General features: G+C 44.2%; 1 protein-coding gene across 1 annotated transcript; it reads right to left on the reverse strand.

Annotated features, from left to right (window-relative positions):
* Positions 1-13238: 13238 nt before the first annotated feature.
* GJD2 (gap junction protein delta 2) lies at positions 13239-27913 on the reverse strand. Its single transcript, XM_068253901.1, has 2 exons — positions 27719-27913; positions 13239-22927 (listed from the first exon to the last, which is right to left on the reverse strand). The coding sequence occupies exons 1-2, from the start codon at positions 27787-27789 to the stop codon at positions 22084-22086; spliced, it is 915 nt and encodes a 304-aa protein (XP_068110002.1). The 5' UTR covers positions 27790-27913; the 3' UTR covers positions 13239-22083.
* Between the last annotated feature and the right edge of the window lie 44176 nt (positions 27914-72089).

A 72089-nucleotide genomic window follows, 5' to 3' on the forward strand; every position in this document is an offset into this window, starting at 1 on the left:
TAATACTTTTCCCCCTGCTCAGGCGGGTCTTGCACACCTTGCAAATCGCCATGGTAACATCCTCAGTGCAGTCTTCAAAGAAAGCCCAGACTTTGGAGCACCTGCCTTGCTGGCGATTTCTGTTTGCGCCTCTTTTGCCTCTCACTTGAACTTCCACGCTTGCGGTGCCTGAAATTGCGCGCCGCCTCTTGTGGCACAAGGCGAACTCGTGCAGCAGTGGGTTCCTCAACAGACTCATCTGTGCTGCTGCTAAGACGGCGATGTTCTCGTTCACAAACAAAATCTGGGTCTATGTCCACATTGTCCATACCCTCCTCTTCCATCTCCTCAAACTCGTCATATGTCATTGTGGGGGGCCGCCGCCGTGGAGTAGAGCTCCCCAGAACAACCTCTGCGCAGCTCACTCCAACGTCGTCTGGTTATCTGGCAGTTGTGTGCGTGGTGTCGCTGCCGGTTGTGTCAGCTTTGTGCCCACTGGCTCCTTGTAACTGGCTGAGGACTCGGACCTCGTGCGTGATGTGCTGGTGCTGCTTAACCCACTGCTGGACGCTTGAGAGGTCATCCAAGTAATTATCTGGTCCTGTTCTTTTGGATCTGTGAGAGTGGTTGTCCTGGACAACATGGGCGGTATTGAGTGGGTTTTCTTGGGTGCTCCCCTGTGGCCTGTACGCAGGGCCGGATTTACCATAAGGCACTGTAGGCACGTGCCTACAGGCGCCTGATTGGGCAAAGGCGGAATTTAATTGTCCCCTTCATAATTAAAACTTTTAAAATGCGCTCTCTCATGTCAGCGCCGCTCGCCCCGCCCACTTGCGTCTTCATCCGGCGACCGCAAGTACAGTGAGGGGCGGGTGGCTAGTCAAACATGCAGAGTCTGTTCATTCGCTCTCCCCTCCCACTAGCCACCTTATTTGTGCCTACACGCAGCGCTGCGACTTGTTGCAAGTGAGCAGCAGCTGCTGCGTGCATAGGCATCGGGGGAGGCGGCACGCTTTTCAAATTCTGCTGCCTGCTGGGCTGGGACTCCTCGGAGAAACCACGTGGGTGGCCAGGCTCCGGGCACCACTCACCAGTCTCCGTTACAGTGGCCCCACCTACAGACCTCCGAGCAGCGTGTGGAGTGTGTTTCCTGCCTGAGCCTGACAGACACACTGTTTGATCGCACATTACAGTGGTCGGGACTCGGCACTCGGCAGGAGAGAGGAATGAAATTGTGGGCGGTCTGACTGTGGCTGCAAGGGCCTAGAACCTCTCTGAGAGAAAAGGTAACTTGTGCAGATGCACCATTGCCAATCCTCCCTTACATAGACACACTCACTCTTTCGCTGTCTCTCTACCTCTCTCTTTCTCACTCACTGTCTCTATCCCCCCTCTCTTTTTCACTCGCTCTCCCTCCCTCTTTCTCACAGACTCTCTCTCACGCTGTCTCTCTCTTTCATGCTGTCTTTCTCACTGCCTCTCTCTCCCTCTCTTTTACGCTGTCTCTCTCTTTCTCGCTGTCTCCCTCTCTCTTTCACGCAGTCTCTCTCTCCCCCTTTCACACTGTCTCTCTCCCGCTCTCTTTCACACTGTCTCTCTCTATATTTCTCTCTCACTTTCACGCCGTCTCTCTCTCTCTTTCACGCCGTCTCTCTCTTTCACTCTGTCTCTCTCTTTCATGCTGTTCTTTCTTTAATGCTGTCTCTCTCTTCCTCGCTTTCTCTCTCTCCCTCTCTCTTACGCGGTCTCTCTCTTTCTCGCTGTCTCTCCCTCTCTCTCTCTCTCTTTCTTGCTGTCTCCCCCTCTCTTTCACATCCAAATCCAAATCCAAATCCAAAAAAGCTTTATTGGCAGGACCAAATACATTTAGCATTGCCAAAGCAAAATAGAACATTAATGTGGGGGGGGGGGGGGATTGTGGGAATAAGGGAAGGACATGGGTATACAGTCCATAGGAGGATTGTCTCTCTCGCTTTCTCTCCCTCTCTCTATTTCATGCTCCCTCTCTCTTTCACGCTGTCTGTGTCTCTCTCTCATACTGTGTCTCTCCCTCTCTTTCACACACTCTCTTTTTCACGCCATGTCTCTATTGCTCACTGCCTCTCTCTTTCTCGCTATCTCTCTCCCTCCCGTTCTCGATGTCTCTCTCTTTCACGCTGTCTCTCTCTTTCTCGCTGTCTCACTGTCTCTCTCTTTCATGCTGTCTCTCTCTTTCACGCTGTCTCTCTCTTTCACGCTGTCTCTCTCTTTCACGCTGTCTCTCTCTCCCTCTTTCTCGCTCTTTCCCTCTCTTTCACATTGTCTCTCTTTCTCACTGTCTCTTCCTCTCTCTCACGTTGTCTCTCTCTTTCTTGCTGTCGCTCTTTCTCACTGTCTCTCTTTCACGCTGTCTCTCTTTCACGCTGTCTCTCTTTCTCGCTGTCTCTCTCTCGCTGTCTCTCTTTCTCGCTGTCTCTCTCTCTCGCTGTCTCTCTCTCTCGCTGTCTCTCCCTCTCATGCTGTCTCTCTTTCTCTCACGCGGTCTCTCTTTCTCGCTGTCTCTCCCTCTCTTTCACATTGTCTCTCTGCCTCTTTCTCACTGTCTCTCTTTCACTCTCTCTCCCTCTCTCACGCTGTCTCTCTCTCCCTCTTTTTCTCGCTGTTTTTCTCGATGTCTCTCTCCCTCTCTTTCTTGCTGTCTCTCCCTCTTTCTTGCTGTCTCCCTCTCTCTCTCTCTTTCACACTGTCTCTCTCTTTCACACTGTCTCTCCCTCTCTCTTTTTCACACTGTCTCTCCCTCTCTCTCTCTTTCACGCGGTTTCTCTCTCTCTCTCTTTCACGCTGTCTCTCTCCCTCTCTTTCTCGCTGTCTCTCTCCCTCTCTTTCTCGCTGTCTCTCTCCCTTTTTACTCGCGGTCTCTCTCCTCTCTTTCAAACTCTCTCTTTTTCGCTGTCTATCCCTCTCTCTCTTTCAAACTGTCTCGCTGTCTCTCTTTCTCGCTGTCTCTCTCTCCCTCTCTCTTTTGCTGTGTCTTTCTCTCTCTTTTCACCTTATCTCCCCCCTAGCTCTCTCCCTCTTTCTCTCCCTCCCTCTCCTCCTCTCTCCCTCTACTTATCTCCATCTCCCTCCCACCTCTCTCCCCCTCTTTCTTTCTCTCTCCATCCCTCCTTCTCTGTCCTCCCCCTTTTTCTCTCTACCCTCCTCTCACCCCCTCTTTCTACTCCCTTCCTCTGTACTACCGTCCCTCACTCCCTCTCCCTACTCCCTTCTTCTCTCCTCCCTCCCTCTCTCTACCCCCTTTCTTTTCTTTCTCCCCCCTTCCCTCTACATCCCTTTTCTCTCTCCCTCTCTCTACCCCTTCTTTTCTTTGCCCCTCTCTCACCTCCTTCTCCCACCTCTCTCTACTCCACTTCTCCCCCCCCCCCCTCTCTGTTCTCTCACTTTGCCAGCCTCGTCTCAACAACCTTCATCTGCTTCACTTCCAAACCTTTAAAAACAGTCAGTCACAGGGCAAATGCAGAGGCCTGAGCCTTGGAGGGGGATGTAATTGACTCTCCCTACTCTTTCATGCAGTCTCCCTGCCAATCTGCCACCTACAACCTGGCTTAGAGCACTGTTTCCATAGGGCGGCACAGCAGCACTGGACAGCTGTCACCTGACATTAGAGCAGCAAAAACATCACTGCCGAGGCATAGTGCTGTCACCACACTATGTACCACAAGGTAATATGTGCATTACCATGCATGGTTTTATTTCATAAAAAAGGTGGGGTGTGACTTGAGGGGTGTGGTCTGTGATGAGGGGTGGAGCTTAGGGCGCAAGAACATCTGTGCCTATAGGCTCCCGAGCCGTAAATCCGGCCCTGCCTGTACGTGAACCGTCAGGGGAAACACCTCTTCCCTTGCCCCTCCCTCTTTCACCGGATTTCTCCCTCATTTCACTTATCCTTAAAGTACACGCTGACTGGCAGCAGTACAGTGGCAGTACAGAAATGCTATACAGTGGTGGGTAAGCGGTGTACCACTATTGCCAGCAGCGACACAGAGCACAATGCTATACAGTGGCGGGTGAGCGGTGTACTACTGTTCCCAGCAGACACAGAGTGGCAGTAAACACAATGCTATATAGTGTGGCTGAGCCGTTTACACAGAGTGGCATTAAACACAATGCTATATAGTCTGCTATATAGTCACCCCGAACGGGGTGATGTTCTGCAGAACCCGAACAGTGGCAAACACTGTTCGCCCAACACTACTGGGAACGCAGATTTTAGTACCTAAACACACGATACAACATGTTTTCCGGGGTCGGACTCTGAGGCACATACAGATGGTCCCGATCATCATCCTCATCATACAACTCTTCTCCTGAGTCTGACCCACCCACCACCTCTGCCACCCCAACATCCCCAGACACAGACCCCTCATCGTCCTCAACATTAACTTGGGATGCTGGCCTGAGCCAGACCTCCTCCTCCACATCAGGCCCCATCATCTCCTCAATGGCAGCCCTCATTAATTGCTCTGGCGACGGACCGATGGACACAACGTTCTCCTCCGGGGAGGGCTGCTGCTGACCACTGGCTGCTGGGGTGGATGTTATAGCTTGCGTGGGGCGTTGGCTGTTGCTGTTGTTGGGAGTGCTGCTCACAGCGGAGGTCTCTGGGGAACTCATGTTGAGCTCATATAGTGGTTGACGGTGAGTGGAGTATTACTGATCCCAGCAATATACACACTGACTGGCAGAGTACGCAATGCTATATAGTGTGGCTGAGCGGTGTACACAGAGTGGCAGTAAACACAATGCTATATAGTCTGGCTGAGTGAGCGGTGTACTACTGTTCCCAGCAGAATCAGAGTGTCAGTAAACAATGCTATATAGTCTGGCTGAGCCGTGTACACAGAGTGTCAGTAAACAATGCAATATAGTCTGGCTGAGCCGTGTACACAGAGTGTCAGTAAACAATGGTATATAGTCTGGCTGAGCGGTGTACACAGAGTGTCAGTAAACAATGGTATATAGTCTGGCTGAGCGGTGTACACAGAGTGTCAGTAAACAATGGTATATAGTCTGGCTGAGCGGTGTACACAGAGTGGCAGTAAACACAATGCTATATATAGCGTGGCTGAGCGAGGTGCACAGTGGCAGTACACACAATGCTATATAGTCTGGCTGAGCGAGCGGTGTACTACTGTTCCCAGCAGAATCAGAGTGGCAGTAAACAATGGTATATAGTCTGGCTGAGCAGTGTACACAGAGTGTCAGTAAACAATGCTATATAGTCTGGCTGAGCCGTGTACACAGAGTGTCAGTAAACAATGGTATACAGTCTGGCTGAGCGGTGTACACAGAGTGTCAGTAAACAATGGTATATAGTCTGGCTGAGCGGTGTACACAGAGTGTCAGTAAAAAATGGTATATAGTCTGGCTGAGCGGTGTACACAGAGTGTCAGTAAACAATGGTATATAGTCTGGCTGAGCGGTGTACACAGAGTGTCAGTAAACAATGGTATATAGTCTGGCTGAGCGGTGTACACAGAGTGTCAGTAAACAATGGTATATAGTCTGGCTGAGCGGTGTACACAGAGTGTCAGTAAACAATGGTATATAGTCTGGCTGAGCGGTGTACACAGAGTGTCAGTAAACAATGGTATATAGTCTGGCTGAGCGGTGTACACAGAGTGTCAGTAAACAATGGTATATAGTCTGGCTGAGCGGTGTACACAGAGTGTCAGTAAACAATGGTATATAGTCTGGCTGAGCGGTGTGCACAGAGTGTCAGTAAACAATGGTATATAGTCTGGCTGAGCGGTGTACACAGAGTGTCAGTAAACAATGGTATATAGTCTGGCTGAGCGGTGTACACAGAGTGTCAGTAAACAATGATATATAGTCTGGCTGAGCGGTGTACACAGAGTGGCAGTAAACACAATGCTATATATAGCGTGGCTGAGCGAGGTGCCCAGTGGCAGTACACACAATGCTATATAGTCAGGCTAAGCCGTGTACACAGAGTGTCAGAAAACACAATGCTATATATAGCGTGGCTGAGCGAGGTGCACAGTGGCAGTACACACAATGCTATATAGTCAGGCTAAGCCGTGTACACAGAGTGTCAGAAAACACAATGCTATATATAGCGTGGCTGAGCGAGGTACACAGTGGCAGTAAACAATGCTATATATAGTCTGGCTGAGCGAGCGGTGTACTACTGTTCCCAGCAGCGACACACAATGACTGGGGGGGGGGGACCCTGGCTAGCGTGGCTGGAGCGCGAACTACCCTGCCTGCCTACCCAAAGCTAAACCCACAGACAAATGGCGGAGATATGACGTGGTTCGGGTATTTATTTACCCGAACCACGTGACCCGTTCGGCCAATCAGAGCGCGTTCGGGTCCGAACCACGTGACCCGTTCGGCCAATCACAGCGCTAGCCGAACGTTCGGGGAACGTTCGGCCATGCGCTCTTAGTTTGGCCATGCGGCCGAACGGTTTGGCCGAGCACCGTCAGGTGTTCGGCCGAACTCGAACATCACCCGAACAGGGTGATGTTCTGCAGAACCCGAACAGTGGCGAACACTGTTCGCCCAACACTACTTGTGAGCAGTACATTTTTTTAACACGTGCAATTGAATCAGGGCTTGTAATATAGTATTAACATTGCTCAGGGGAGGGTTCTTTCTATGAAACGAAATCATCAATTATAGAACTGGAGGGAAAGCAGTCTGATACAAGAGGCATCAGTGCTGTGTGTTGTTTCCATGGCATTACTTCTGAATAGATAACATGTCAGAGACTACTGCACTAACTGGAAACTGAGGTCAGGAGATCTGAAATTAATAAAGACATGTAATAAGACTGACATTTCTATTAAGACAGATGTGCTGTATACAGCTGTTGCTTAACGTACACCTGAACTGAGAGGGAAATGGTGGCTGCCTTATTTATTTCCATTTAAACAATACCAGTTGCCTGGTGTCCTGCTAATCTTTCTGGCATCAGTAATGTGTCAATCACACACCTGAAACAAGCATGTAGCTACAGCAAAGTCCAATCAAACATCTGCATTCTTGTTCAGGGTCTATGACTACGGCTCGGTCCACACTTGTGCAGTTCCAGATCGGATCTGTGTCAAACAGATCCATTTATTTGAAAAACTGATCTGTTTCATGGTAGGGCACATTCTGCTCCGTTCTGCTTCCGCACATCGATCACATCGGTACGTATGCCATGGCTGTCCGCCTGTCTCGTCGCCACCTCCTATCCTTCCGCTTGTCTCGCCACTGGTAGCAGTGTGGTTTGAATTCTAAAATGACATCTTTTGCTTATGATTTTTTTTGTGGTTTGCGTGGAGAGGTGTGGCATGGGTGTGTCTAAGGCTCCCTGCACACTGCAAATCCGTTTTCCGATTCCGATTCCGATTCCGTTTCCGATTCCGATTCCGATTCCGTTTCCGATTTTCCTTGAATACATTCAACAGAAAAACGGATCAAAAAACGCAGCATGCAGTTAAGATTAAAAATCTGAATCGGAATCGGATGTAAAAACAGATTAAAAAGCGGAATCGGAATCTGAAATGCATGCAGTGTGCAAGAGGCCTTAATGTGTGCCTCTTTTTCATTTCAAAATGTTGGAAGGTATGCTACATGAAGAACTAATGTAAGTGATGGAATAGTCCTTTCTCCATGCTGTGTTTCACATCAAAACAGGATAGGACAGAAGGGAAATTTAATTAACACAATTATAAAGGCTGCCATCTTTTATATGGGATAAGAAAATGGAAAATTGATTTTCATATCAGATTAAAAAAAAAATCACAAAACAAGCAGTGATGTCATGTAAAGTCATTTTGCAGTGTGTATCAGGATATATAGTCCATGAATGACTTCTTCCTGATATTTAATGCAAGGTGGTGCTCTTAAAGAGGAACTCCAGCCTAAACAAACATACTGTTATTAAGTCACATTAGTTATGTTAATTAAAATAGATAGGTAATATAGGCTTCAATTCATCAAAGGGTGTTCGATAACAAAATCCCAGTCCTTAAAATACCGCATTCGGTATTTTACACTTCACTGTGCTAATTCATCAATATTTTCACGCATGTGGTAGATGTTCGGTAAGTTACCGAAGAGGTCCGTGCAGTGAGGGCATTACAATAGGAAAGAGGCAGCACCGACATCCCTATACATGTGCCTTTTATATTTGTTGTGCTGCCTCTGCTCTTGCTGAATCTGTCTCATTAGTCTAAAGTTTCTATTTACTTGCCACGGCTTAGATGAACTGCTGAGAAACATTACACATTCCCTGCTTAGGTCATTTTGCCACGAGCTCCCTCTTGCATCCCTGCATATTTAAATAGGCACTCAAGGGGTTACACTACCGAAGGGTGCCTAGAAAAGAAGGGTGCCGGGAAAATAACTTTAATTCTTTTCTCTCCCCTGGCTGCCTGGGGGGGTCTGTTCCACCCCAGAAGCCTGGCCAACCTATCAGCAGCACTTGCAGGGGACAGGGGAGGTTTCTATGGTCCTGTCACACACGGAGAAGGCATTCCAAGCTCCTTATCGACAGGGGAGAGCTGGAGATAAACACCGCACATGTTATCGATTGCTGTGAGCTTGATGAATTAACATTTGCTGACATTTTACTGACATGTGTTGAGGTAATCACTTAACAAGTCGGTAATTTATCTCTCTGCACAGGAATGTCTGCTTCTCATGCGGTAACTGCTTTGATGAATTAACATTTTACTAAGTGCTCCGTAAAGTCAGCTGTTTTCAGCATTACCGAATGCGGTAATGCTTGATGAATTGAAGCCATAATCTCTTACCCACACTGTTTTAAAAGAACAGGCAAATGTTTGATTTCATGATGGCAGCCATCTTTTTGGTTGAAAGGAGGTGACAGGGAAACAGTTCCAACTGTCCTGTGTCCTGAGCACCTCTCCCAGTTGTTAGGCAATGTGAATAACAACAACATAGGAAATCCCATCATGCTCTGCACAGCATCAGGGAAAAAATGCCCAAGCTTTTTTTCTTGGATGGGTGGAGCTTAGGTAAAAACACAGCTAAAAATGATGCTTTGGTAAGAAAAATAAAAGTTCTGATGCTGTGAAACTGTTAAAGAAACACCAAGCCTTTTCAGTTCTGCTGAGTAGATTTTTAGTCCGGAGGTTCTCTTTAAGATACGTACACACGCACTATATCCGGCAACGACGGGTCCGTCAGACCCTACCGCTGGGCGGACGTTCAGTCGACAGTAGTGTGTGTGTACGCGCTGTTGGCGCACTGATAATGCTGTTTCTGAACGATCTGTTGAGGGGTGGACTCAGGAACTGTATAAGCAGACAAAGCCGCCAAAAGGATAAAATATTCTGAAATGTTTAAAATGAAAGGAGACAGAGGTGGACTTACCTCCCCAAGCAGACACATACAAGTGTTGTATATATTCATAACAACAAAAATGTATTTATATACTCCAGAAAGTGCAAGTGCAACGCGTTTCGCGGGCATCTCCCGCTTCATCAGGCAATAGAAACGGAGCATAAAACGCAAATAAGTCTGGTGCAAAAGCTCAGCGCCTCTGTCACGATTGTAAAAATTAAGCACTTTTTTCATTATGTTATTTTCACTGCAGATCCTCTTGTACCTGCCATGACTGAGTTACAAGCCTTCAAAATGCTGAATATTTGAATACAATCTTGGTGAGCCTTATTGCCTTTATGGAGTATGAGTCTTTACCTAAACAGCCTCTTTACAATATTGTAAGTCTGTTGCCTCTTATACTACATACAGTAGATGTAGTATGAAAGTATACCCAATATTGTATGGTGTATAGACAGCTTTACAGTAAGAGCTATTTTTCTAAATGTGAATGCATGCCTGTGACTGTAATTGAACTTTCACTGTTTATCATACGTTTCAACAGCTATCATTGTGACCTGATATGGCCCAGGTAAGGGTGCAGAATCCTAGCCACTTCATTCTTAATTAATACATTCCAGGTTTGCTGAATTACTTACTACTGGAGATCTCTGTGAATTGCTCAGATATGGCTTTAGTAAATAAAGCCCTTAAAGTGGACCTAAATTAAAAATACAAGATTTCAGAAATAAAATCTATTTTCTAAATGATAATAATAAATAGCAGCATTTTTTTCAGCTGCATGATGACAAATATAAAATATTTTACATTTATTGGAGAAACCCCTCCTTTCCTTTCATATTGCCGGGACAGAATCCGGCAGACTGGTGGAGTAGGAGGTGTCTGGCAAAGGAGGAAATGCTAATGGCTGCCACCTGTAAAACCCTAGTTATGAAAACGGAAGGGTGAAAAGCATGCACTGAAATGCTCTTAGGCTTGAAGGAGTGTTTATTAATCTTTGTATGTGTCAGAGTGGTGCAACTAAATATTTTGAATTAAAAAAAAATGTTTGGTTAGGGTCCGCTTTAAAGAGAACCCGAGGTGGGATTTAATTATGTTACTGGGGCACAGAGGCTGGTTGTGCACACTAAGACCAGCCTCCGTTGCCCCATGGTGTGCCTCCAGGACCCCCCTGCGCGCCGCTATACCCCCCGCAGTGCTGGCGACACGCAGCGCGTCGCCAGCGCAATGTTTACCTATGCCTGTCTGTTAGCGCCGCTCCCCTGCCTCCTCCACATCGGCGCTACCCGCCCGCGTCACTTCCCTCCAATCAGCGGGAGGGAAGGGACACGGGCGGGTAGCGCCGATGCTGAGGAGGCAGGGAAGCGGCGCTGACAGACAGCGCTTAGGTAAACATTGTGCTGGCGACACGCTGCGTGTCGCCAGCACTGCAGGGGTATAGCGGCGCGCAGTTGGGACATGGAGGCACACCATGGGGCAACAGAGGCTGGTCTTAGTGTGCACAACCAGCCTTTGTGCCCCAGTAACATAATTAAATCCCACCTCGGGTTCTCTTTAGGGTTCAGACTTTTCCGGAAAAAAAACCTGCATTTTTCTTTATGCATTTTTCAGACACTGTTTACATTCATTCATAGGCATTTTTTGTGCGCATTTTTAAGAGCAGTTAAGTAAAGCCAATGAGAATCTGCATGCAATGTGTGTATTTATGCTGTGGGATGTAATGGGTTTTTTTACGCATCTGAAAACACAAACATAATTTCGGCATTTTTAAACAGAAGTGTGATCCTCCATTGACTTTCATCGTATGTGCAGGGAAGACATTTTTGAAAATTCACAGTTCTTAAGTGTGAAACCTGTCTAAAACGGACCTGAACTCAGAACTTCCTCTCTGCTCTAAAAGATAAGCAATAGCATATAATAACCTTTAAAGAAAAACATTTCTTTGTTATAGCTGATACACATCCTGCAATAAATCTGCAGTGTGTCTACTTTCTGCTTTCATGGAAGCAAACATAGGGTTAACATCCTGTGTTAACAAATTAGCTGCTCTGTCGAGGCAGCCAGCTGACACCTCTGAGAGATCAAATTACAGTTGTGATTAGTCACAGATGAGGGGGAATTACACAGGCAAAACTCTCTAAATATACACAGGGTATATTTCTCTCTGCTTTCCTTTTGTCCTGAGCAAGAGTTCAGGTCCACCTTAAGGTGCCCATTAATAATATTGTATCGTTAATTGTCGCCTTTAGTCTTCATCTGCACCTCTGGCCATCCTTTCCTGTAACATACACCTCTCTTTTCCAACGAATCAGCTTATTGCCGGCGTTTTTCGAGAATGGTATACGAGGCCGTGTAATGAGGGCTGCTTGTGTGTAAACAGAGCTGGTAATGGAGAGAAGGAGGTCACTTGCACCACAGGCTCAGATTATCATCTCTGTTAATAAGTATCTTAGGGGACATGTATTAATACCTGCCTGTGGGAACAGAGGCAAAGCATGCAGCAGGTCTTAGTCTGAGCTCCTTCACCACCACACACAAATACACACGCAAAGGCAGGGGAGGACAAAAACGGTACATCTGCTGAGCTGTGTTTATATTTTCATCATCCGTGGAACACTTGCATCTCATTAATTATATACAACGTGGCCTGTTAATTAAAAAGGATGCCTCCGGTTCTGCATTTTGGCAAAATCTGCTGCGCTGGGGAGAACGTGCTAGAAACTGCAGAGCTGGTGGCCTGCCCCGGCCGGCCGGCGCACTTGGCGAAAAAATAATGTGAACACACAAATCATTTTTCTGAAAAAAAGGCAAGTACTTTATTTTCTGCTGAATATTACATCATTGCTTTATTTGTATGAAACAGTTCCATATACAATATACAAAGGTGAGTATAAAATGTCCTGTGACACTGAGACTGGATGGAGCTGGATGTGAAAACTATGGCACTTAACCCGTTGCCTGCTGAAGGCTGAGCAGTGCTGACTTGCAGCATCGGGCTCAGCTCCTTGGTAGCAGCCAAGGGATTAAATAACAAGGGCAGAGCTGCAGCAGTAGTGCTGGTGATTTTCTCGAGTTACCCTGGATAAAACTTGTATTTCAAGTCTTGTACAAATATAGATGTTGTTCTAGGAAGCGTATCGGCCCTTTACCCAAGTGATGCCACCACTTGTGAATGGACTCATTGTGACATAGCACCATTTTGCAGAGATGGACCAGTGTGGACATGTAATTCGGCAGAAACAAGTCATCAGTGCAGTGTAGATCCATCTGTCTGCATTATTATACCATGCTGACAGCAGCAGACCATGCTCTAGAGACCCCCTAACTTATAGAGATCCCCTAGCTTATAGAGACGATGGGTTTGGGGAGATGCCTTGTATATACTTCATATATTTCCTAGCAAGCTGGCGGTTATTGGAAAGCACAGGATGTAATTACAGTAGCCTATCAGGAATGATCCATGTGAGTCATCACTACTGATTTGTTTTTAAAGGTTCAAGGTCAGGCCTGCTATCCTGTTATCACTAGTTAGCCACTGACCTGGATTGAACACACAGCATTGATGTGTTCTGCCACTGGCAGCATTCCTGTTCTAAGCCAGCTGTTATTAAAGTACACTCCAACCACTCACCTGGGGCCAGCACATGCATATCAGGTGATCTGGCTTTTTTCCTGATTAGTGATGATCAGAATCCGCAAATTACGATTTATGTTCGTACACACGTCAGACTTTTACAAACTACCGGACGTCAGACCCGCCCGCGGGGCGGTCGTTCTGACGACAGTTTGCTTGTGTGTATAGTCTGCCATCAGGCTGATAAAGCAGGCTTTGACTGATCAACGCGGATCAGTCAAAGCCTGCCTTATCAGCCTGACAACAGACTGTACACACCAGCAAACTGTCGTCAGAACGACCACCCCCGTGGGCGGGTCTGACGACCGGTAGTTTGTAAAAGTCCGACGTGTGTACGTAGCTTTAGGCTAAATTTCACTTACATTTTTGCAACTACGCCCCCACGTAATTATGATTTGAAAATTAAATTGATTTTGTGTAAACATTCGTAATTTTCGCATAATTTTTGCATAATGTCATGCTGACTTTGATGAAAAAAAACCCATATATTGTCACCCAAATAACTACATATCTTAAGGTGGGTACAAGTAACCAAAGAAAAATAAAATAAAAAAAAGACTTGTAATTTAGAGAAAATTGATTTTAAAAATGAAAAAGTAAAAAAAAATTTAAATTCAGAAAACAGAACATTTTTCCTTTGCATTTTTAAAGTTGATTTTCTCAAAAAATACAAAGTCTTTTTGAAAAATTATTATCATTATTATTTTTTACTTGTACCCACTATTCTCATTAACATATGTTGCACTTTTGGTGGTAATTGCCTGTAGGGGGGCTTTGCTATTAACCGCTAAACTCAGCACAAAATTATGCAAAAATTACACAAAGTTACGAATGATTACAATTACAGACTAAAATTAATTATGAATTTTTCCCAAGATGTTGCATTTACGATTTTGCAATGTAATTGTGAATTTCAATGTAAAATTATGTGTATGTGAAATTTGTGCTCATCACTATTCCTGATCTGCATGCTACCTCCAGGTGATGTAAAAGCTACAGCCAGGAAACTAACATTTTTTCAATAAGCTCAAGATTACAAGGTGTACTTTAATAAAGAGGCAAGCACTGGAATAACAGGCTTAAAAGGGAACCCAAGGTGAGAGTGATGTAGAGGCTGCCATATTTAATTCCTTTTAAGCAATGCGAGTTGCCTGACTATCCCCCTGATCCTGTGTTTTTAATATTCTTAGCCATAGACCTTGAACAAGCATGCAGATCAGGTACTCTCACTCAGGTCTGATTGAGTTAGCCACATGCTTGTTTCAGGGTGGTGATACTTACTTATGATGCCAAATTATCAACAGGACTACCAGGCAACTGGTTTTGTTTAAGAAGAAATAAATATGGCAGCCTTTATATCACTTTCACCTCGGGTTTACTTTAAGTTTAAACCTTTTGAGAAAAAAAAAATCCGCAAATCCAGCTGCCAGACAGGCTGTATTTATGAACAGAGACATGGAACAGACTAACCCAAGCTCCAAATCTTTATGCAGTGGATTACGTGACATGCCATCCCTAGACGTGGTCAACGAGATGCTATTAATTACGACTTGCATGCAAATTTGGAACTGGGCCAATCAAATGCCCTTCTTGCCAATTTGTGACTGACCCAGTTCTCAGCTACATACAACTTGCATACGAGCTGAAATTATTAGCATATCATTGACCATCTCTAGCCATGACCAAACTCAATATCAGCATTGACATCAGCTCCAAGTGTTTATCCATGTGTACTTCAACTTCAAATGGCCCTGTCACACATCCTGCAAAGAATCTGGGTTTGTGAAACAGCACACTTTTCTTTAGATACGAGTTAGACAGTGCTACTTTTACACAAAATCTGCTCATTCAGCGTTAGACAATAAGCTGAGCTGGTAGATCTTGTAGGTGAAATCACCAACCAACCCCCATAATAGACCTATAACGCGATAACGAGTCACCAATTCAACTAAGTTTGCAAACAGATTCCACTGTATATTACAGTTCATTACTGAGTTCCATAGGCTAATAATGGGATGCTTAGGACCTCATCACCCTTTCTCAAGAGAAACTTGGTCAGGCCTGAAACATTGTACCATTAATGTATGGAACCAGTAGTTTCTTTGACTTGGTGAGTTCACTTTATAAAACAACCCCCCCTCTGTCATCAATAGTTGTGATCAAGATATCCCCTAATATACAAATCTCCCATGACCCAAGAGGAGTGTAGCCAATAAAAGACTAACTGTTCATTTCCCGGCTTCCAGTAAATTGATTGGCAATCACTGGCTTTCATAGGCTCAATTCCTCTCTCTTCCTGAGTTGAGGGAAAGTTGCATGTTAGAAGAATTTCTGTGCATTATTAATCTACAGGGCGACAATGGCCTCAATTCACTATGATCATGCTAGAGATAATAAAGCAAGAGGAAACGTACCACCACACAGTGAGAGAGTTATCTTATCTCTTCATTCCTTACGTTACCTCCTCTGTAGTTAAGTTACCTCCTTTGTAGTTATTTTCACACGCAGTTAATTAACAGTCTGTCTTTAACTTTAGAATTCTGGAGTTATTTTAAGGATTGGAGAGTTAACTTAAAGACAGAAGAGTTAACTTTAGGTTTGCCTGAGGTGAAATGTTTCCTGAATACTACATGTCTCATCACCATGGTGATAACTATAGAAACGTTATTAAAGACAGGAGATAAACTAAGTGAATTGAGGCCATTGTCTCTTCCTTATCATATCAAGTCTGATATTGAACAGCAAATACTGGTAAGTGTTTATATAACTAAAGATAAGTGTAGAGAATTCCCACTCTTCTGTCCATCTTTAACCTGATTTCTGATGACGTCCCATATCCTGCCAACTTTGATATGAGAAGTGCAACCAAACTACGCTTAATCTAGTTATCAAATCTGAGTTCAGTTCATGACGTCTGGAAAAAAAGACAGGATCCCTTTAAGTATCTTTAAAGGCTTTGGTGGTTACGCTAAATGTACAGTTCCAGTTTTAAACATTAATTTCTATTCAGGGGGTGCACATAAATCACATAAAAGTTGGGGTGCTCGCAAATTTGATTGGGTAATTGTCATAGTTTAAAATAAGCTTTCCTCATACACTTTCTTTAGTCAATAATCTTTCTATATATGTCCATATGTCCGTTGTGTTTATCCCCCTGAGGGTGTTACAGAAATTGATTGTCTTTTCAATCTGCTTCTCTTACCTAGTGAGAGTTTGTGGTCACCCCTGCCAGACCTCCATTCCGTATTCCCATTCTCAGTACAAAACTCATGTCTAGAGAACACCCATTATTTGGCAATGGATAACTGACTAAACACTGGACTGACCAAAAATAATCATCTTTGTTGTTGTATTAACATAGTTAGCAATATAATACAGTCACTAAATAAATCCTTTGTAAACTGATCTGTGATGAGGCCTCTACACTATAGTATTTACAGCCTGAGATTGTCCATGTGCTTGTACTTCCATATCCTTAAAAAGAATACACCATTTTGGTAAAGAGCAACCATGTCTTTTTACAATTTGTGCTTTAGAGTTCTACACCTCTAAATGTATAAAACACAGTTTTGCCTTTGTTGAAATGCCAAAAAGTATGCACTTAATATAAGCACAAGGGCACGAGTTGAGAGTCCTCTTAGACCAGGCACAATACTAATGCTAATTAAGAAAATAAATATGGAGCCAATTTGGCTAGAAAGTGTATAATTACAGCAGTGTCAGTGGGCCATCTTTTTCTACGAAAGAGCAGTAATGTTTTCCCCCAACATTGATATTCAAAATTCCTGGTCCAGATGGAAGGATTCAGCATAGTCAGTCTATCACAGATGTATGCCCAAAGTCTGGGCTCTGCAGGGGCCACAAAAAGGTGACTTAATGCCTACTGAAGGTGCATTCAACAGTTAAGGTTTCTGGTAGAAGAAAATAGGCCCTACGCTCAGTGGTAAATGTAAACTATCCACTGCATAGAACTAAAGTCCAGCTATCCCTATTTTACATGAACCAGTACAGTACAATATAGTTCTGTCACTACAAGTGATAGGGATGGTCGGAAAATTTCAGCAGAATTCCCATTTCTGCTTTGAAATGGGCTTACCATGACAGAAATCGGTATGGGGAAACTGGCATGTGAAAATTGTAATATCGTGGTAATACTGCATTACCGCAACTCAGACATTTTAGCCCAATTACAGAATTCTGAAGCATTGGACCAATCAAAGAATGCAGAATTTTTCTTTGGTAATTGGATTACCACAAAAATTTTAGACCAATCAGAGAATACAGAATTCTTCCCTAGAAATTGAAGTGAGAAGAATATGGAAGCTGCCATATGTATTTCCTTTTGAACAATACCAGTCCTGCTGGTCCATTTTGCTGCAGCAGGAACAAGCATGTAGCTAATCTTGTCAGACCTGACAATAATGTCAGAAACACCTGAACTGCATATGCTTCTTTAGGGTCTATGGTTAAAAGTATTAGAGGCAGAGGATCAGTAGGGCAGTCAGGCAACTGGTATTGCTTAAAAGGAAATAAATATGGCATCCTCCATATCACTCTCACTTCAGTTGTCCTTTAATCTTAGGCCAATCATGAGATTTTGGAAATATTAGGCCAATCCCAGAATGCAGAATTTTTTCTGCGGAAATCAGATTACTATGGTAATTTTAGGCCAGTCAGAAGATGTCAGTATTAGGCCTATCAGAGAGTACAGAAGTTTACTGCGGTTGCTAGTCTTGAATGCAGTTTCCGCATAATAGCGTATAGTCACAAAAAATAGCGGATTCCACGTTTGTTTGTTTTTTTACAATTAACTAACTTTTAACAAACTTTATTGACAAAAAAATCATAACATTCTGTGGAAAAATGCGGAAATCGGAAAATCGGATTTTGGCCTTTCCGACCATCCCTAGTGATGGAAAAGAAGCTGAAGACCAGCCCTGTATCATTACTGTGTTTATAAGGTGCTTTCTTAGGGAAGGGCAACACATTTGGACTTACAGTACAATAAGTGCAATACGTTTGCAAGCTGTTACTTTCCAGTATGCCTTTATGCAGAAACCCAAAAGAGGTTTATCTTCATTTTACATATTACACATCCGCTTAACACATCTTTTATTTTACGCTGAAGGTAATGTTAATGCCCAACTTAACAAGTCAAATCTGTCTACCCTGCTCTTTTCAGAACCAACATTCCTTTCAAAAAGTCTCCTATTTTGTTTCAGGATCTTGACTTGGTTATCACACAATTAGTTGTCACACAAACACTCAGCTTCCATTCCCTGGTTTCCAGAAGTGGGTCACTGGGGTTGATGAGGTTGGAGTACAATGTAGAACGCTAGAGAACATATGATCCAATTAGCCTGGATGGGATTATTTATTAAAAGTCTGCTACTAGCAGATAAATGTATGCAAACTCTACCCAGGTTATGTCAGCACCAATTAGGGTTGCTTAAAAGATGTTGAATTAGTTTGAGTTCTTTTTTTATCTGGTAAGTCAAGTAGAGTGTCCTCCCTCTGGACTGAGGTACAGTTAGGTCCAAGAGGGTGGACTTGGTGGAAATGACTTATGAAGCTGCAATAGCACAAACACATTTTTTTTAGTAGTGCTGCTCACCATATTCTGATATAACTCAGGAGAGGATTGCAAACCTTTGTAACTTAATAGCAGGCACTTTTTAACAAATTAATTTCAGGTTGGCTGAATAATACACCTAAGCTCTCCATTTTTATCCAGTATTGAAACAGTTACACCATTGGGTCTTATGCAGTGATGTAACTACAATTCATGGGGCCCCCAGCAAAACTTTGATTAGGTCCCTCCAATGTTCACACCTCTTCCCTTGCCTCCCCTTGGTGACCTTCACAGCCTTTGGGCCCATCTCACAAGGGTCGTAAAACAAGTGTGGCCATCATGATCTTCATACCCATAACAAGCGTAGCCACAAAAACAACTCATCTGAAGTATTGATCCCTGTATCTGAGGAAGGGAAGGTTAGTAGTTGGGGCCCACTGCAATCGCAGGTGCTGTTCTTTTCTAGTCATGCCCTTGGTCTTATCCTGGTGACGTAGAATCCCATTCATCTCTATGGGAGAAGCATGGTGCTTAGTAAGTCTGCATTTCTCCTTTGGTAGTAAATAGTTGTGTGTGGGATCCCAAAGGTTTTAAAAAAACAAAAAGTAATAGTAATTTTTAGTGCCAAAACCTACACAGAAATCATGGTGGGGAGAATTTGGCTTTACATGGGGAAAACTCTGATGCTGACATAGTAATACACCAGTCAACCTCACAATAAGAATTCTATCAGATTAAAAAAAATCCTGCTGATAAATCGCACTTTAATGTTGCTGTTTGTGGCGACAACTTCAGTAAGAGCAGAATTCATGTTTTATTGAATTTCTGTAGCTGGCTAGATTAGTGAAAAGGGAATGAAACCTCATTTAGTTGTGTCAACCCTGACCAATATGAGACATGACGTTTTTCAATTTACTTTTTCACACCTGCGCCAGTGGGACATGTCTCTTATAATAACTCTAGTTAAAAGCTGCCCTGAAGTGTTTCCTTTTTCACTCTGGCCCTTTATGACATCTCAGTTCCAAGTGTCTCAGTCCATAGCAGGCAACTAGTGACCAAGTGACTTGAACACTGTTCAAAAAAACATTTAGAGATGGTACAATCAATGGATGTTCTGAATGTAGTTGATGATTCAGTAACATCTCGGTAAGGTAGACACAGTCACAGCATATGCTCACCATGTGGAATAGTCTGACTATCTAGCAGACTATATCAGGAAACAACACCTCCCTCTCTCCCTCATCTTGCCTGCTTGCTCAGAAATGCAATGGATGTATGCTGAACGGCACAGAGGTTAATCACAGTGCTTCTGACCATTTTGGATTAAGTAGGTCAATACTCTGCTGTGTTTGAGAGCAATGTAGAAATATTAATGTCTTTTAACCCTGAATCTGTGGTCGTGTGCTCGAGAAGAACGTTATGAGAAATCTGTAGACCATAGCAAACAATCTAGAAAGAGGATCGGGGCAGCACATTAAGCTTTCTGCTTGGCAAGGTCAATGAGGACTCTGCCATAATGACTCTAATGGTCTTCAGAGTAGACATCTTCCAGTACTGATAAAATAAGGGCTAAACTATATGGGTGTTCTCAATTTTATATCAAGATGCTGAGCAATTTAGCCACTCTTTGGCAGTTGCCTTCTTTGCAGCACATTGATTTTCATGTAGTGCACGCGATGCAACTGCCAGCAAGTAGATGCATTGCTTGCTTGGATGGAAGTAAAATCGCCCATATAGGTGAACTCTCAGATGTCTAGATTGCATTCATGAGCAAGTGTTAGCAAGTTTGCATACTGGGGGAATAGAATTTGCAGTGAAACAATGATGCCAAGTTCACATTAAACACACAATCATTTCCAGAGTATTTAAAGTATGGGAACTTCTGTGCCCAGTACTGTATATACTCATTGCAGCTGTGTAGATGACAATCATCCAACAACTGGCACAGACATTCCCATTTCTTTATAAATCCTCTGCATATGATTAGATTTTTTGGCCTGAACGTTGGTATGATTGTTCTTCACTGTAGATCTCCTGCAGCAAAAATAAATCTCCCCGAGTTGCAGTCACAGGAGTGAAGTATATCATACTTGTGCAGAGGTACAGTTTCTTTGATATGTTTTAAAGCAGTGTTTGACATTTCTCCTGGGTTTTTGCAGTGCATGATATATGCATATATATTTAATAAAAACAGAATTGCACTACACCCAGCTTCAACCTAGCATTTTACATCTTGATCAAGAGAAAATGCACCATAATTTCTCTTTATGTAAAATGCAATTTTTTTCTCCACCTAATTTAGGCGGGATATCCCCCCAAAAATAAAATCATACATTTTTCTTTAAGAAGGAATTTGTTAAATGATGTATAGGATGCCTATTTTGGTGCAAACACAAGCAGAGAGGCTAGAAGTTCGACATGCAATAGGATACATGCTGTAGAAACCAAACCAGTGACCCTTCAAGTTATCAATTCCCTTAACATCCCATGTATATGGCTCAGGTTTGGAGACCTATGTAGGACATGCAAGTAGCAGGTTTAGCCTTGTTTGAGGGTCAGAGTGGTCACCATCTGTATACGTACTCACTGGCAGGATATCAGAAGGTCAAGGAATAGTCCAGCCTTGCGTATGTAGTATAGCGTGTGTGTCAGTGCGTGTCAGTGTGTTGTTAGGTATGTGTCATAGACAAATATGTGCTTCTGTTCAGTTGCTATAAAAAGAGAGGGAGAACTTGGGAGTGTCAAGGGTATGAGATGACAATTGCTCATTTCTGAAACACATCAGGAATTGGAGTCCTCTATTGATTTTCTGTTCGGTTGAATATTACCAAGAAGAGGAATGATTGTTTTGTATTTTTTTCTACCAATCCACTCAACAGAATAATGTAAATGTATGAATTGGCTCAATTGTCCTCTGTTGCAGCTACTTGAAAGTATTTTGTATATGTATGAGAGAGGAGTAGTTGGCAGTATTAGTCAATTAAGACACCTCTGCAGAGAGCAATGTTAGTCCAACGATATGAAGTGGTTCTATAATTATTTAATTGGTTGGAAATGTTGCTGCTTTATTATCTCCCAACACATTCTGGTGTTATATATGTGCATAGCCTCAGTATGCCTAGCAGCAGGCTGTACTGCTTCTCTCACATTGCTATAGCAGCAATCATTAATTTCCCATAAATTCAGTGGATACTGCCTATAGCCAGTGGCCAGTGTACAGCAGTTCATCCACAACATCAGTAAGTTTTAGATGTTCGGGTGGCTATGGATGAGAAAGATCTGTAATGTGTGTATGAAAGAGTGTAATAGTAAACAACATATTGCAAGATCTTGAGCAGCAACAGTAACCAGGAACACCAATCTCCTCCTATTAAATACCTGGCAGCTCTTACTGATTGATATTAACTTTACCAGCCAGCACATTCCTGCAGTGTAATGGCAATTGTTTCCAAGGGCATAATCCGTTAATCAGACAACTCCCCCCTCTCCTCATGCTGCAAGAGCTCAGTTTCCAGCTGTTATTTTTCAAACATCCTCACACATAGGCTGAGTCACTGGACTGAGTCCTGCCAAAGTTAGGTACACCCATCCTGGGCAAGTCTTTGTTCCTGATTTCATAAATGGATTTCCTCTTGGCCTGTACACCTCTGACTGCCATCTTGATTTTCCTCCACCCTAAGTGATTCAACTCAGCCAGATTGAGCACAACGCAGATGCCGCTGACAGCAAACATAAAAACAAGAAACACCGTCTTTTCTGTGGGCCTGGAGACATAACATTCCACCTCCTTGATGCATGGATACCTGTCACACTCATACTGTGAGGGCACATTGAATCCATACAGGAAGTACTGTCCAACAAGAAAGCCAATTTCCAGGGCATTTCTGAAGACCACTTGAATAATATAAAACCTAGAGATTCCTTCTTGACGCCTCATTTTGGACTTTGTGGTTCTTATTGAAGGGTTAGGAATTTCCTTGATCTCTAAGCAATCCGGTTCGGCCTCCTTGGTAGAGTTTTCCGTGTTTTGAAGCACACCGTTCACCAAGGTGTTCTTGATCTTTTTGCTGTCCTCCCGTTTCACAGTGTCCTGGTCTCTGTCCAGGGTGAGGTACACAGAGGAATATCTCCTTTCCTTCTGTTTTGCCGACTGGTGCACAGAATAGGTAATAAAGCACAGGCTCGGAGTGCAGACCATAATGATCTGGAACACCCAGTATCTGATATGAGAGATTGGAAAAGCCCTGTCATAGCACGCTTGGTTGCACCCTGGCTGGAGAGTGTTGCAGACAAACATGGTCTGTTCATCATCATAAACAGTCTCTCCTACGATGGCAACAATGAGTATTCTAAAGATGACAACCACGGTCAGAAGGATCCTGAAAGAGATAATGCAATACGTTAGATTGGTTGCACCAGTGGAAAAACATTGGCGTGACCAAGGATGCAGTGCCAGCAACTTTTTTTTTTTTACCAAAGCCTCTCCCTTTCCTTTTCTGTCGCAAGATAGATCAGGTTTCAGCACTGCATTTTTTTATTTATTCACATGACATTAGGTTTCGTGTAATGTACATCAGCTGTACTTGAAAATCTAATTAAATATGCTTGTGGTTGTCAGCAAAATGGCTAAGGGATATTGATCACTGCCCAACTTAGAACGCTCTCTGCTAGTAGCACATAGCATTTGGGACGTGTACAGATGGCTCCTGTTTTATACTATATCAGCTCTAGTTACCATCAGCATTTTGTTGGTTTGTTAAATGATTTATGATGTGCCTTGTGAAATAAATTAGAGTACGTGACAGACACATATTGGCAGTGCTGTTTGTTAAAATGCACTCAAAGCATATTTAAACTTTTGCGAATATTTTGATCTACACAGTGCTTTATAAATATTTGACAGTTTGTCCATTTAATCTGTGATATGAGTTGGGCAGCAATCGTAACCTCTAATTGGGGCTCATGTCCTCTAGGAAAAAAACCTGCTTACTTTAAATGACATCTAGGGGTGCTGTTGATTTTACTTGTATTTATTTTTTTTAATGCTACTTGTACGACTTTTGACCTAATCCTCTGCATTTGAAGAGGAACTGTAGTTAAAATAACATCATCAATATAATTGCTTATTTGTTACAATATTAATATATAGATTATTTAGTCAGTGTAAAATCTTTCCTCTCCCTGATTTACATTCCGAAATGTATTACTGGTGATGACATTTTAGTTGTGCCAGGTGATCTGTACGGAATGTTCCTTTACTGAGAGTTCTATGCACAGAGGGAGATATTGCTTGCTTGGCAGTTGGAAAAAAGTTGTTATTTCCCACAACTCAACAAGGTTCACCGACAGCAAATTGTCAGGACCATGGTCATGACATCACCACAATATCAGCCATACAGTCCCTCTCCCCCCGATGATCTATTTGAGAAAAGGTAAAGATTTCTCATGGGAAAAGGGGTATCAGCTACTGATTGGGATGAAGTTGAATCCTGGGTTAAAGTTCCTCACACAACAGCCAGAATGAGTACCCAGATCAGAATGTTCTGACTCTAACAACTGCATGTTTGTTGCAGGTGTATAACTCAGACTCTACTGGAGCCAAAATATCAGCATGATTGCCAGGTAGCTGGCATTTTAAGAGTGAATAAAAATGGCAGCTTCCATCCTCTTAGCTCCAGGTTTATTTATACATTAAAATGCACCTGGGAAAGGAAATGAGGCAATGTGTCCCCAGTGGGGGCACACACATCACCTGGAAACTGAGAGATGTTTTATGCCTTATCCATTTTATCCAAATCTAAACAAAAAAAAGGATTTGATGCTATCAGGCTTTCATGTGCTGGTATATGACTACAACACAACTGAAGTCAAAACATTGGCATCCCAGCTAGGCTACTGGCAACATCAGCATTCCAGCCAGGCTACTGACAACATCAGCATACCAGCCAGGCTACTGACAACATCAGCATCCCAGCCAGGCTACTGACAACATCAGCATCCCAGCCAGGCTACTGACAACATCAGAATCCCGACTAGGCTACTGGCATTTTGATAAAGAGGATAAAACTGAAATGAAACATTTGAAACTCAAAAGTGTTTCAATTTAAATTTCCTTTAAGTGAGTAAAAATGTGTTTCTTCCCAGTCAATCTTGCTTTTAATTATGCTTGAAACAAAGTAGATTTGATTTACTAAGCAATCTCTACACATGTCCAGTGGAGGTATCAAAAGTGATCCAGCAAACCAAGACTGTCTTCTATTATGCAGTAAACAATAGCAGTCCTCATTGGGGTTATTGTGAAACAAATATAGTGAGGGTCACTTATACCTTGGTAAATTCTTGGGGCTTCCAGTGACAACTGTTCTTCATAAACCCAGCCTGTCCTACATTTGTTTATCTATTTTTTACTTTTACTGTGAATACTGCAGGCAACTGCACTCAGTAATTCCCAACCCTCTCAGCAACTTTCACTATGATCAGATATGTCAGAAAAGTATTAGGAATCATTTAATAGAAGACAATTTTATTCCAGGTTCGATGGACCCCGTCTTGATACACCTACGGGATATGTCTGGGGATCTCTTAGAAGTCTTAGTACATTAGGTACATAAAGTGAATGCCAGTCACTGAAATCCATCCCTGTTTTCCCTTTTCTGCTGATTAAAACATGAACAATGTGCAGAACACAGACAGTGCTGATTTCAGGCATTTTTGTTCTCATAAAACTGACGAGGGCTCACAAGAGTGGGGATTTTTTTTCATTCTCCATTTCATATAAAACATGGCCAAATGATGCTGACAAAGAATGGCTGTTTTAGAAAACTTCTGGCCACTGTTGCGGTATTCTCTGCCCATGCCGGGCTATGTGAGCCGAAGAGATGAACTCTGTCCTTGCATTCTCATGTACAATTCCTAATGTAGGAGATCCAGCTGCTCCCTTAACACTTTTATCGCCAGAAGGTCCAGCAGTTTTGCAGCAGTACTTGACGGAACCCTCTAGCAATGAAAGGGTCAAGATGATGTGACAGTAGTGATATGACAGTGCAGCACCCCAGGCAAAAGGTTCAGATATTTTTGGCTGGGATAATTGGCCATGGGATATTTTCTTTCTTTTTTTTTTTCCAAGCATGTTTGCGAGAAAGGTTGTCCTTTCACATTGATGTGTATGAGGAGCTGTCCAGTGCTGAAACTCTTCCTGCAGGGGTTTTCTGATTGGCTGTACATCCAATGCACCCTGATACTGCCATTGAGAAATAGGCTGTACTTTTTACCATTTTTCTTTTACTTCTCTGCCTGTTTATGTGGGCTTTGTGGCGTAGTTAGGAATGTTTTATAGCATATGCTTTTCCATTCTCTGTTCTATAAGCATTCTATTGCCAGAGCTATTATTTAGTTCATTTAACTTTATGACTTAATTAAAACAAATAAAATATGTGATCAAGTCACTTCTTTATTCATTTAAAACATGTAGGTTATAGAGAGATAGTTGAAGAAAAAAATGTGATATTTGCTTTGTGATATACAGTACATTGCTGTAAATTGCAACGACATTTATTTATTTATTTATTTAATTATGAATCTAATTACTAATCAGTTCTTTAATATTGGTTGTAGACTGTAGTGATAAGATTTTGGGCTGTTCCTACCTTTTGATTTTATGTAACTTTAAATCTATCTCCCAGACTAAGTGATGTTATCTTTTACAGGTCATGAGATAGTGGATTACTTCCCCGGATATCAGTAGCTTATGCAAATTTTATGAATCTGTAAAACTCCATTTTCATGTTGCCATATCTGAACGGGACAATTGTGAGTTGGCTTATAACATCCAATCTAAACACTGTTAAGTTGATTTATCAAGGCAGGGGCCGAGAAAACTGAAGCAAAAGTGGAGCAATTGCCCAGTTCAGCCAATCAGGTCTCAGCTGTTAAATGTAACAAGGATTTTGATTGGTTGCTCTAGGATGGTGCTTTACTTTTCCTCCAGTTTTTTTTTTTTTTGCTCCTGTCTTAAAAGCTCAAAACTGGTCATTAATTAGTAACACATTGAAAGAAAGTAATTTTTTTCAAATTTGTGCATAGTAGGTGGTCTACGATACCTTAAATGCTAATTAGTAGTTTATGAATATGCATTCCTAGGCATGGGAATTGTGTAATGCCTTTTAACGAAGGCTGTACATTTAATTACCCAAGTCTATTAATTACAGATATTCGGTTAATATACGGGCAGTCTAGCTTCTGCTATGCAAAAAGATTACAGCACTATTATATGCTTTCCTTGTTGTGTCCTTAGAAACTATGCTTATGTCCAACCAATAAACTGAGGAATATATAATAACATAAGAAACCGGTTGCAACTATTTGCTCACTGATGTTTTCCTAACATCAGCAGCCTTTTAAGTTTTACGACATATAATATATATTCAGTAGGTTTCATTTTTGAGAAGATTTATGTATTATGGCGAAATGTTTTCATTTGTAGGTCATAGAGGCTGCAACTCACATGAAATATGTACACGCAATACAGTAAGTTTTAAGCCGGGGTAAAGCCATGTGCACTGTGTCAGGAATATTTTTGTTCAGTGCGGTAACCTCTAAATGAGGATGATCTTCCTACAATGCAAAGCTTTACAAACCTTACACATTAGGGTTACCGTTGAATAAACTTCAAACAAGAAATCTTTGCTTGTGCAATCCCGTATGATACACCAGCCCTGGAAGTAATGTGCCGTATGCACCTGATAATAACAAGGCACATCAATCACATCTCAAGCAGAGTTGTCACTATGGCTTGGGGGTCTGGCACCGTTCCTGCTATTCAGCAGACTGCTGCTATATGTGAAAGAACAAGGCAGATTGCACTTATTTTCTTTAATTGTTATTGTCCTCGTTTCTGAGGTCTGCCTAATGCTTGCAGGATCCTATATCAGTCCATTCATTTCTGTAAGCCAGCAGCAAGCACATTCCGAAGTATCGGAGCAAGGTAAAACAGCAACTGTTTGAACAATAAATGACTATCACTTATGATGTATACAAAACATGACTGTGTTGATCTCACACAAACATCTGCTAGTGCCTAGACAGACATTGCAGATTCTTAGTTTGAGTCTATCTAAAGCTAAATCCACTTTTCTAAGTCTAAATATGGTGTGTTCTAAAAGGTTTCTTACCTTCCTATCATAGTACTGTGCTGTTGCACAGCAGCCTCCAGAAGTCTTTCTAATATAGTCCATTCTCCCATTGCTGTACATCGGAGACCTGGTGCAACGGGAGGCTTTTCACCTTCTCCGGGGGAAGCCACAGGGTGTAGGTGACCTATACTCAGTCTAATCTCTGCGTGATGATCAGAGGTGTCCCTGCTCGGGAAGGCTGCTCACACTGTCTTACTGCCTGTAATCTGCCTTTAAGTAGTCTCTGCTTGCGTCACACAGACAGGTCCCTGGACTGAAGCCAGAGACAGCCAGTGGGATTCTGTTAAATGTTATTATAGCAGAAAAAAAAGAGAGAAGAGAGAGGAGGAGGAAAGGGTGTAATGCAGAGATAACAGATTAATTTGTGATCAAGTGATTCTGTTTAATCTTCTCCCCAGACTGCAAATCCTGGAACAAGAGGAGCAGACAGGGAGCTGATGTAAAGTGTGCCCAAGGATTATATAGAGAGTGCAAGTGCCAGTGGGGAGGGTTGGCAGGTGAAGAGCTCCTATTAACCCCTTTCTGCATTCTGCTTTTCATGTATAATTCAGAACAAAAATATGTATTACACACTTGAACATTCACAAAATACTTGTCAACAGGGACCTAATGCAATTATTATTATTATTATTATAATTTAATATTTATATAGCATCAACATCTTCCGCAGCTCTGTACAGAGTATATAGTCTTGTTCCTTAACCGTACCTTAGAGTGTCTTACAATCTAATTCCTACCATAGTCATATGTCCATCATAGTCTAGGGCCAATTTTAGGGGCAAGTCACTTATCTATATGTTTTTAGGATGTGGGATTAAACCAGAGTGCCTGGAGGAGACCCACACAGCCACAGGGAGAACATACAGGCTGGGTGCACACATAACATAATGGGAAATTATGCGTTTAAGGGCTGGTTCAGACGGACGCTTGCAGAGCGTTTACCGCAAGCGTTCGGAACGTCGCAGTAAACGCTCCCATTCAAGTGAATGGGAGCGTTTACACTGAGCTTTTGCGCGCGTTTGCATGATCGCGGTGTTCGGGTCCCGATTTTTGCGAGCGTTCGAGCTGCCCCTGGAAGCGACATGTAGCTTCCAGGGGGCGGCCAACCGCGACGGTTAATGTCCCCCTTGGGGAACAAAAAGCGCGACAGCATCGGAACGCAACGCGAAGGCTACTGAAAGCCTGACCGCGCAGCTGCCGCAACGCCCCCGAACGCAACGCTACGCCCTTATGCGAAGTTTTATGTTAATGTTGTGGGCGTTTTTGCTGCGTTTTTGCTGCGTTTGCGTTTTTTTTTACCGCAGATGCATTTTTCAAGCGTTTTGCGTGCGTTTTAATGCGTGTGCAGTGCGCATATACAAAATGCATATGCGTTTTGTATGCGTTTTTCATGTGTTTTCATATTTGCATTTATGCAAATCACTAGGAGGACAACAGGAAATGGAAATACATAAAAAAAATTATTTTGGGGAAAAAACCCATATAAAAACGCTTAGAGAACGCATGAAAAACGCATACCATTGTGTTCCCATTGACTTTCATTATGTGCGTTTTTTGATGCGCCTATAAATATTATGCAACAAAACTTGCGTTTTCAAAAACGCACACATACAAAACGCATATGCGTATTTTTATATGTGTTTTTTCCTGGGGCCCACAGACTTCCATTAGTGCCATAAACGCAGCATTTTACTGGAGCAAAGGGTGTAATGTAATAGCGTTTCTGCTATGTGTGCACCCAGCCACAAACTCCATGCAGCCTGGCTGGGAGTCAAACCAGGGAGTGCTATGCACTACGCCAGCCCACCAATTCCAACAATTGCTAGCTCTAAGGTCTAGCAATTGTCTAAAGATGCATATTAACAGTACAAGTTTTAGCAAACATTCATATTTTTATAAGATCCTTCAGATTGAAAGAAAATATCGTATTTAATTGAACAACACCACTAAAGAATCCAACGTGCGATCATATCTCCACCTGTTCTGATCATATCTCTGAAAAAAAATCAGCCTAGCAGAACAATAATTTCTTTAGGGAAATCATCAATAATGTGATCAACTGGGCCCATCAGCTTCTATTTTTTAAATGCAATATGATCTGAATAATCTAAATGAAAATGTTTCACTATCGGACATCGTGATCCGAAACCGTGATTGGGAATCGATCACAGCAGTCAATCACAAATACAGCCGTTATTCCAATTATTCGGCCTGTGATAACGTGAGTTCCCCCCTACGGAGCATATTTAACCCCTTGTCCCCCATGCAGGTTGGGTCTTTCCAATCCATGGACAAGGGGCTCTTCCCCACCTCCGGTGCCCCAGGAGGAGGTGGAGTCGACGACTCCCTGGGGAGGGGGGGGTTCATGGTGGCATCTGGGAGTCTCCTTTAAGAAGGGGACCCCAGATGCCTGCTCCCCTCCCAGGAGAAATGAGTATAGGGTACAAAGTACCCCTTACCCATTTTCACAAAGAATTAAATGAAATAAAAACACAACAATGAGAAAAGTATTTTATAATTCTTAATTAACCAGAAATACTTACCTGTACTTTTAAAAAAATGTTCCCATGCCAATATCCCTGGAAATGTCCCACGCCAATATCCCTTATCTTGCAATCTTCTGAAGTTGATTGAAGATCTCCGCCGGCCGCTGCCACACATGCCGCTCCCTGCTACAACTCTCAGCTATACTAAGAATAGCTGAGAGCACGTCCTATGCAGACACTATACTTCCAGCTCCAGCTGTCCTTCCTGCCTCCTACGCCTGCCACCCACACCCATACTGGCACCCAGTGCACTTATGGGTGCACTTGGTGCCAGCATGGGTGAGGGTGATAGATGTGGGCAGGTGGAGAGCACAGCGGGAGCTGGTGGTATAGCGTCCGCATAGGACGCACTCTCAGCTATACTTAGTATAGCTGAGAGCCAAAGCATCTTTAAATTTTCCTCCAAGGCTCCCCATTGGTTCCTTATTGACCAATGGGTATTCTCCTTAGCATAGCTGAGAACAGTTCGGCGGGGGCGGCGTGTGAGGCGGCCAGCAGAGATCTTCAATCAACTTCAAGATGGAAAGATAGAGGATATTGGCGTGGGACATTTCCGAGGATATTGACATGGAAACATTTTTTTAAAGGTACAGGTAAGTATTTGTGGTTAATTAAGAATATTAAAATAATTTACTCGTCATGGTGTTTTTATTTCATTTAACCCTTTGTGGAAATGGGCCATGGTGGCATCTGGGAGTCCCCTTTAAGAAGGGGACCCCAGATGCCTGCCCCCCTCCCAGGAGAAATTAGTATAGGGGCACAAACTATACAAAGTATCCCTATACTCATTTCTCCTTAAAGGGGACTCCCAGATGCCACCATGAAACCCCCCCCCCCCCCAGGAGTTGTAGATTGGACAGGGCTCCGGGGGGGAGTTGAAGGCTTGGCTGCCCCTCCCCACCCCAGAGCCCCCCAAACTATGGACCATGCGGGCTGGTATAGCTCAGGGTGTGAAGCCCCAGTCGGCCGGGGCTCCGCATTCTGGCAATCCCAGCCTGCATGGGGACAAAGGGTTAAATATGCTCAGTGACGGGATCCCACATCATTCCCACCCTCTGAACATAAAAAAAAAAGTTTTAAAAAATAGTAAAAGATTATTTTTCCCACTGTTCTTTTTAACATATCCTGCAGATAGAGGGTGTTGCTATTAACTGCTAAAGTTAGTGAGTTTTGCTTCATTAACTAACTGTTATTTACGCATTTAAATCAAATGTATACTTTTTTCCTTTGAAATTTTCAAATCGATTTTCTCAAAAACTGTAGGGTCTTTTTGAAAAAAAAATGTCCTCTTGTTCCCACTATTCTTCTTCTTATCATATCTGGCACATTTGGTTTCTGGTTTGGTTGGCACATTTCTACTATGTAAGGGGGTTTTGCTATTAACTGCTAAAATCGGCGTTTTTTTGCGGTTTTTAATCACAAATACTTTTTTCATTTCAAACTTTAAATTCGTTTTTTCTCAAAAACTATAAGTTCTTTTTGAAAAAAAAAATTTAAGTTGTAGACACTGATCACCTTTATAATCCATGCAGTTTTTGGGATTGTAGCATGTATGGCGACTTTGCTATTAACGTTAAAGGTAAATCCAGATCACGACCCGTGATCACAGATTCTAATGGTAATCACGGCTAAAATCTGAGTCGAATTCGTAAGTCAGTTTCAAATCCGGGTCACAAACATGGCGTGTACCCTGCACCCAAGCAGTAGTAGTAGGCAGGCAGAGCATGGTGGCGTCTACACTTCCACGCTGGCAATTGGGTAAGATGATTGGCTTTTCATTTTCATGACTTAATCATTTTTCATTAACCCCCTTGCAGTTAAAATTATTTTGGCAAGGGGGTGGCGCAGCACTTTTTAAAAAAAAAAATTAATTTTTTTTTTAAATTCATGTAGCTAGCCTAGCGCTATTCCGATCGCCGCCGGTGCTCTTTGCAAGCAGTAAATCCCATTCTGAATGGGATTTCCTGCTTGGCTTCCGTCGGGACGTCAGAGGGAATCCTGATCCACCCCTCAGTGCTGCCTGGCACTGATTGGCCAGGCTGCACAAGGGGTCTGGAGGGGGGGGCAGCGCGGCGGGTAGTGGCGAATCAGCGGCGAGCAGCGGCGATTGAGATATGCACGCAGCTAGCAAAGTGCTAGCTGTGTGCAATAAAAAAAAATTGTGAAAATCGGCCCAGCGGGGCCTGAGAAATCCTCCTGCGCAGGTCACCCCGATCTGAGCTCGGGATAACCGGCAAGGAGGTTAATGCACCTGAATCTGTTGCCAGCATGGCTCATGATTATTTTTCTTAATACCAGCCTTTCAAAGATATTTGTCACCTTGCCCATAGTGCGCTATATAATGTATTGCCCATGTTTATATAATTAGCTTTTACATTGTTGTTGTACCAGTGGATGAGTTGAAACTACTGTGTCCCTGCACATTTTATGGAATTTTCATTGTTTCCCAAAAATACTGTATTTTTTAGGAGAACATATGCAAAAAATCTAATAAAAACAATGAAAATTCCATAAAATGTGCAGGGACACAGTAGCCCTGCACATTTTATGGAATTTTCATTGCTACTATTGTATTTTTTGGATATGTTCTCCTAATGAATACAGTATTTGTGGGACTGTAAGAGCTTGAACATTTCTACTATTTTTTGCTTATATGGATACTTTTCTACCTTATTGACAGCAGTACTGCACAGGGGCAAAAGTGCAATGAGGGTGCGCGCTCAGGTAGAGCCCCATTTTTTTAAATTTGAGCACTCCTCACTAAAGAATGCTCTGCACAGCCCTGGACCCCAGAAGACACATGAGGTCTTATCACCACATGCAAGGACATGGTGGCAGGAAGAATACCCTGTTCCTGACATGGACTGCACAAGCGAGGGCACATTCCAGCTTGCAGAGCCTCCCATGTCACTGACCATGTGGAAAAGTATTCTGCAGGCAGTGGTGCCCCATGCTTGTCAAGTCAGCTATCCTAACAATACCAGTCTTCATGAGGAACAAACTTGGGGGGTATATTCATTTTTCATAAAAAATTGAAACAAATTAATAAAATAAATGAAAATTGATACAGAGCTAGTGAAGCAGTAAGCAACAAGCAATGCATAGTGGTGCGCAAAGCTCAGAAAAAAACTATATAAATTGTTAACCATTATGCCTAAAAATAGCTTTTTAATGTTCAAGTCTAATAGTTTAACATGCTGCCAGGTCGTGTTGGTGTTTGAATTTGGCATAGACAATTTGGAACACCCAAATACCCTTGACTGCCACTGTTCAGCACCAAACAAGCAGAAAGGGACAGAAGGAGTTGTGAGTCACGTTGCATTTCACGTGACTCCGATACTTTCATGTGACTCGCAAGGCAGTTAACTCCTCCTCCTGACTAAGGATGATCGGAAAATGTGGTAATCCTTTTTTCCAATGGGTAGTTGCCTTTCCACAGTGGTAATCAAAAATTGGAAAACGCCATCAGAAATCAGAATTTTTTCAGAAATGCAGCATAACAACGAAGTAATGTTAGCCCAATCATAGAACTCGGAAGCATAGGACCAATCAGAGAATGCAAAATTTGTGAGTGAAAATTGAATTACCGTTAGGATTATAGACCAATCACAAGACTCTGATACTACTGAGTATATTCAAGTCTTGTGATTGTCCTAAAATGTCCATGATATTCCAATTATGGCAGTAAAATTCTGCATTCTCTGATTGGTCCAATATTTCCGAGTGAAACAGCATACATCCGTAAAACATTACGGATTTCCGGAATTTTTTTTTACTTTATTAACAAAATGACAACAAAAAAACTTGGAAATTGGATTTTAGGAAATCTACACCATCAGTAATCGTCACTGGCGGAAATCGGAAAATTGCCAGAATTGGAAATCGGCATTTCCGACCATCCTCCTTGCTCCTGATCCTGTCAGTTTGTTTGAGGCTGAACAGTGGCAGTCGGGAGTATTCGGGTTTTCCAAATAGTAACTTCAAACCATGTGACCCTCCAGCAAAACTTTCAGAGAATCACCCCCCGGAGGTCTTTCCCTTCTCCTCGACCTATGTGTACTATTTTAAAGTGTACCTGGCCCGAAGCTCAGATCAAAAAGTAAATACCCAAGAATAGGGAAGCCTCTGGATCCTGCAGATGCTTCCCACGGCACCATCCAGTCCCCCATTGCCGCTTGCAGACCCCCCAAAGATTTCTGCCAAAGGCTAGTCAGAAATTTGATATGGGCCACGTTCATCTTCAAGTACGAGTGCGGCCATACTGCGCTTGAACGAGTACAGCCGCAACTACACAGTAAGCCATGCTACTGAGCAGCATCGGCTGTGTTTGTCCATGCTCATGCCAGAAGAGGATCGCAACTTCGATGTTCTGTAGGATCCTGGTGAGCAGTGGTGGGGACAGAGTGGAAAGTCTCTATAGAATCCAGAGGCTTCCCTCTTTTTCGGTAAGTATTTATTTCTTCACCAGGGCTGTGGCTTGGGTTTGCTTTCTCTCATTCTCCTACTAGAATGTGCAGAAATCATATCCACCCCCTCCCGCAACACACACACAAATAAACACACACACACACACAGACACACACACACACTACATGTGGCTGCTATTGTCCTCCAAGGGACACCACCATTTCCCACCCCAAAGAGAGGTGTGACCAACATCACTCTCCCATGTTCCTTGATTCACATAGAATCTGTGGCCAGTATAACAACCATACCACCAGTAGCAAAAGTGTCCATCCCCCGACCCCCTCAAACCAATGAGTGTTCCCCATAGTAACCCCCCTCTCCAACACACAGATGAGCACAGTGTAGAGTGCTTTCCTCTTTCCTTCTCTTCACTACAACTGTGCACTGTGCCGCAGCATACCTCCATACAGCTCCTGATGCATGTTAAATTAGTAAGGTGAGAAAGATCATAACTCATGAGATAAGTCTATGAATCAACCCCCAAGCCTGGAGACTATGTTTTTGCTTTAAAAGAAACCTTCAATGCTACATTAATGGGATATTTCTTTCTGTTCCCAAAACTGTACCAGCCAACCAAAGGGTGCATCCACAACAAACATGTTATTATTTATGCAAAATCTAAAAGAGTCAATTGTTTTTGGTGTTAAGCGTACTAATTAAAACAAATGTACTAAAACTACAGTGATGCACTTCTGGGCCCATCTGCAATTAACTTTTTTCCTGCATTTTTGCGTAGTGTTTTAATTTCTCTTCAAAATAGCTTTTCATCTCTTTGTAAATGAACAAGTACAAAAAAGTAGGTGAAAAAGTACCATCAAAATTATGTATTTAGTATTTTCTTGCTTCCTGATGTCATTTTATTGACAAAGTGTGAAAATGTAAACTAGGAAAAAACTCAGGAGAAAAAGTTTGCATATGGACCCCGTTAAGATCAGCAAATGACAATATGGCTTTATTAAAAATGCTCATTATCTCACACCGAATTTACAGACAAACAGGAATATCACTTTTTTTATAAATAAAATAGATTATGATATTGTCTTCTCCATTTCACACATGCAGTATGTACAAAAGTTGTTTGTTTGTTTGTTTGAGTGATACAATGAGCAATTGTTTGTAAAATAAAATAAATAAATAAAATAGTAATAAATTAATAGAAAACTCATCCAGACTAATGTGTTTTTGACTTTTCTTGATAAACAGGCTTTTTCCCTCAACATTTGCGAGGCTGTGACTGTTTTGCAATAATTACCAATGAGGTTTTAAATCCTACCTTAAAGTGAACCTCCGGACTAAAAATCGACTCAGTAGCACTGAAAAGGCTTTGTGTTTCTTTAACAGTTTCACAGCATCAGAACTTTGTTTCTCTTATACAAGCCTCATTTTTAGCTGCACAGAAGAAAACTGCCCAGGCTTTTTTCCCCTGATGCTGTGCAAAGCATGATGGGATTTCTGATTTTGTTGTTCTCGTTCTGCTGTTTTGGTGCAATTTTTTTTTTTTTACATTTTGAATTTGACATTTGAAGCCTAGCGTGTGCAGCTGGGAGGGGTAATCAGGATACTGGATAGTTGGAACTGTGTCTCCTGCTCCTTGTCACCTCCATTCAACCAAAAAGATGACTGCCCCCATGACAAAGATGGCAGCCCCCATGAATCACAAACATTTGCCTGTTCTTTTAAAACAGGGTGGGTAAGAGATTATATTACCTATCTATTCTAATTAACATAACTGATGTAACTTGATGACAGTATGTTTGTTTAGGCTGAAATTCCCCTTTAAGTGTATTTTTATTTCTTTATCCTCTACTTTGTTTTAATTAGTTCTGTTTGTGAATTAATCTTTTTTAGTTGAACATGTAAATAGTGCAAAAGAGGATAATTTCGACCACTGGGAATTTTGTAGACTCACGAACTAGTGACTACCCTCTAACCCCCCAAAAAAAAGTTACCATTAAATGAGTTTATATGGGTAGTTCAGACCTGAATAGCCCAGACTTTGTGTGTAGCTTGAGTGTACTGAGTGACGTGGTATTGTACATCAGGAATCAAATCTCAGCTGTTGTGAAATATTCCTTTTTTCACCTAAGAAACATTGCAACCATTGTGCCTGGTACACACATCCTTGATCTGCCAACGATTGTCCAATTTTACCACTTCTGTGTAGTACGAAAGCTTACCCATCCAATCTATTCATAGTATTTGTGGTTCGCAGTTTGCGGTGAACATTTGCTGTTTGCGGTTAACAATTACCACAAACTTTACGGGATGTTCGCATTACCTCCATAATTTGACCCCTCACACCTATGTCAGGTAAATTGCATAATAGTATTACTTGTATCTGGTATGTTATTATTTATTGTATTTATAAAGCACCAACATATTATGCAGTCACAGTGCTGGAGAGTAAATAGAGATGCATACAATGTTAACATAGGCAGGGTGTCAGACAGAAAGGTACCATAGCACAAGTTTACCGGTATACAATAAAGCCCAAGGTTATACAAACAGGGTATAAAATGCGTGATCACGTGATTCAGTAATTCAAGTCTGAGTAATCCATGGGAAGGGTGTCAAAGCTGGGTTTGCAAGATCAAGAAGGACACACTAACCCCAACACAGGCTGAATCAGCATATTGTGGGATTGCTTAAAGAGAACCAGAGATGAAGCACCCTCATGTATTTTATTACATTTATCAGTGGGAACATGACAGTAAACACCTACCCTGCTTTTAGTTTCATTGTTATCTGCTTAATTAGTCTATTAGCAACTGTGATAAGAATCCATCGACTATTCAGTCGAGGTTTGACCTGGAATCATTATAGCCGAGTCACTCTTCTGTGGAGTCCTTTCAAGCCCAAGCCTTCCCCCTCCTGGCTTAGATCTTCTGCTTTGCATACTGAGAGCTGTGATGACTGGGAGGGGCTGCTGCTCCTGAGAGAGAAGCTCTGTGGCTGTAATATGATCCCTGTGTGCTCTGTGTGCACTAGATTCTCATAGGAATGAAACTGCAGTTATTATCAGTGACACTTCCTACAGGCAGATCATACCAATATGAAAGCACATAGATGAAAGGCTGCATTTAGCCTAGATAGCAGCATAGTCTCATATAGCCTAGACAGCACATCCAGAACAACTCATATAACCCGGAAGGAGAAGGGATATGAGCCGGCGGCCATATTTGATTTTTCCTGGAGCAATAATGGATAAAAAACACTAAAAAAGGCACACCAGAGCGGCGAAATTATCAGGTAGAGCATTTATTCTTTACAAGCTGTCGACTGATATGTTTATTTTGTGTGAAACGTTCATCTCTGGTTCCCTTTAAGGTGCACCGGGTGGCTTCATGGAAAAAACCCTTCCTAACTCCTTTTGTGGTGTTTAATAGAGTTACTGAAGTCATGATTTCTGAAAATACCCTTGACAAAGTGGATAATACTCTGCAGAGAACTTGGTCCCCATTGGGGAGGACATATATATATCCGCACCAAGGATCTATGATACTCCAAAAAAGCCGCCAAGAAGTTAAAAGTCCTCAGATAGACTTCCTTGACATACACTTCTCAAAAAACTCCAGCGCTGATTGGCATCATAATTTAAATTCCACCACCACACCCTTTAACCAAGTGGATGAAAGACCCAGATTATAAGGTCTGAGCATTTGTAGTAACCATTCAACGATCACTGCTTCTCCAATGTATACCAAAAGGATCCAACCTTCTTCATTCGTCACAATAATCCTCAGTATAAAACCATAATCAAAAAATAGATCTAAGTGTACTCCGTTTTAAAAACAACATCTTTTAATTGCTCAACAAATACCAATAAAATACTCACATCTGGGGCCTTTCCACAGGGACCCACAATGTACAAGCGCGTTTGTAATCAGAAGGTGCCGTTCTTACACCAACCACCCAGGCCCGACCAGTTTCGTTATGGCGTCATCAGGGGCTAGCTTCTGAATGGTTACTACAAACGCTCAGACCTTATAATCTGGGTCTTTCATCCACTTGGTAAGCCTGCACTTTAAAGGGTGTGCTGGTGGAATTGAAATTATGATGCCAATCTTACACCAACCACCCAGGCCCGAGCAGTTTCGTTATGGCGTCATCAGGGGCTAGCTTCTGAATGGTTACTACAAACGCTCAGACCTTATAATCTGGGTCGTTCATCCACTTGGTAAGCCTGCACTTTAAAGGGTGTGCTGGTGGAATTGAAATTATGATGCCAATCAGCGCTGGAGTTTTTTGAGAAATGTTGGCCCCCGGCCCACCCTATTTTCCTAACTCAATGTAGAATTTTCAATACCCTTTCTCTTGTGCTCAGTCTTTCTTGCACCTCTAGGCAAGTGTTTCCCTTTGGCTGGTGAACACAATTCTTTGTGGCATTTTGCTTCTTTTTATGTCTTGTATCTCCCAAAGTGTGAGGATTAAGGAAACTAAGGACTCAAAAAAAAAAAGTGAGAAAGCGTATTTGCTTTAAACTCTCTATGAACTATCCTCATGTGCTTTTTACCATTTCACATGAATGTTAATTTTTCTAGAATACCCCTGCGGGGATTATTTCTGATACGGTATGTTCTTGTATAGCAATTTTTTCTCAATAAAATCTTTGAAACTAAAGAGGCCCATACACTAGCCAATTTCAGCCATTGAGCAATCGATTCTATGAAATCGATCAATTGATCGGAAATCGATTCTATCAAATCTTTTGATCGATTGATTTGTTGCCAATTTCAATCGATTTTGATCTATCTGACAGGATGGAAGATCTAGGTCGATCAGCTGCTGGCAGCAGATCGATGGCCCATAGACTTGCATTGTATCTAATGGTCCAATAATGCATTTAGATCGATTTTATTCTGAAATCTATTGGAAATCGGTTCCTGGTGTGTGGCACACATCAGATAGATTCCTGTCAGATTCGACTTGACAAGCATCTGATGGTCGAATCTGCTGCAAATCTATAAGTGTATGGCCACCTTAACAATCTAAAAGGGAGGAGGAGTGTAGCTACAGGTCAAATTGCTTATTACCTGAATAGCTTGATGGTTAAAGACGTGTTCTGTTGCAATGTGGGCCAGAGGCAGAGGGCCAATGGAGCGCCCCAGGTTTGATGTCACGTGACAGTCGTGGTCAACAGGGAGAACAAAGCTATCAACCAATGCTTGGCTGAACTGGCCAAGCAGCTACCAGGAGTCAGGAGCTGCTGTACACATGCTGGATTATTGGCAGAGGCGATCGTTATCATCCACCTCAGCCGACTTTAATTAGGCGTGTGTATGAACATTTATTTCACTAGCGTTTTATTAGAAATGGCTGTCAAGAGAGAAGGTTTGACAGTAGGCATGTAAAAAACTGTGCTAGAAATGCATCAAACATCTTACAAAGGCAGAGTTGCAGTCCACAGTCATGGACTATATCTCTGCCTTTGCCTGGATCCATCACAGCCCAGCACCACTGACTGACATGAACTAGGAGGTTTAAGCACAGCCTTTCCTACTTCTTTTGACATACCATACAGTTGAAAATCTAATGCTTAGGAAAACAGGAATGTATTTTCCGCAGTTGATGTTGGACATTACTTTGTGGTTGTAGAAAAAGGTTGTATAGAGGCAAGCTTTTCAATTTTTTGTTAAGAATTGCAATATTGTCATAATTTTTTATTATTATTCATATTATTATTCCTGAAATTTCTAATTATTGTTTCTGAAAAAAATATTGAATAATCCATTTTCTGTGTATTTATTATTGCGAATGCCTGCCATATATGATGACTTTGTAAGCTGTCTGAATTGAGAACAGTGTTTCTATTCTGCTTATTGAATTGTGAATGAGCTACAATGAAAATGAAGAACAGAATGAATAGCAGAGCAATGTTTATGGGCTGACAAAGGAGACGGTAACAAAGTATGAGCAATGTGCGGGCCACCACTCCACATCCAGACACATTCATTTTTCAGTGTGCACAGTATGCAGTATAATAATGAAGTCTGAAGCCCACAGCATTGCAGCCAATATCCTTGTGTGAGGGCATAAAAGTAAAAGAAATAAGGACACTTTCACAATATGCACATTGTGTTGTGCATCTTGGAAAACAGGATCATAACACAGTGGAGAGGAAAAGTCACATTGTGCATTTTACGTGTTAAGTGATGCATACGGTGAAGCATACGGTACATAGACAGGGCCGGATTTCTGGGAAGGCCACAAAGGCCCAGACCTTGGGCAGCTGCCGCCAAGGGGGCCCCTGGGTGTAAAATAGGGGTTGCTACATATAAAAGAGAATGCTGCAAATGGGGAGCAGCACATTAAAATGGGAAACTGATGCCCAAGGGAGCCGTACATGAAAGAGAAGGTCTGCAGTACATGGATGTTACAGAGGGAATCAAGCTGACTTTAGGGAAAAAGGTACATCAGTTTCATCTCACCCCATTCATCCCCAACTCTGTCAAACACAGCTCTTTGGCGTGCGACCCAAAAACAAAATACACCTAAACAAGCTACACTTTATGACAGCTGAATGGTAGTTTTATAGCAGACTCGAACTCTTACACAGCACACAATGAAAAGTCTCTATTCCACATAGTTGCCAAATAAACTCACTTCTCTGTGTTTTCTTAAGGCTACTTTCACACTTACCGCATTTTGTAGCAACACGGTATTCTCCTTCACCGCAGTAGGTCTTATCTATAGAGACTTGCACACTATGGTGAAGCAATGCGGTTTGATGGAAGTAGCAAAATTTACACAAGGCCGCTGTAAACTCTGCAATGCGTTATCGCATGACTAGTGCCTATTGCACGGGCGCAGCGCTATGCATACTGTCAATGTACTCTGCTCAATGTACACTCAGGGTAATTTGCAGGGGGGAACTACCTGATCAATGTGTCTAAATAGTTCTTATCAGCAACTGTGAATAGATTACGATAGAGCTCTGTCAAGGCAACTCTCCACATAGTAAACACTACGGCTTAACCCTTTCAGTGCCTTCTGAAAATTCAAAATCAAGAAAAACCTCAGGGTTTTTAGGCTTTCCATAAACTGTAATAAAGAAATGTTTTTTTCCCATAAAGGTTACCATGCTATGGCTAATCTTTTAATAATAAAAACTTAGCACTGTTTATAAAAAGAAGGGGGGGGGGGGCAACTTGTAGAACCTAACTTACTAAGGGTCTCCAAATATGAGATCATAAGGAAATATGATGATCCTAAAAATTCATCCTCCACTTTCAAAAATGTGTATCAGTCAAAAGCAGAAGGTTATTACTAATATCTAGAGAATAGAAACGAACAAATACTAATAAATTGAATTCCTTCTACTGGTAGGAAATGTGGTTTTTTAACAGTGTTATCCCCCTTGCGGGGAGATGCCATTTTGTAGTTATGACACAATACTCAGGCGCCTTGCATAGTAGATGCACCATTTTGTAAGCAGTAGCCATTTTGTACTTCATTCTATATTAATCTATTCATTTAGGTCTAGAAGACCCATTTAATACTTGTTGGTCTATTATATAGGCATTATATTGTTAGGTCTATTATATAGCCATTATGGCCATTATGTTGCATTATTTTCATACTCCATTTTGTACATGTAGGTCTGTAGACCACTTTAATACTTGTTTATGAGACACTAATCTAAACCATCTGCATGCAAGGGACACAGATAAGGGATATTGACATTTAATTAATCAAGATAGTGATTGTTTCCTATATGAATTCTTAGTTGTTCAGAAGTAGATGTTTGACTGAGCGCAAGCCATAAATCTGTCAATTCCAGGGAGGTAGAAACCATAGATGGGACATGACTCTGGTTTTGTTCCAGCCATTTTTTTGTATTAGAAGATCTGGTTAATCTCAAAGGGAATGCATAGAACTAGATGGGTTGCAATGGTTTCCTATGGAGCGGAAAGTGTATAAAAGACTGGTCATCGGTCCTAGTGGTCAGATATCACTTGGCTTCCTGTGAGAGCGGGCCACTCTTGCGATTGCGTTTGTCTTGTTTGAGGGCACTGTCTAATATTTTGAAGAAGCCACTTTCACGGTGTGTAGGATAGATGCCACTGCAACCCTAGCAAGTAGACCCTAACACAAGGGGATTGTGTTAACTACTAGAGTTGTCTCGAACCTCTGATTTTAGGTTCGTGAACCTCAAACTCGAATACGTGAAAAAAAAAGTTCCCAAACATGCGAACTTTCGAACCGCCATAGACTTCAATGGGCAGGCGAACCTTCAAAACTACAAACATTAATTGTGGCCACTAAAGTGATGGAAAACATGTTTCAAGGGGTCTAACACCTGTAGGGGGGCATGGCGGAGTGGGATACACGCCAAAAGTCCCAGGGAAAAATCCGGATTTTACGTACAGCAGAGTTTAAGGCAGGGGCGTAACTAGAAATCACTGGGCCCCCCTGCGAATATTTGGATGGGCCCCCCCCCCCCATAGGTGCCAAATAATCGTAATGGGGCAGCGTTTCACTGTAAATTAATTGTAAAGTGGGCAGCATTTTACCAGACAATCGTAATGTGGGCCAGAAAATCGTAATGTGGGCAGAGTTCACCAGAAAATCGTAATGTGGGCCTTTAGAAAATCATAATGTGGGCAGAGTTCACCAGAAAATCGTAATGTGGGCACCAGTCACCAGAAAATTGTAACGTGGACAGCATTCACCAGACAATCGTAATGTGGGCAGCGTTCACCAGAAAATCATAATGTGGGCAGAGTTCACCAGAAAATCATAATGTGGGCAGAGTTCACCAGAAAATCGTAACGTGAGCAGCAGTCACCAGAAAATTGTAACGTGGACAGCATTCACCAGACAATCGTAATGTGGGCAGCGTTCACCAGAATATCGTAATGTGGGACAGAAAATCGTAATGTGGGCAGAGTTCACCAGAAAATCGCAATGTGGGCAGCAGTCACCAGAAAATCGCCATGTGGGCAGCAGTCACCAGAAAATCGCAATGTGGGCATCAGTCACCAGAAAATCCTAATGTGGGCAGCAGTCACCAGAATATTGTAATGTGGGCAGCAGTCAGTCACCAGAATATCATAATGTGGGCAGCACACACCAGAAAATCCTAATGTGGGCAGCAGTCACCAGAAAATCCTTATGTGGACAGCAGCAGTCACCAGAAAATCGCAATGTGGGCAGCAGTCACCAGAAAATCGCAATGTGGGCAACAGTCACCAGAAAATCGCAATGTGGGCAGCAGTCACCAGAAAATCCTAATGTGGGCAGCATACACCAGAAAATCGTAATGTGGGCAGCAGACACCAGAAAATCGCAATGTGGGCAGCAGACACCTGAAAATCGTAATGTGGGCAGCAGACACCAGAAAATCGTAATGTGGGCAGCAGACACCTGAAAATCGTAATGTGGGCAGCAGACACCTGAAAATCGTAATGTGGGCAGCAGGCACCTGAAAATCGTAATGTGGGCAGCAGACACCTGAAAATCGCAATGTGGGCAGCAGACACCTGAAAATCGTAATGTGGGCAGCAGACACCTGAAAATCGTAATGTGGGCAGCAGACACCTGAAAATCGCAATGTGGGCAGCAGTGACCAGAAAATCGCAATGTGGGCAGCAGTGACCAGAAAATCGTAATGTGGGCAGCAGACACCTGAAAATCGTAATGTGGGCAGCAGACACCTGAAAATCGTAATGTGGGCAGCAGGCACATGAAAATCGTAATGTGGGCAGCAGTCACCAGAAAATCGTAATGTGGGCAGCAGACACCTGAAAATCGTAATGTGGGCAGCAGGCACCTGAAAATCGCAATGTGGGCAGCAGACACCTGAAAATCGTAATGTGGGCAGCAGTGACCAGAAAATCGTAATGTGGGCAGCAGACACCTGAAAATCGTAATGTGGGCAGCAGACACCTGAAAATCGTAATGTGGGCAGCAGGCACCTGAAAATCGTAATGTGGGCAGCAGACACCTGAAAATCGTAATGTGGGCAGCAGACACCTGCAAATCGTAATGTGGGCAGCAGACACCTGAAAATCGTAATGTGGGCAGCAGGCACCTGAAAATCGTAATGTGGGCAGCAGGCACCTGAAAATCGTAATGTGGGCAGCAGGCACCTGAAAATCGTAATGTGGGCAGCAGGCACCTGAAAATCGTAATGTGGGCAGCAGACACCTGAAAATCCCCCTGCAGAATTTCAATGTGTGTGGGCAGCGGGCAGCGGGCAGCAGCGGGATACATACCTTCTTCCTTGCGTTCCATCGCCGCCTTCTCGCTCTAGCGGCTGACGTCACATCCGCTTCCGGAAGTGACGTCAGCCGCTAGAGCGAGAAGGCGGCGATGGAACGCAAGGAAGAAGGTATGTATCCCGCCGCCGCTGCCCGCTGCCCACACACATTCACTAGCTGGAGGGGAGCGCAGAGGGGAGAGCCCCGAGGTGAGGGAGAGGGGGGAACTTCCCCTCTCCCCGCCGACTGTGGGCAAGGCTTTCCCCTCATGCTGCCACCCCTCCAGCCCCCAAAAAACGGCCCCGAGCAGGCCCCAGGGGGGGGCCGGGCCCCCCCGCGGGCGCAGGCGCTGCAGGGCCTATTGCTACGCCCCTGGTTTAAGGGCAGACATCACATTTTATTGCTAAATTGGAGGCCTAAAGTTCTTTAAAACAACTTGCATGTGTATACATCAATCAGGTAGTGTAATTAGTGTACTGCTTCACACTGACAGACTAAACTCACTGTGTAACGCACCGCAAATAGCTGTTTGTGTAGTGACGGCCATGCTGGACTGGTGCGCACCATGACCAGAGTGCAGGCGATGGCGGTTTTCAAGCCCAAATGGTCAGGCTGAGGTAGCTGAATGACAGAACAACAGTGACTGAGTGTCCAGCTGATCGAATTTGATCTGTCCACAATGAAGCAACGACCTTATTATCTATCTTCTTGGGTTAGGTGTGCCCCCCAACCCCAACACACTCATTTAGCCGGTCGTTGCATCATTGTGATTTGCAAGCTTCTTCACCGTGGCAAGGTAACGATCACAAAGGGGAATTGACACATGTACATGCTTTTTGTTTTGTTGTTGCAGCCGCAGTGCAGCCAGTCTATAGAGACTTGCACACTATGGTGAAGCATTGCGGTTTGGCGAGGTCAGCATCTGCAACAGAGGGGACCCCGGGCCACCGGCTGGACACATTTGCTGCCAGAGGCTGAAGGAAGACCTGGGTAAGTAGATCTTTTTTTTATTTAGCTTGGACCTTCCCTTTACAAGGTGTCACTTTTCTTGTAGCAAGATACCATCTAATTCTGAGTTTGCATGTATAGGCTACTTTCTTGTAATATATGTTAAACACATTCTTTCCCTATAAGATAGGATATTTTGTTTGTAAATAACATGTGTGGAGATTCCATTATGGGTCTCCACATGGGTGAAAAAATATCAAGGTCTGCTTGTCAAGAGCATTGTGGGAGAGTTATGTCACCTGTAATATGTAAAACTGTGTATGCGAGGTCAGGAAGGTAAACGCACATGCATGGGGAACATCATATGACGAAAATGAAATCCCTAGTCCTAGGAACAAAATCAAAACCGTGAAAACATCACAAATAAAAATTAGATCTTTTTTTCTGTTGGCAGGTCTCAGCAGAAGTTGTGTTTCTTTAAATACACTTTTTTTTCTTAGTACTCTTACTATATTGGATTCTTCCTTTCCATTCTCTGATTCCTAAAAAATTGCAGCTACTATGTAGGAACTAGGGCACACATTTTTGAGACACTGAATACACACAAAGTTAATACCACCAATATTTTTTTACTAATTTAAAAATCAAATCCTCTGCCAAATACTTATTATATACCGCAGATGCAATAGTGCACCAAAACATCACCATCTCAGTTTGTAGCCAGCTATTATTGTCCTCAGGGGTTGTGGTAAAGAGTGGTGCCGGCACTATAAGCCCTATTGTGTGGAAAGAGGGGACTGAGCCAGGACAATTAAGATGCTGAAAAGTTAGGCAAGCCTTACCCACGCTTCCAGTATGCTCAGCACTGAGGCCCGGTGCACACCAAAACCCGCTAGCAGATTTTGAAACGTTTTTTCTTATTTTTATGTAGCGTTTTAGCTAGTGTTTTGCGGTTTAAGGTAGCGGTTTTGGTGTAGTAGATTTCATATATTGTTACAGTAAAGCTGTTACTGAACAGCTTCTGTAACAAAAATGCCTGAAAAACCGCTCTGAACAGGCGTTTTTCAGAGCGGTTTGCGTTTTTCCTATACTTAACATTGGAGGCAGAAACGCCTCCGCAATCCAAAAAATGCCTCAGCCCAGGAGTATGCGTTTCAGCAAAACGCCTCCCGCTCTGGTGTGAACCACCCCACTGAAACACATTACCCTAGCGTATCCGCAGCCGCAATCAGCTGCCAAAAAGCCGCTCGGTGTGCACCAGCCCTGAAAGCGTGTACAGGCAAACAGAGGCGGCAAAAGGATTAAAGTCGATAAAAAGTTTAAAAGTCGGGGGAGGCCAAGGTGGACTTTCTTCCTCCAAGTAGACACAACAAAATGTTAATAGAGTTCAATCAAATATATATTCACATACTCCAGAAAGTGCAATGCGCAGGCATATTCCGCTTCCTCAGGCTATGAACAGCGCATAAAACTCATGTAGGTCTAGTACAAAGCAAAGTGTCTCAGAGACCGGCGGATCGGGGGACCTCGCAGCCTACGATGGGCTGGAGGAAGCCTCGGGTAAGTGAAATTTTTGATTTTAACCCACTGCTCAGGGCCCCTTTAATAATTTACTGTGATCTTGGGGATTTGACATCTCTGGATTTTCTGGTGCCTCTTTGGGCCAAACCCTTTCCAGAGACTTTGAAGGTGTTATTCTCTATTGCATTCCTTTGCAAACAACTGTTGGTTGTAATGAATACTGGTGAGGCAGCTGCGGTGAACAGCGCTACCACCGCAGCTGCCTCCATCTCCCTGCCTGGCAGTTTACCCGTGTCTCGGGCATCTAGCACGCCAAGGACGGGTCTTTCGGCCGCACAGAGGGTCGCTTTGTCGCTTGTGCGTGCGCACAGACAGGACCTCTATGCAGGGAGGAGGCGCGTCAGCTGACCGGCCGGTCGGCTGACTTCGAGGAGACGCTCGCCGCTCCCCATTGGCTGATAGGGGTGGGCGTGCCAGAAGGGTCTCCTCTGCTTCTTAAGCTGAGCAGAATCACTCGCAACTTGTCTGCTGTTGCGAATACTTCGTGTTAGCGCTCAGACCTTTTGATAGCTGTAATTGTAAAGCATTGAAAGACTGTATATTATCTGTGTATGACTCTGGCTTGTTTTGACTTCTCTTCCGCTTATCGCTCCTGTACCTTTGCCCATCTGATCTTGCTGCCGACTCTGCTAGTTTAACCTCCTTGCCTCTGCCTTCCGATTTTGTACCTTATTGCCTGTTGTTGCCAACTCGATTAGTCTGATCACTCTACACTCACCAGTGAGCCCTTGTCACTGGTGAGGAATCTCTGTACTGCTAGTACCCACCAGCTCCTCTGGTGAGGTATCTACAAACCTATCAGTACTTACTGTTGCACCAAACACCTGTCTTTGCATTTAGCTATCATTCAGTAGCTTGCTATACTTGCATTATTGGTGATTCTGCAGATCACCACATAATCAGGAATAGCGTCTGGATTATTGGTGATACTGCAGATCACCTAATAATCAGACATCTGTTTTGCTGACACCAATCGTTACAAAACAGCAGACCAATATGTCTATAGATGCACTGTGCAGCCAGGTCGAAGTTTTGACCACGGCCGTTAATGAATTGACTAAGACGGTTAATTCTCAACAGACACAGATCAACCAGTTGTCTGAGGTTGTTCGGACCCTTCAGGCTCCGGCTGCATCAGTGCAATCCCCAATGGTCATGGAGCCAAGAATGCCCCTTCCTGAAAAGTTTTCAGGGCACAAGTCTGATTTCCAGAATTTCAGAAACCGCTGCCTGTCATATTTTGAGATAAGACCTATTTCGTCAGGTTCTGAGAGCCAGAGAGTGACTTTTATTAAAACTTTATTATCAGGGGATTCACAGTCATGGGCTTACAGACTTCCTAGTGGTCATGAGGCTGTAACGATTGTGGAACTTTCTCCGTGATCAGCGCACAACGCGTGCGCTGACACGGCGGAAATCCTCCACAAGCGTGTAATTGCAGGCACCCAGCAAAAGGTGCTACGCACCTGTAGAGGGAAATTCCTGTCGGCAGATGGCGCTGGGGAGTGCAGAGGAACCAATCCTCTGTACCTCCACAAATGCCAGACAGGAATTGTACGAAGCGCAGAACGCAATCGCAAGAGAGGCGATTGCAAATGAAAATGAGCAAAGGGACAGGTTGTATGTGTGTGCGCCAATCCAGTCGCCACCCCGCACACACAACAGCAGATATGAAATAGGAACGCGATCGCGAGAGGTGCAATCGCCAGACGTGACACAAGGCAGATCAGAATAGAATACGAGGGTAGCAAAGGCACAGCAAATAATACGATAAGGAGATGCGGAAAATAACAAACGCTAGCTAACCGCAAACACCGCACTCATTCGCAACAGTGCACGCGGTTATGCGCGGTCTCCACGTGATAAGCACAATAGAGACAAGCACGCCTAACTAACCATTGACAGACAAACATGAAACAGAGAACGCGTACGCTTGCTTAACGGTTACCTCACCGAGCCTCCAGCAAGCGTAGCAGACAAGACAGATACACGAAAACAGGGACAAGCGAGAGATAGGATCCCCAGCGCTAGCGAAAAGTGGCTAGCGCGATCCCAGGAGACAGAACAGAAGGATCCCCAGCGCTAGCGAAAAGTGGCTAGCGCGATCCCAGGAGACAGAACAGAAGGATCCCCAGCGCTAGCGAAAAGTGGCTAGCACGATCCCAGGAGACAGAACAGAAGGATCCCCAGCGCTAGCGAAAAGTGGCTAGCGCGATCCCAGGAGACAGAACAGAAGAGATAGCTGGTAGCAACCGCTGCACCAGCTATACTCCAAGAACAGAGATCAGAACCATTTCCCATCAACCACCATAGGGACAGGACAATGGCAACAGGCAAGACAAGACAGAACAGGCAATACAGATAATACAATCCTAACTGCACTAGGGAAATCTGCCTAGCGCAGATTCAGGAATTACTCTAAGCTTATGTTCAAACAGAGAGCCAGGCTGACACCCCACCAGGAGTGTTACATAGGACGAAATCCTTATGAACAGCGAAGCATTGTGGGAAAGACATAGTACTTATAGTACACGCCTCCAATGAATGTGGCCAGGCAATTTGCATGACAACGTATGCAAATTCCTCTGCAAGCACAAGCTGCAAAACTGACAGAAGCTCTTCTTTCCAGAGTCCTGCAGCATGCAAACCTACACAATGGTCAAAAGGCTGGCTGCCTGCACAGGCAGCTGAGCAAATCATCACAGTACCCCCCCCCCCTCCAGGGTCGAATTCCAGACGACCCTCAAAACTGCTATTAGCAACAGACTCAAACTGAAGACTCATGAAGGTCGGGGTAGCCCGACAAGGTCCAATTCCAGAGTCAGTCCACCCGAAACCGACCTCATCGGAAACAGAAGCCACCGAAACATGCCCATCAGTACTACCAGTCTCAGTATAACAGCCATCAGGACTGTGACTGCCAGAGAAGAAGCCATCGACACCCTCCAGACAATACCCACCACCTTCCAAGGAGCGTCCGAAAATACCAAACCTGCCACAATACCTTTTTGAAGTGTCCCTTACAACACAAAAGCCACCGTTGATCTTATCCAGGGGACCAAGCAAAATTTGTCCCGGAATCTCCCAGAACCTTTTGAAGCTCCACAGAGATCCCAAGAGGGCAGAACAATCACCAGGCTCACATGGAGAATTACCAAGAACCCCCATGGAACCAATGACAATTCCGGATTCAGAATTACGAGGACACCCATCAAGATCAAGACTTTCAGGGACCACTTCTGGGCATGCAAGCAGGCAGGCTAAATCAGAGCATGTCTCCACCGAGGAAGCATCTGAGTACGCTGGTAACCGAGGCACACTTGGGCTTTCTGGGTCACAGAGCACACTGGGGTACACCAGCACAGGAGAAACCTCAGGACATGTCGGGGAACTGCCAACCTCAGAGTCCGGCACGAGGAAACCAAAACCAGGACTGGGCAGAGAATCATCACGAGCAATGGTCTCAAGCACTGGACTTTCAAAAGAAGACTCGGATTCAAATTCGGAAATTTCTGTGACTGCAATATCATCATTGACTACACATGACTGAAGCTCCACCAGAGCTGAAAAGGTAGCCAGCAAGGCAGCAATGCCTACGGAAGAGGGCAACACCTCAGAAGGACTTGGGGGACAGGAGACATCTCCTACAAGTTCTGCACCCTTTGGGAGGAACTCGGAGACCTCCAGAACATCAAACAAGACCTCAGGAACATCATTTTTCAAGTTTTCTAAGAAGGATTCTGAACTATCCATGTTACAGGGCAAAACTGGAACTTTATTTTGTGGACAGGGCAGATGTCCCAGGAATGGTTCCCCCATAACCTGAGACTGGATCTCATCATCATGAGGGGAATGTACAGGTATATTTACTGGAACACACACTGACTCCCTAACTTCATTCTCACTGTACCCAGAATTCTGTGTGGCAGTCAAACTAGCTTGTAACTCCAAAACTGCAGAAAAACAAGTAAAAATAGCAGCAATACCTAGACGAGCCTCTAGGGGCAGGGCAGGAGATATTGTACAAGGCAACTTTGACTCATCCAGAGTACAGGGTGGAGAGTCAAAACTTCCCTCAGAGCAAGAAAGGGACTCACAAATGTCAGTGTGATTGGACATCATATTGTTATTCATGGTACAGGGCAGGTTCAGAGAAAGCGTCTCTGAATAAGGCAAAGAGGGTTCAGCATCAGATTCGCAAAACCGAAGCGCTGTCTCACTCTTAGATTCGGCTAACAATGTCGAATCCGAGGAATCAGAACGCAAAACCTGCGAATCAAAATTCACTTTAGGTTGTGAAACTGACGCTTCTATAGCGCAAACCTCCGCGATCTGCGGAGCAGACTGCAAGGCATCTAGGACCGAAACGCTGGAGCAACTGTCCCCAGGCAACGGGCCCTTACAGGTGTGAACAGGGTGAGACAGAGACTCATCTGCAGAAGAAATAGTGACATCAACAGGACAAACTTTATTAGGCATATTAAATTTACTTTTGACGCTGCATAGTCGAGAACTTTTCCCCATAGTAGGGTCACAGACGGAAGATCTCAAAGATCTGTTTCTAAATGACAAAGGATCCCACACATCCTTGAGGAAACCGGCAGACTCATGCCGATCACAATCTGCAGGAACATCCGAAAAACAGGCATCAGATCGCACAGATTCAAACTGCACACTGTCAGGAGCGAATCCTTCAGGATTCGCACAGGAATCAACCACAGCGGCACACTCATTCATTTCAGATTGCACAAAGTCAAGACTCACATGCTTTACCCCAGAAAGGCAGGAACAATCATCCGACAACGATGTCTCTTTATTGGAATCAATTGGTTGGTGTGTGTGCAACTCATCCAAAATCTTTGCCATGCATAGATCACCAGATCCACATCATCCTTGTCACATTCATCGGAATCAATCAGAAGGTACATAGAGTCAAGACAAGCATTCAATACATCTTCACTTTTTGCGATGTAAAAATCGCAAAAGGCTTTCCAATCAAAATCGAATTCCTCCAGCAAGGCCCCAACATCCCAGGAAGCAAATGGGGGTTCAAACAGGCCAGTATCCAGATAATCTCCATAGGGTTGGAGTTCAGGAACAAGAACAGATTTTTTAACTGCTTTAATGTAGTGTGCGATCCTACCTATAGCAGGATCCACATAAGCTTTGGATTGGGGCAAAAAAGCCGGAGACGGAACAACATCATTACAAACATCAATAGGAAGTGTTTTATTCCGATGCTTGCGTTTTTTAGTTTTTCTCTTTTTCGACACTTTGCATGTCTGCTGTTTAAAACCTGAAGTGGCAACAGACACATTGAACTGATTGTCATACTGAAAAGTTTTGCATGGAAGGGAAAGATCAGCTGACTTATCAGCAGCTACACACTCAATCAGAGCAGGTGGTAAGCCAGGCAGTTTAAACCAGTGAGAGAATATCACTGCAAGCAACTGATACAGATTACCATTCCAAGAATTGATTTTTAACAGATTATATGCCCAGGTGAACAAATCGTCTTTTAAGAGCACATAGGCAAACAGAAGAGCCGACGTGGACGGATCAGAAATCTGAAAGGTGGGATTCAGACAAAACCTCACACATTCAGAAAGAAATTCCGCCTTGGTCTCTGAATTAAGCCTTTTAAAGCACTTAAAGACACAGGACCCAAACTCGACAAAATCGTACAAATCGGAATTTCCGTCTACACTGGGGTTTTGGGTTGGGCTGTTCATACTGTAACGATTGTGGAACTTTCTCCGTGATCAGCGCACAACGCGTGCGCTGACACGGCGGAAATCCTCCACAAGCGTGTAGTTGCAGGCACCCAGCAAAAGGTGCTACGCACCTGTAGAGGGAAATTCCTGTCGGCAGATGGCGCTGGGGAGTGCAGAGGAACCAATCCTCTGTACCTCCACAAATGCCAGACAGGAATTGTACGAAGCGCAGAACGCAATCGCAAGAGAGGCGATTGCAAATGAAAATGAGCAAAGGGACAGGTTGTATGTGTGTGCGCCAATCCAGTCGCCACCCCGCACACACAACAGCAGATATGAAATAGGAACGCGATCGCGAGAGGTGCGATCGCCAGACGTGACACAAGGCAGATCAGAATAGAATACGAGGGTAGCAAAGGCACAGCAAATAATACAATAAGGAGATGCGGAAAATAACAAACGCTAGCTAACCGCAAACACCGCACTCATTCGCAACAGTGCACGCGGTTATGCGCGGTCTCCACGTGATAAGCACAATAGAGACAAGCACGCCTAACTAACCATTGACAGACAAACATGAAACAGAGAACGCGTACGCTTGCTTAACGGTTACCTCACCGAGCCTCCAGCAAGCGTAGCAGACAAGACAGACACACGAAAACAGGGACAAGCGAGAGATAGGATCCCCAGCGCTAGCGAAAAGTGGCTAGCGCGATCCCAGGAGACAGAACAGAAGGATCCCCAGCGCTAGCGAAAAGTGGCTAGCGTGATCCCAGGAGACAGAACAGAAGGATCCCCAGCGCTAGCGAAAAGTGGCTAGCACGATCCCAGGAGACAGAACAGAAGGATCCCCAGCGCTAGCGAAAAGTGGCTAGCGCGATCCCAGGAGACAGAACAGAAGAGATAGCTGGTAGCAACCGCTGCACCAGCTATACTCCAAGAACAGAGATCAGAACCATTTCCCGTCAACCACCATAGGGACAGGACAATGGCAACAGGCAAGACAAGACAGAACAGGCAATACAGATAATACAATCCTAACTGCACTAGGGAAATCTGCCTAGCGCAGATTCAGGAATTACTCTAAGCTGATGTTCAAACAGAGAGCCAGGCTGACACCCCACCAGGAGTGTTACATAGGACGAAATCCTTATGAACAGCGAAGCATTGTGGGAAAGACATAGTACTTATAGTACACGCCTCCAATGAATGTGGCCAGGCAATTTGCATGACAACGCATGCAAATTCCTCTGCAAGCACAAGCTGCAAAACTGACAGAAGCTCTTCTTTCCAGAGTCCTGCAGCATGCAAACCTACACAATGGTCAAAAGGCTGGCTGCCTGCACAGGCAGCTGAGCAAATCATCACAGAGGCATTATCGTCAGTTCAAGAATTTTTTAAAACCATGGCTATTATATATGAAGATCCAGACATCGCAGTCACTGCTGAGAGGAAGCTTAACCTTCCTGGCGGTAAGCCCGAGCTGAGCTTGGGCTATGCCGCCGGAAGGCACCGCTCAGGCCCCGCTGGGCCGATTTGCATAATTTTTTTTTGCTACAAGCAGCTAGCACTTTGCTAGCTGCGTGCGCAATGCGATCGCTGCCGCTACCCGCCGTTCCACCGCTATTCGTTGCGCCGCGGCCGCCCCCCCCCCCCCCCCCCCAGGCCCGGTGTGCTGCCTGGCCAATCAGTGCCAGGCAGCGCTGTGGGGTGAATCGGAGTCCCCTTTGACGTCACGACGTCGGTGACGTCATCCTGCCCCGTCGCCATGGCGGCGGGGAAAGCCCTCCAGGAGATCCCGCTGAGCAGCGGCTATCATGTAGCAAGACCTTGTCTCGCTACATGAAAAAGAAACATTTTTTTTTTAAAAAAGTATTTGCTGCCCCCTGGCGGATTTTTAGCAAACCGCCAGGAGGGTTAAGACCCTCAGACAGGGACATAACATGGTGGAAACTTATGCCGCAGGATTCAGGAGGTGGGCTGTGTCGGCTAGATGGGGACAGTTCGCTTTGTTAGACTGCTTGTTAACGGGTTTGTCTGACCCTGTGTCTGATGTAATGCTTAGTCAGCCTAAGACAGTTGACGAGGCAATCTCTTTAGCAATGAAAATTGATCGCCACATTCGGTATCAAAAGCAAACCCGTGGTAGACACTCAGTGAGGAATGTTCCCATCGCCTCTCCTTCCTTTTCTCCTCCTCAGGATGAACCGATGCAGATCGGAAATTAAAAATTATCGGAGGTAGAGAAAAACCGGAGACGGACTGAGAGGCTTTGTTTATACTGCGCTGAAAACGGTCATTTGGTACAAAACTGCCCTAAGAAATCGGAAAACTCTGCCGCCTAGGTGTAGCTAGAGGTACTACCTTAGGCGAGCCAGTTTTACCTCTACCTGATAATCGTTTACGTCTCTCTTGTTCTATTACCTGGGAGGAAGAAGTTTTGTCTACCCAGGCATTTGTAGACTCGGGTTCTGCAGCTAATTTTATTGATTATAATTTTGTTAAGAAATGGGGAATACCACTTGTACCTTTAGATAGACAAATTTTTGTCACAGCAGTCGATGACTCCCCATTGCAGGATAGGCAGGCCCTCTCTCAGACTCCAGCTCTCTTGTGTCACGTAGGAGCGTTGCATAAAGAGAAATTGCAATTTTTTGTGCTTAAAATGGCCACTTCCATCGTGATCCTTGGTATGCCATGGCTGAAAAAACACTCTCCTCAGATTGACTGGAGCTCCGGCCAGTTGTTAAGCTGGTCCTCCTTTTGCCATCATCATTGTATGGAGAGAATTGCCGTTTGCGCCACCAAGGTTCAGTTGGAAGGTTTGCCCCCACAGTATGCTGGATTCTCTGATGTTTTCTGCCCCAAGTCAGCAGACAAACTTTCTCCGCACAGAAGTTTTGACTGCCCCATTGAATTGAGACCAGGTTGTATGCCCCCTAGAGGTCATCTATATAACCTTTCTGGTCCTGAAAAACTCGCTATGCAGGATTAAATTAAAGAAAATTTGGACAAGGGTTTTATCCGTCCTTCTAAGTCTCCGGCCAGAGCAGGATTCTTTTTTGTACAGAAAAAGGACGTTGGGCTTCACCCGTGTATTGACTATCGGGAACTGAACAAAATTACCATAAAAAAATCGCTACCCACTCCCTTTAATCGACGATCTGTTCTCCCAAGTTACTGATGCATGTATCTTCTCTGGCCGCATCTACGCGTGCGCGGGACATTGCGACCTCTATTACGCATGCGCGATATGATAGGGTTGCTGGCACGCATGTGCATACGCATGCGCGTAGTAAGACGTACCGTTGTACGCATGCGTGATGTGGATCAATTGGCGCCAAAAGCCCTATTTAAACCCCATCTGTTTGACAGTTCAGTGCTGTCTGTTTGTGCAGCTTGTGGTACTTGTTACTTTGTTCGTGTGGATTACTGATTGACTTCCTGCTACTGAACCCTGGCTTTCCCTGACTACGATTGAACTCCGCCTGTCCTGACTCCTTGGCTTGTTACCCGTGTTGCTTGAACTCTGCCTGCCTCGACCTTTGCTTGTTTCTCGCTCCTGATTGAACTCTGCCTGCCCTGATCCCGGACCGCCTGACTACTCTTCCGCCTGCTGACTTTGCACCTTGCCTCGGTTACTTGCTCTACAACGCAGTATCATCTGTTCTCTGAGCCACTGTTGAATCTCCCTAAGCGCAACCTGATGGGCACTAGGCAGCTAAGTTTCACTTCCCCCTCCTGGGGTTGTGGTCCTGCTTCCCCCTCAAGGGGTCGTGGGTGAAGACCCGTGGTCATTTAGATTCTGTGCTTAGAAGGTTCTGCTCACAGTGGCAAGGTCAACAGCCTACGGTAACCGCAACCATAACAGAACAGACAGCCATCATGGATGCTGCCGGAGCACATTCTGATATGGACACACTTTGCAAGATGGTCTCTGAACTCAGTATATCCGTCCAGACCATACAAAACAACTTTGTGCAACTACAGACTCAAGTTCAAGCCTTGCCAGTCTCAGGCCCACCTGTTCCTGCAACCAATGTCACGGTGACATCACCCGTTCCAGAACCTAAGGTTCCGCTTCCAGACCGTTTCTCTGGGGACCGAAGCAAGTTCCGGACCTTCAAAGGAGCTTGCCTATTACTCTTCAGTTTGCAGCCCAGAACTTACGCCAGTGAACAAGCTAAAGTGGGTACTGTAATTTCACTCCTACGGGACGAACCACAAGCTTGGGCCCTACAACTCAGGGAGCAGGATCATCCAGCAATAATCTCAGTCACCGCCCTCTTTGAAGCCCTAGCAGAACTCTATGACGACCCAGCTCGTACAGCTTCAGCTGAATCTGCTCTTCAGTCTCTTCGCCAGGGTCGCAGACCAGTTGAGGAATACATCTCTGATTTCCGTCGGTGGAGCGGAGACACGGAATGGAATGACGCTGCTTTGAAATTTCAATTCCGTTTGGGGTTATCAGATCAGTTAAAGGATGAACTGGCCAGAGTTGGCATTCCAGCAACATTGAAAGAACTCATACAGTTGTCTACTCAGATTGACAGACGTCTACGGGAACGGAGACTTGAGAGAGCAGGAGCTCCCCGGACTGCCTGGAACTTCCCGTCAAGTAATCTTCCACCTGTTCCTTTGCCCCCTCCAAGTGTTCCTACTCCAGCAAGCTCTGAGGCACCTGAACCCATGCAAATAGGTTTAACCAGGGCTCCTTTAACTGCAGAGGAACGACAACGCCGCAGACAGGCCAATCTGTGCATGTACTGTGGCGCATCGGGCCACTTCCGCAATAACTGCCCCATCAGACCCAGTGGTAAGCTTGATTCCGATGTCTTGCAAGATCAACCGCCATCATCATCATCATCCGCTCATATATCTCTGTCTTTGTCTCTGCAGGGTCCAAACGGAACAACCTACACTAAAGCCATCATTGATTCTGGAGCCTGCTCCTGCTTTATGGACTTTCAGCTAGTGAAACGACTTGCATTACCCATTCGCCAAAAGAACTGTCCTCTTCCTATACAACTGGCTGATGGTACACCTCTCAGCACGGGTCCTATCACCTCCGAGACCTATCCTGTCCTGGTTACCATTGCTGAAGACCATCAAGAATACTTAACTTTCGATCTGATAACTTCTCCTTTGTTTCCTGTTATTCTGGGAATTCCGTGGCTTCAGTCTCACAATCCTCTGATTAATTGGAGTCTAGGAACCGTCATCTTCACATCTACCTACTGTAAACAATTCTGTTTAACCAAGGTTGGGCAACTTCTGAACATTAATCCTGCTTCTGAAACACTATTACCTACGCCATATCAAGACTTCAGAGATGTGTTTGATAAGAAAGCTGCAGATACCTTGCCTCCTCATCGCATCTATGACTGCCCTATTGAATTCCACCCAGGGGCTGAAATCCCCTTTGGCAGAGTATTCCCTCTTTCTGAACCTGAATCTGAGGAACTAAAACAATATATTGAAGAAAATTTGGCAAAGTGGTTTATCCGTCATTCTACTTCCCCCGCTGGGGCTGGAATTTTCTTTGTGGAAAAGAAAGATGGTACTCTTCGACCATGTGTGGACTATCGGGAGCTCAATAAGATCACGATCAAGAATCGCTACCCCCTGCCATTGGTACCCGATCTATTTCAGAGGCTACGCTCCGCCAAGATATTCACCAAACTTGATCTTCGGGGCGCCTACAATCTGGTACGCATACGTGAAGGCGATGAGTGGAAGACCGCGTTCAGATCTCGATATGGACACTTTGAATATTTAGTGATGCCCTTTGGCCTTTGCAATGCTCCTGCTACCTTCCAGCATTTCGTAAATGATATCTTTCGGGACTTTATAGACATATTCATGGCAGTGTACTTGGATGATATCCTGATCTTTTCTTCTTCCCTAGAGGAACACCGAGCTCATGTAAGTAAAGTATTATACCGCCTTCGAGTCCACAACCTTTATGCAAAATTGGAAAAGTGCTCTTTTGAACAGACCAACGTCCAGTTCCTTGGATTACAAATCTCTGCAGAAGGTATTAAGACGGATTCTCAAAAAGTTTCTGCTATTTTAGACTGGCCAGCTCCTAGTGACAGAAGAGGGGTACAACGCTTCATAGGTTTTGCCAACTTTTATAGACGCTTCATAAAGAACTTTTCCACAGTGGTAGCTCCCATTACCCAACTCACCAAGGCTCATCAAAGATTCAGCTGGACATCAGAGGCTCAAGCAGCGTTCGAGAAACTTAAACAATTGTTCACGTCAGCACCTATCCTCAAGCATGCAGATCCCTCACAACCTTTCATTCTAGAAGTAGATGCATCAGAAGTAGCAGTGGGAGCTATCCTCTCAACGTTTTGGCCCTAAGAACTTATTACATCCTGTAGCCTTTTTCTCTCGCAAACTGAACACCTCGGAGAGGAATTATGATATCGCGGATCGAGAACTGTTAGCCATAAAGGCTTCTTTTGAAGAGTGGAGGTACTTGCTAGAGGGAGCACAACATTCAATAATTGTATTCACGGATCACAAGAATCTAGAGTACCTGAAAAATGCTAAACGCCTACGACCTAGACAGGCCCGCTGGTCGTTATTCTTTTCCCGATTTGACTTTCATGTTACGTATAGACCTGGGAGTAAGAACAGCAAACCAGATGCGTTATCACGGATGTTTCCTGAAAGGCCTGATGAAGGTTTGACACCAGATACCATATTATCCCATAAGAATTTTCTCTTGCTCCAACCTGATCTGCTTAACCAAGTGCAACAAGCTTCTTCTTCTTTGCCAGAAGAGATTACCAAAGACCTGCAACTTCAAGACGGGTTCCTGTTTCACAATGACAAGCTATTCATACCTCCTGACCTCAGGGAATCTGTTCTACAACTTTGCCATGACAATAAACTTGCAGGTCATTTCGGCACTATCAAGACCCAAGAACTACTTCAGCGTAATTTTTTTTGGCCTGAACTTGTCAAGGATTGCAAGAACTTTGTCACCGCTTGTAGGGTCTGTGCTCGTTCCAAATCTCCACGTCATCGTCCTTGGGGCCTGTTAACTCCACTTCCGGTTCCGTCACGTCCTTGGGATATGTTATCTATGGACTTTATCACTGATCTGCCATCTTCAAATGGATATACTACAATTCTGGTGGTCATTGATCGCTTTACCAAGATGGCTCATTTCATTCCTCTGAAGTCAATACCCTCTGCTGCTGGTACGGCTGAAGCCTTCCTTAATCAGGTAGTGAGACTCCATGGACTGCCATCTGATATAGGCCTCGATTCATCATTCTCTTTGAGATAACTTTTTCCAGTTTGTTAAAGTACCGAATTCGAAGTTTAGCGATTTCTAGTTGTATTCATCAAGGTTTTTCCTCATTCGGTGTGAATTCGATAACAATTCGGTAACCATTCGGTAACGTGTCGATATTTCCATTTTACAGTGGTACTTTAACACAAGGCCATAAGATTCCCATGGAATTGTGGGTAAAAGGCAGACCTTTGAGCACTACGTAGCAACATTCTGAATAGGGCTTTACACCTGGACCAGGATTCTGAAAGTGGTTGGGACAATCCCACAATTTAATAGGAGCCTTTTGTAAAAAATTATAGTGCAGCTAGCAAATTAGTTAACCCTGACACTGCCTGTGTTCTCTTACAAGATGATTCAAGAGAAATGCAGATGTCGTGTTATAGCAAATAAATCTATTCTCTTACACATTTATATGGTTGCAGACCTTATTCTTGCCCTTCTGCGCCTTTGAATCACTCTCAGCTGATACATAACCACTTCAAATGGCTCCATCTTCTCTGTCAGCAATGATCTGACAGGAATAACGACAGAGCAGTGAAGGAGATAACTAATCCTAAATGTAACGCTAAACCACGCCCACTTTCATTTTCATGAATTGCACTTTATTCCGTTTTAGCGAATCGTTACCGAATCGTTACCGAATGTTCGCTAACAGCTGTAGATAACTTTGATGAATCCTGAAATGAAGTTAACAAATTTGGTATTTTACCAAACTGTTGTTAACAAATTTGCTAAGTGTTGATGAATCGAGGCCTTAGTCTCTGATAGAGGCGTACAATTTACATCAAAATTCTGGAAAGAACTCTGTAATCAACTTAATATATCAGTATCATTATCATCAGGTTATCATCCTCAGTCCAATGGACAAACAGAAAGAACTAACCAAACCCTGGAACAATACTTAAGGTGTTTTTCTTCCATATCGCAAGAGGATTGGTTCACCTTGCTGCCTACTGCCGAATTTGCATACAACAACTCGGTTCATTCTGCCACCCATCAGACACCATTCTTTGCCAATTATGCATTCCATCCAGCTCTACTTCCCTCTCTCAGAAATGATTCACAGGTACCTGAAGTACAACATCGTTTGACCTTTCTCATGGAGAACTTTAAAACACTTCAGAATCAATTAAGACAGACCCAAGCCAAGACCAAGGTTCAAGCAGATAATAAGAGAACAGAGGCGCCTGATTTCCAGGTAGGAGATTCTGTATGGCTTTCTACTGATAATCTGAAACTGAGATGTCCATCCAGAAAGTTGGGACCTAGATATGTTGGTCCTTTCCCGATTGAAAAGAGAATCAATCCCGTTGCCTTCAAGTTAAAATTGCCTGCCTCCATGAAAATTCATCCAGTGTTTCATGTTTCCTGTTTCAAGAAGGTTATCCCAGATCCATTTCAGAGAAATTCGGTACCACCTCCCTCTCCTGTGATGGTTGACGATTGTGAAGAGTTTGAGGTAGAGAGAATTCTAGATTCCAGGTTGAACAAGAAATCATTGTATTACCTCATTAAATGGAAAGGTTATGGGATAGAGGAAAATTCATGGGAGCTAGCTAGTAATGTGCATGCACCTAGGTTAGTTAGGTTATTCCACCAAAAACATCCTGGCAAACCTGGTCCTGGAGGCATCCAGAGGATGCCATTGGGGGGGGGGGGCAATGTTATACTCATCAAGCTTCGCTCAGACCTGTTGCTAATCGGGCTTCTGCTCGCGCGCGCGCGCGCGTAGGAAAGGTGGCTATTTGACCTGTTTGTATCAGCGCGTCACGCCGTACGGTGTGACGCGTACGCACTCTCACGCACGCGCACCTCTGGCCGCATCTACGCGTGCGCGGGACATTGCGACCTCTATTACGCATGCGCGATATGATAGGGTTGCTGGCACGCATGTGCATACGCATGCGCGTAGTAAGACGTACCGTTGTACGCATGCGTGATGCGGATCAATTGGCGCCAAAAGCCCTATTTAAACCCCATCTGTTTGACAGTTCAGTGCTGTCTGTTTGTGCAGCTTGTGGTACTTGTTACTTTGTTCGTGTGGATTACTGATTGACTTCCTGCTACTGAACCCTGGCTTTCCCTGACTACGATTGAACTCCGCCTGTCCTGACTCCTTGGCTTGTTACCTGTGTTGCTTGAACTCTGCCTGCCTCGACCTTTGCTTGTTTCTCGCTCCTGATTGAACTCTGCCTGCCCTGATCCCGGACCGCCTGACTACTCTTCCGCCTGCTGACTTTGCACCTTGCCTCGGTTACTTGCTCTACAACGCAGTATCATCTGTTCTCTGAGCCACTGTTGAATCTCCCTAAGCGCAACCTGGTGGGCACTAGGCAGCTAAGTTTCACTTCCCCCTCCTGGGGTTGTGGTCCTGCTTCCCCCTCAAGGGGTCGTGGGTGAAGACCCGTGGTCACTTAGATTCTGTGCTTAGAAGGTTCTGCTCACAGTGGCAAGGTCAACAGCCTACGGTAACCGCAACCATAACAATCTGCCATCCTGGAGTGGCCACAGCCCATGGGGCTGAAGGCACTCCAGAGATTTCTGGGCTTTGCCAATTATTATAGAAAATGTATTAAGGGATTCTCATCTGTGGTGTCACCTCTCACTGATCTCACCAAGAAAGGGGCGGATACCTACAACTGGTCAGAAGAAGCACATTCTGCTTTTTCATCATTGAAAAATTTGTTTTGCTCTGCCCCTATTTTATGGCATATGGATGTCACTTGTCCTTTTATAGTGGAAGTGGATGCATCAGAGATCTGGGTTGGGGCTGTACTGTCTCAACACTCTGGTCTTCAGGGCAGATTGCACCCCTGTGCTTTTTTCTCACGTAAATTCTCTCTCGACGAGAGAAATTACGATATCGGAAACAGGGAGTTATTGGCCATTAAACTCGCGTTTGAGGAGTGGCGTCATTGGCTCGAGGGGGCAGAACATGTGATTACAGTTTATACTGATCATAAAAATTTGGAATACATCGAGGGGGCCAAGAGGCTCAGCCCCCGACAGGCCCGCTGGTCTTTATTCTTTTCGAGATTCAGATTTATTATTACCTACAAGCAAGGTAGTAAAAATGTTAAGGCAGATGCCCTGTCTAGATGTTTTGAGCTCGGGACAGTGCAGCCACCAACCCCTGAAAACATCCTGCCCAAGAAGGTTGTTTTAGCAACCACCGAAATAGGGGAAGATTGGTCACTACCATTGGGTCCTTATCAACAAGACATTCCCGAGGGGAAACCTGATGGGGTTCTGTTTGTACCTATAAACTTCCGTCTGCAAATCTTACAGTTATTTCATGCACATAAGAATGCAGGGCATCCCGGGGTTGCGAGGACACAGGACCTGTTGTCTAGATGTGTTTGGTGGCCATCCTTGGCCCTAGATTGTAGGGAATTCGTGAGAGATTGCTCAGTATGTGCCAGTAACAAACCATCCAGACAGGCTCCTGCAGGTACACTTCAGTCACTGACAGTACCTGCGGAACCATGGACCCATTTATCCATGGACTTTGTAGGTGAACTCCCCAGGTCCGAGGGTAAAACGGTCATCTGGGTGGTAGTCGACAGAATCAGCAAAATGGCTCATTATATCCCTCTGGAAGGACTCCCCTCTGCTCAGGAATTTGCAGATCTCTTCATCCAGCACATTTTCCGTTTACACGGTATACCGGAAAATGTAGTGTCAGATAGGGGAGTCCAGTTCGTATCCAAGTTCTGGCGAGCCTTTTGTCATCATTTAGGGATGAGTCTGTCATTTTCGTCTGGCTACCACCCACAGACCAATGGGCAAACTGAGAGAGTTATTCAGTCATTGGAATAATTCCTTAGGTGCTATGTGGCTGATGCTCAACTAGAATGGGCAAAATTTCTGCCGTTCGCAGAATTTGCGCACAATAACTTGAAAAGTACCTCATCGGGTTTTTCTCCCTTCCGGGTGGTCTCGGGGAGATCTCGCAAATTTTCCCCGTTGCCAGTGGTGTCTTCTCCTTTCCCTGCTTTGGAAGATTGGCAGGGATCATTGAAGGAGATTTGGACTATGGTCAAAAATAACCTTAAAAGAGCGTTTCAGACTCAGAAGAGGCAGGCTGATAGGAAACGGTCCATGGAATGGGAATTTGTACCAGGGGACATGGTGTGTGTTCCAACCCGGCACCTGGCATTGAAACAACCCATACCCAGTATACCCATACCCAGTATCCAAAAAGATCAATGATGTGACTTATGTGATTGAGCTGCCATCTAGTATGAAAGGTGTGAAGTCTTTCCATGTGTCTTTATTGAAACCGGCTGTGCATGTGGATTCCTCCCCCCCCCCCCCCCCCCGTGATGATTGATGGAGAGCCTGAACAACAGATTTTGGATTCCCATTGGGTGCGTAACTCGGTACAGTACCTTGTTCATTGGAAGGGGTATGGGCCTGAGGAAAGATCTTGGATACTGGGTCATCGTATGCATGCTGAGGAGTTGAAGCAGAAATTTCATGAGTTACATCCTGAGAAGCTGTGCAGGACGTGTCCAGAGTCCACGCCTCGAGGGCGGAGTACTGTAATGAATACTGGTGAGGCAGCTGCGGTGAACAGCGCTACCACCGCAGCTGCCTCCATCTCCCTGCCTGGCAGTTTACCCATGGCTCGGGCGTCTAGCACGCCGAGGACGGGTCTTTCGGCCGCACATAGAGTCTTTTGTCGTGTGCGCGCGCGCACAGACAGGACTTTTATGCGGGGAGGAGGCGCGTCAGCTGACCGGATTTTCTGGTGCTTCTTTGGGCCAAACCCTTTCCAGAGACTTTGAAGGTGTTATTCTTTATTGCATTCCTTTGCAAACAACGGTTGGTTGTAATGAATACTGGTGAGGCAGCTGCGGTGAACAGCGCTACCACTGCAGCTGCCTCCATCTCCTTGCCTGGCAGTTTACCCGTGCCTCGGGCGTCTAGCACGCCGAGGACGGGTCTTTCGGCTGCACAGAGGGTCGCTTTGTCAGACAGGACCTTTATGCGGGGAGGAGGCGCGTCAGCTGACCGGCCGGTCGGCTGACGTCAGAGGAGACGCTCGCCGCTCCCCATTGGCTGATAGGGGTGGGCGTGCCAGAAGGGTCTCCTCTGCTTCTTAAGCTGAGCAGAATCACTCGCAAATTGTCTGCTGTTGCGAATACTTCGTGTTAGCGCTCAGACCTTTTAATAGCTGTAATTGTAAAGCATTGAAAGACTGTATATTATCTGTGTATGACTCTGGCTTGTTCTGACTTCTGTTCCGCTTATCGCTCCTGTACCTTTGCCCATCTGATCTTGCTGCAGACTCTGCTAGTTTAACCTCCTTGCCTCTGCCTTCCGATTTTGTACCTTATTGCCTGTCTGTTGCCAACTCGATTAGTCTGACCACTCTACACTCACCAGTGAGCCCTTGTCACTGGTGAGGAACCTCTGTACTGCTAGTACCCACCAGCTCCTCTGGTGAGGTATCTACAAACCTATCAGTACTTACTGTTGCACCAAACACCTGTCTTTGCATTTAGCTATTATCCAGTAGCTTGCTATACTTGCATTATTGGTTATTCTGCAGATCACCACATAATCAGGAATAGCGTCTGGATTATTGGTGATACTGCAGATCACCTAATAATCAGACATCTATTTTGCTGACACCAATGGTTACATTGGTATTCCATTATTGCTATAACTGTAAGTTCAAATGCTGCGACCTATCTGTTGGAACATATTGCTAGAAGGTAAATTGTTAATTTTATCTTTATTACTGGGTCTCCGGATCCAATAAAATTGCTTAGCATTATACTGCTGGTTTATTTGTATCACTGGAGGTTGTAGGTGTCACCAGCGTTGGACAAGACCAGGACCCATCTCGGGCCTGGAACTCACTGTAAGCAATTTCATGAGTGTTTTCCGGGGCTTTTGGGAGCAATTTTAAAAAGTGTAAACTTCTTGCCAGCGATTGTGTAGCGATTTGCGATTAGCGATTTTAATTCTGATTGATCCTTTCATTGTACCATAATTTTATTTACAGTTTGCAGTCATTTAAAATCACACTCAAATCGCTATGTATAGCAATTCATGAGCGACTTGCCAGCGCTTCAATTAATTATTACATTGAAGCGCAAACGCTACCAAAATGCTGCATGTCCTGTGATTGCGATTTTGCTAATCGCAGACGCTACTGTGGAATTTGTAACAGTGTTTAGGGAAAGCGATTTAAAGCACTCCCTAAATGCTCAAAAAATCGCTCTAGTGGGTTCCAGGCCTAACACAGCTACACCTACGGGTGCGCTACACGTGTGGTACTTTGGTCAAATTTTTCAGAAGTTACAATCAATCAGAAAAATAGATTGTTATTCTTAAATTGAATAGAAATGTAAAAAATGGTATGGCGTGTAGCCATTGAAACCTAAATTGCCACAAGCATTCGTGACTGATATCAATTTCGCTTCTCTACACAAACACTTTTCCCTATTCCCACCTCTATGAGGAATATCCACACTTAAGTCCACAAAATTTTAGATCAGCATTTCCCCCATGGTAGTTCCTGATATGGGAGATGAGTCTTGTAGCCCCCTTCCCAGTTTCTAAGGAGTGATAATGCTCCTGAAAGCTTGTACACATTTGTCTGGTAGTTGCCCAATGTAGAATCGGCCACAAGGACAGACCACCGCATACACTACACATTTTGATCTGCAGTGTATGAATTCTCTTATTTTCAAGGTGACACACCCTGGGCAAACTGTTTTGCCTGGGAGGAATTGGCTACAGTGTGTACAAATATGGCATTTGAAATTGCCAACCGGTCGCATGCGTTCCAACCAATTTTGCTCACTTTTTGGGTCTGTCCCCCAAGGCCGACCCCAGACCCGGGAACTCCTTAAGATCTGACCAATTCTTAATGATACTGGACCGTATTCTCTCCACCATCGGAGAGAAATTAAACACAAAGGTGGCAACCTGTTTAGTGTTCTTGATAGGGGTTCTTACCCTCCCACTTCTCTTAGCCAGCAGTGTAGGACGTGGCAACCCATTAGCTCTATTATAGGCCTGGATCAATAAGGATAAAGGATAACCCCTTGCTAGGATTCTCAACCCCAATTCCTTGCTTTGAACCTCAAAGTCCTCCTGTTTGGAGTTCTTCCTTTTTAATCTAAGGAATTGGCTATAGGGGATTGAATCAAGGACATGGCATGGGTGATAACTCGAATATTGGAGAATGTAATTGGTGGCAGTTGCTTTCCTAAAACCTTTGCTAAGCAATTTTCCCCCCTCAGGGTAGATCACCAAATCCAAGAATTCCAAACGATCCCCTCCCCATACGCCAGTGAATCGCATATTGAGATCATTGACGCAGAGCCAATCCACAAATTCCCTCCATAGGGAGTTCAAGTCCTCTAATGCTTGAAGGTCCATAGAGATGGGGAAGAACCCCAGTTCCCCTATGTTCCCAGTTGCTGGTGCTTCCTTAGCACCCTGTAATGGATAGCGGAGATACTGCCGCAACAGCAAGCGCCATGGCGGCTATCTCCGCGTCTCAGCCGGCGGTCTCCGCCGCGCAGTTACATGCTGGTGCTTTGCCCAGTCCTTCTATTGCTCATAGACTAAGGGCTATGTGCACGCGCGCCAGGCGACAGGACCTTTATGCAACTAGAAGGGGAGTCAGCTGATCAGTCGGTCAGCTGACTCCAGCTATGCTCCGGATTGGCTGAGTGACTGGGGCGGCGCTGTGGAGCGCTTGCAGTATATATAGGACAGGTCATTCAGTTGCTCCGCGTCTGCTGTTGCATATGCTACGTGTTAGCACTCAGACCTAGTCAGATCCCAAAGTCTGCTAGAACCAGCAGGAGCTGGGGATCCACACTTAGCCAGATTCTGTTGATAGCTTAAAGTACTAATTGAATTGTATTATTTGTTATGACCTTCTGCTAGCTTGACTACTCTTCTGCTTACTGATCCTGTACCTTTGCCTATCTGATATAGTTGCCGACTCTGCCTGAAACACTACTCTGATTTAGCTTTCTGTCTCTGTACCGTATCTGTCTGCTCGTTGCCAAATCTGCTTGTCTGACTCTCCTGTCCTCACCAGTGAGCCTAGCCACTGGTGAGGGATCCTCTACTAGTGTCGCCTGCTTCACAGGTGATTACTAGCTGCAGCACTATCTGAATCACCTGCTCCTTAGGTGGTCAGTAGTTGCAGTACAGTCTGAATCACCTGCTCCTCAGGTGGTCAGTAGCTGCAGTACAGTCTTAATCACCCGCTCCACAGGTGATCAGTACACTTGTTTAAACACATTTCTACCCGCTCCTCGGGTGAACTATCTCACTATTGTCTGTATCTCCAGCTTGCTGGAGTTTGTATTCCTGTGTTATATAGAGATATTCCTCTCTCCCAGCTCCTCTGGGAAAGCGGGTACCTCTATCATTACTGTTGCACCAAACACCTACCCTTACATTGGTTGTCCTGTTTCTGGCTATACCAGTATTATTGGTGATTCTGCAGATCACCAATAATCAGAGAAGTCTGTTCTCGCTGACACCAATTGTTACACACCCTCACTGGAGGAGTTATTGAAATTTAAGGAAATTAAGTTTGCGGACAGCCTTATACCAGTCCACCTCAAAGGTAAACCTGTCAAACTCACAGTTAGGTGCAAAGTTTAGAGCTTTTTTCAAAAGGGATTCACATCCCCTAGGTAGCTCCACCCCTGATATACTAACAATTTGGAGGTCTTCCTCCTGAGAGTTACCCTCTATTTCTTCATCCAGAATTTCCTTCCAGGGGTTCTCTGCTGCCACCTCACTTTCTTGTCCGATCTTTTTCTTGGGCTGTCGCCTTCCCTGGTGGGTCCTCCCTCTAAAGGGGCCCCTGCACATCCTTGCGAAGTAGTTGGTTTCTCTGGGGTAGTGGTTGGTTTGTTACCACCTCTCTCAGGGCTTGATTCTGGCCCAGAATCCATTGTCCGGTAATCTCGATTATTTTTTGGAGCGCCTCTGTTACCCAGTGGGCTCTTTCTTCCAGTATTTTGAGGTTGTCCCCAGTCAAATATACGACCCTTACAGAAATCGTCCTGATCCCTTCGGAACTTTCTCAGCTTACGTTCTTTAATATTGTTTTGCAGTGCCCCTATGCAGGTATCAATTTTAGAAGAGATATCCTTGAACTGTTCTGGCATAGTTAATTGCCTTAACTCTGTCTTGCAGTCTTCCAGTTCAGTAGCAAGTTTAATGTATTCCACCTCGCTTCTATTCAAAACAATTTTCTGTAATTTGAGAGCATTGTCCAGCAGCTGTTGCGCTTGCCACAATTTCATGAATACCTGATCATCCTGATATTGTATTGCCTCAATGTATTTTCTAAAGCCTCTAGCTGCAATTTGTTTGTCATCATAGCATTTAAGGGTGGCTACAGTCCAGAATATATATGTTTGTGCTTTATGCAAGAAGGTGTTCAAGTTATGCCTCGCTTCATGTTTCCTACAAGCTATATCTTTTTGTAAAATTGCCCATGTAATTAGTGTTTTTAACTAATGTTTTTATTTTCCTGTTCTTCTTCTTTTTGTATTGCTGCAGGAGAGGTGGAGTGTATGTGACGCCTTGTACGCATTCCAAACCAGAGTGGAACGCGGATGCCGGCTCATTGATACAACCTGGCGGTAGGCACGCGATGCAATGACGTCACTGGCAAAACTCGCCCGTGATTGGGATTGGGGGAAACTCCATGATGCACCGACCTCGAAAGGAGTGAAGCCTGTACGCTGTGCACGCTGGAAGGCTCAGGGCGATTTATCTACGGGGATACACGCTCGGTAATAAGCCGGTTTGCAATGGCGGTGAGTGACTTACTCCTCCCTCCTACTCTCCTCCCTCCTTACTACTGATTGTCTGCGGTTGGAGATGAAGATTTCATTTTTCAGCATGACCTGGCACCTGCTCACAGTGCCAAAACCACTGGTAAATGGTTTACTGACCATGGTATTACTGTGCTCAATTGGCATGCCAACTCTCCTGACCTGAACCCCATAGAGAATCTGTGGGATATTGTGAAGAGAAAGTTGAGAGACGCAAGACCCAACCCTCTGGATGAGCTTAAGGCCACTATCGAAGCATCCTGGGCCTCCATAACACCTGAGCAGTGCCACAGGCTGATTGCCTCCATGCCACGGCGCATTGAAGCAGTCATTTCTGCAAAAGGATTCCCGACCAAGTATTGAGTGCATAACTGAACATAATTATTTGAAGGTTGACTTTTTTTGTTTTAAAAACACTTTTCTTTTATTGGTCGGATGAAATATGCTAATTTTTTGAGATAGGAATTTTGGGTTTTCATGAGCTGTATGCCAAAATCATCAATATTAAAACAATAAAAGGCTTGAACTACTTCAGTTGTGTGTATTTGAATCTAAAATATATGAAAGTCTAATGTTTATCAGTACATTACAGAAAATGATGAACTTTATCACAATATGCTAATTTTTTGAGAAGATCCTGTATACCTAACTGTACTCTCACACAGATCTCTCCATTTCCCTATCCCTAACCCCTAGACCCCCCCTTCCCCCCCACCCCCCGTGGTGGAAATATGCATAATTTAATAAATTGTATATATTACATATATTGTACTGTAACTATACCTAACCCTATTCTCACACAGAACCCTCCCTGTACCTATCCCTAACCCCTAGACCCCTCTGGTGGTGCCTAACCCTAAAACCCCCCTGGTGGTGCCTAGCCTAACCCTAAACCCCCCTGGTGGTGCCTAAGCCTAACCACCCCCTGGTGGTACCTAACCCTAACCACCCCGCTGGTGGTGCCTAACCATAACCACCTCCCTGATGGTGCCTAACCCTAACCACCCGCCTGGTGGTGCCTAACCCTAACCATCCCCACTGCACAAACACCCTTACACACATATAAACAACATTATATTTGATACCTTAAAGGGACACTTAAGTCATCCAAAAAAATTAGTTTTACTCACCTGGGGCTTCCAATAGCACCCTGCAGCTGTCCGGTGCCCACGCCGTCTCCCTCTGATCCACCTGTCCCTGCCAGCAGCCACTTCCGGTTTCGGCGACAGGCTGGGAACGCGAGTGATTCTTCGTGTTCCCGGCCACAATAGCGCCCTGTATGCTGCTATAGCTGCAGGGGGCTATTGGAAGCCCCAGGTGAGTAAAACTCATTTTTTTTGGATGACTTAAAGCGGAATATAACCCTGCATTTCAACTTTGCTCTAAAACATTATTTACAGCATATTGTATGCAACCAACTTTTTTTTTTACTAGACCAGCATTGGAAGGGTTACACACAGAGCTTTAAAGTTCCATGGAGAGAACTGCTGCTGCAGCCGAAGTTTAGATAGATACATTTAAGTAAACACAATGTAACTAGTGATGTCGGGAACCTCCGATTTTCAGTTCCGCGGAAGGTTCGGTTCACACGAACCGCAATAGACTTCAATAGGGAGGTGATCGTTAAATTTTAGAAAAATTTCTACCGGCTGGAAAAATGATAGAAAACATGTTTCAAGGGTTCTAATACCTGGAGGAAGACATGATTGAGTGAAATACACAGCAAAAGTCCCAGACAAAC

The sequence above is a fragment of the Hyperolius riggenbachi genome, chromosome 9 (genome assembly GCF_040937935.1).
Source record: "Hyperolius riggenbachi isolate aHypRig1 chromosome 9, aHypRig1.pri, whole genome shotgun sequence".
Taxonomy (NCBI): Eukaryota; Metazoa; Chordata; class Amphibia; order Anura; family Hyperoliidae; genus Hyperolius; species Hyperolius riggenbachi.

Excerpts from the sequence above, each read along its gene's own strand:
- GJD2 (XM_068253901.1), bottom strand. The coding sequence starts at position 27,789 with ATGGGAGAATGGACTATATTAGAAAGACTTCTGGAGGCTGCTGTGCAA. Across the intron at positions 22,928-27,718 it reads CACAGTACTATGATAGGAAG|GATCCTTCTGACCGTGGTTG; the intron begins GTAAGAAACCTT and ends TATCTCTTTCAG.